The following is a 62305-nucleotide window of genomic DNA, read 5'->3' as shown; positions in this document are numbered from 1 at the left end:
CAAGAGGTCTGGGACCCCCTAGGGGTCCTCAGAGTTACTACAGGGAGGCCACCAAATCATTGTGATTGGATTTTTATTTTAATGTATTACATTAACCACTTGAACCCTATAGCATCCCTGTTCTGTGGAGATAGCATTTGTGAGCTTGTAGTAGGAGTGAAAGTTCAAGTTTACCATGTCTTGGCGGTTTAATAAGTAGTTAAATGATGGTGATGGTTCCTGCTTCCTTCTCTCAGCAAGGGGATCCTTGGGTGGAAAACGTTGGAAGACCCCATATGAGGTAATGGTATTAAATTGTCTCTGCTCCCGAACAATGACACAGACTCTGACATGATCACAATCTTTAAGCATAGCCTAAAGATACAGTTATTACAATGATAATGAAGATGGCATGATATTATTAGACACATGATGAGCCCCTCGGGGGACAGAAACAAATACAATACAGAGAAATTAATAGAACATGATACACTACCACTGAATGACATGCTGACTTGGTGAAGGCTTAAATTCTACTACAGGAGGGAGTCAGGGGTGTCGCACCAAATTCTGGGCCCTACAAGGATTCACTGCGTCCCCCCCATGAATGTTCTTCATAGGGGGGAGCCAGGGAGGGGGTTTAACCCATTTAGACTGGGAACGCATTATTAAACGTTATTTTGTGCTTTAACTATTGAAAAATAGCAGATCTACAAGCTCACAGCGAGCTTGTAGATCTGCTATTTTTTTTAATCTTGAAAATGTGTGCAAGTCTTTGAATATTTCAAACCATTCTAAGGTTTTTTTGAAAAACCTGTTTCTATGTCAGTGGTGCTCAAACTTTTTCATGTGAAGGACCCCCTAAAATATGATATGTATTTGGCCACGGACCCCCATCTCAAAACATTTTTCAGTAGGGGCGAGATCATTTAGCGACCTACAACTGGGTTGCAACCTGGTCGGTAGTTTTCACCGACTGAGTCGCTAAATCTACCGACTGGGTCGCTAAATCTACCGACTGGGTCGCTAATCTACCGATTGGGTCGCTAAATCTACCGACTGGGTTGCTAAATCTACCGACTGGGTCGCTAAATCTACCGACTGGGTTGCTAAATCTACCGACCAGGTCGCTAGATTTACCGACCGGGTCGCTAAATCTACCAACCGGGCTGCAAAATTAGAGACCCAGTCGGTAAATTAAGCGACCCAGTCGGTAAATTAAGCGACCCAGTCGGTAGATTTAGCGACCCAGTCGGTAGATTTAGCGACCCAGTCGGTAGATTTAGCAACCCAGTCGGTATATTTAGCGACCCAGTCGGTAGATTTAGCGACCCAGTCGGTATAAACTACCGACCAGGTTGCAACCCAGTTGTAGGTCGCTAAATGATCTCGCCCTCTCTCACATTTTTCCAGGGACCCACAGAAGCAAAACTTGAGTTACAGATGTTCGCTTAAAAAATATTCAAAGATTTGCACACATTTTCACGACTTTTCAAAAATAGCAGATCTACAAGCTCGCAGTGCGGCACTGAGCTTGTATATCTGCTATTTTTCAATAGTTAACGCCCCTGGGTGGAGGGATCGAGTTTGTTAACCGAGCCTTCTATTACAAACCATAGCCCACTTGAACCAACCAAAGTACAAGTAGGTCGGGAGTGGCTTATTGTCGGTATCAGCCGGTAACACGCGGGAGTCTGTCCCCGTTACAATGCGCTAGACCCCTGGGAGATGGACTGCTGAGGTGGAGCGCCACACCTACCATCAGCTCCCAGTACTTGCCGCACAGCTTGCCAAGCCGTGCTACTCACACGCTGAGTTGGCGGTGCCCGGAATCGAACCCATGACCTTGCGGTACAAAGGCGAGAGCTCTACCGACTGAGCTACCCGGGCCGACCAAGCCCTATTTTATACATGGGATATTCAAATACAGACTTTACAATTACAATTTTACAATTGAGAGCTTGTGTAGCATATCGTGACACAACGATGTACCCAAAATAAATAGATACTTGTGTGTTTTCAATGTATTTCGGTGAATGGCTGTATAGCAGGACCATAACCTTTTCCCTAATTGAAGACAAGTTCACCTCTGGCCCATTAAAGATTGTTGGCCATTAGTGGATTACTTTCACCCACTAACAAATCATGACTTCATGTGTATGTCCTGTATGTAATGCACTTAGTGTATTGATTATCTCTCTAGAATGCACTTACACAACCATAAATTTAGTACCAATCACTTACTGCAGGGGTCTTCAGCGTTTTCAGGGAGACCCCTTAACTGAAGAGAAAGAGAATTTACCTACGTCATCCCACAAGGGAAATTCAGTTTTCAGCTTAACCCAGCTGACCCCCAGTGCTTCGCACAAGGCGTGCAGGAGGAGGGAAGCAGTGACAGCTGGAGCGGGGAATCGTACCTGCGACCTCTGGGACCTCCGGAGTCCTTGGTATGGACACTAACCACTCAGCTATCGCTGCTAAGTAAGAGAAAGAGATGAAGAGAGAGAGAGAGAGATATGAAGCAGGGACCCCAGATTCCATATAGTTTCATCTTTTGACAGCACAATCATCAGTGTATTTTGGATTCATGTCAATTTTTGTTATCAGATATGTAACCACTTGAACCGTCAATACTTAATAAACTTGACCTTTCACTCTGTACTTAGTCTGCTCTTTTCCCCCTCTACACCAAAGCTCTTTGCCGAAAATAGCTCTTTGCCGAAAATAGATAAAGTAGATCTGCTATTTTTGGCTAAAGTTCTCAGAATAAGGACGCTAGGGTTCAAGTGGTTAATATGAAAAAGTTTCTATCACACAAAGATTTGGAGGACCCCCTGTAGTAACTCTGGGGACCCCCTAGGGGTCCCGGACCCCCTGTTGAAGAACCATGACTTACTGTATTACTTTTAGGTTTCTCTCACACATGTACTCTGACATACGACAATGTGTTTTAAGTGGATGCACTAAAAGATGATGTCGGCACTTAACATGGTACATACATCATGATATGTCATGCATGTCCTCAATTTTCCTTGTAAGTTGCAGTATAAAAAGGCTCAGATTTGGGCATTGTCAACCCAGGAAGAAAAGTGTGCTATTGACTGAGAAGATACACCTGTGAACTTTGAAAATAAACAAGAAGATCTGTTGTAACTGAGAAGCTGTTGTGGACATTCCCTTTCGTCATTTTGAGTCCCTTCTGATGCAATATTACACCTTATTTTGTGCTTTAACTATTGAAAAATAGCAGATCTACAAGCTCACAGCGCGGCACAGAGTGCCGTCCTGCGAGCTTGTAGATCTGCTATTTTTGAAAAATCATTGAATGAATTTTGAATATTTCAAATCCTTCTAAAGGTTTTTCAAAAAGAAAATGTTTCTATGTCAGTGGTGCTCAAAATCTTTCATGTGAAGGACCCCCAAAATGATGTGTATTTAGCCACAGACCCCCATCTCAAAACATTTAGTTCCAGTGACCCCTAGATGCAAAATTTGAGTTACAGATGTTCGCTTAAAAAATACATACCGTATATATTCAGATTTGCAGACCTTTTCAAGTATTCGAGTATTTTGTACCCGATTCTATAAATGTCTTCTAAATCCTTCTAAGGTTTTGGAAAAACGCATGTTTCTATGTCAGTGCATGGTTGGTTCTCAAACATTTTCATGACAAGGACCCCCAAAATTACATGTATTTGGCCGCGGACCCCCATCTAAAAATATGTTGTTCCAGGTAGGCTACCCCCAGAAAAAGCAGAGATTTGAGTTACAAAAGTTTGCTTTGAAAAATATATGTTCAAACAAAGATTTGCAATTTATTTTTTCAAAAATAGCAGATCTACAAGCTTGTTGCGTGGCACTCTGTGCTGCGCTGTGAGCTTCTATATCTGCTATTTTTCAATATAGCTAAAGTATAAAATAATTCGAGTTTGTTAACCGAGCCTTCTATTACAAACCATATCCCAACCAAGCCATATGTTATACTTTGGATATTCAAAAATAGACTTTACAATTTCACAATTGAGAGCTTGTATTGCCAAAACCTTTATACATTTAGTTACTCAAGTAACATTTTGAATGTATTTTACTTCTCCATTGTGGTATTGCTACTTTTAGAAAGAAAGAAAGAAAGAAAGAAAGAAAGAAAGAAAGAAAGAAAGAAAGAAAGAAAGAGTAAATAATCTACTACTAGTACTTCTTCTCCCACGTCATCCACACATCCAGTAGTTGGCAGTAGTGCAACATTTTGTAATGCAAGTATCATACAAGAGAAAGGAAAGAAGAAGAAACCAAAACAAAACAAGAAAGATGGTGAAATCTCTTCTGGATATGTGAGTGTTGTCACTGTCTAACATTAGGTTTAATGTGATAGTATAGACAATATTCAGCTGAATTTCTGCATCATGGGTGCATGGTTTACTGAAAGACCGTTTTTACTAGGAAATATCATGTTTATTTTATGTATTATACAGGATTTTTGTGCAGGTTGGTTGATTATCCTTTCCCCCCCCCCCCCCCCACTGTATTGGTATTCTTTCAGGTATTTGTCTGACTTTGGTTCTAAAAGTGGGGTCTGGGGACCCCCAGGGGTCCTTGAGGGAGTTCCAGGGGGTCCCCAGAAAAAATGATGGATAGTTTAGGAATCAAATGTACCCTTTATGGGTCTGTAACTCAGAGATTGTACAAATGGAACCAAATGGACCTGTGTTCCATTTGTACACTCTATGAGATTAACATTCATTTTACTATATACATTGGGGCCCCAAAGATAGAAATGCCATCAAATCAAACTGGGGATCCTTGAAATTAAAATGGTTGAGAATCACTGCTAGAGCCGTAAGGGGGTCCCTGGCATATCTTTTCAAATGGGGGTCCGTGAGCTAATAAGTGTCAATCTGGGGGTCCTTGACATGAAGACGTTTGAGAACCACTGTTGTAGAATTTGATATTGTTGCCTGTCGGGCAACGATATACATCTTTGTTGTGTAAATGAATGCCCTACTTCAGGGGTGGGCAACTTTGATGATGGAGAGGGCCACTATATTTTCACATTCTCTCCAGAGGGCCACAATGTATACAGTCAAACTGCGACACGTTTTGAGCTTGTAGATCTACTATTTTTGCTATTTTTGAATTGGAATACGAAATACATTTTAGATATTTTTGAATTGGAATCCTGAAAAGTAACAATTTTATTTCATTTCAAATGCATTTATATGTTCTTATGTTAACTTTGTGAACTTAAATACAAATATATTGGACATAAAAAAAAAACGAGTGCTGCTATGTCTAATATAGACTGAAGTAATTAAAGCGAGTCATGTTTCCTTGGTTGGAAATGGAATTGTAACAGCTGAAATCAATACTATATCAGCATTCCAATATTAACCAGCGGGCCACATTAAGTGAAGGTGGGGGCCGCATGTGGCCCCCGGGCCGCCAGTTGCCCATGTATGCCCTACTTTGTCGTGCCACTTTCTCACATAAAAGTTCCCCGAACAATAATTCACGAGTCAGGGGACCAAGTGTTGAATCTCAGCTTAGCTTTATTTAGCCTAGTGCAGATAACAAGTGATAGGTCCAGGAGCAAGCAGTCATCTGAATTATGCCTCTGCTCTCGCTCTCCCAACATCATGTTTTATTGGTTATCTTATATTTAACTTTGATACAAGACTGTCATGTCATTATGACAGAGATTACCTTAGGCCACGGCTAGTTTTATATTATAACGTCATTATCAGCCTGTCTTCCAAAATAATAATTATCTATAAATCATTCCATGTCTGTATTAATTATAGACTTTTCCCATGTTGTCATGGTCTTATCAGGCCTTATCAAAGTCCAAAATAGAAAAGGAGGGATGGGACGATAAGCGATGTTATCGTTTTTCGTGATAAAAAACACTCACGATAATCGCATCGTGAAAATTTAATTTATCGTGAAATCATCCTCCGTCATGCACTGGGATCAATTCACCTTTAATTCGCCGAGCTGCATATCCGGGACCACTTAAACCCTCTATTGGTAAAAGGTACTTATAATATATTATACGTAGGCCTCTTATATATTATTATACGTAGCCCCCCCCCCCCCCCCCCTCATCCTCCAAGGACAAGGAGAAGAGCCGGCCTCCTCAGAGTTATGATGGTCCTTGACATTAAGAAGTTTGAGAACCACTAAATGGAACGGAGCCTTCATTATGGTAACGTCTGTGAGGGATGTAAGGCAGAGGCCCAGTTTCTTCCCAGTATGGCTGCTGTGCCTAGAGCTATTGAGATTTTGATTGTTTCCCACACATTTGATCTGGTAATTACACACAACTGTTGGCATCAGTAGTGGCTTGTTCACTTCCTTCAGGTAGTGCGTGCCATGGTTCTCATTATATCCACTCTATCCCTTGGGAGACATATCTGTTACATGATCCAGTGAATCACTGAAAATAATACAAAACCTATTATGTAAGATACAATACTGTTACTGTAAAATATCTTACATAACTACGTGGTAACCTTGGAATATTTTACTTGGAATTCATTCTACTGTGGTGGGTTATGTTTCCACTCCAATGTAAGTAATCTCTCTTAGCACGTTCAAAAATAGCTGACAAGCTTGTGAGCAAGTAGATCTGTAATTATTACTATTTGGGTTTCTTTTGCCTGAAAGTTTGTCAGTTAGGGCAGTCACGATTAATCTTTTAGTTGGCGATTAATTGTCACACTAATAATTGCGATTAACGATTTAATTGTGTTTTTTGGTATTGAACATTGGAATATATGTAGAAAAAATCTTTTCTGTTTGCCTTTTAGGCATCGTAATAAAAAATTGCACAAGGAAGATATTTCAAATAAGAAATTAGGATACTGACATTTATTAATTTTATACAAAAAAAGGTTTCATGAATAACGTATGAAAATGTATCAACATGGAAACAAAACAATTACGATTATGACAGAATAATTGATTATCTCAAATAATTGTGACAGGCCTAGTGTCAGTGAGTTTTACAAATATTTAACCAATTAAAAAAGACTAACACAAGCGCTTGTGACTAAATCATTACTACATTAAAGGATCCAATTGGACACAGGTAATTTGATCCATTTTTTGATCCATTGATCCATTTCCTTAAAAGTACCTGTTTTGGACACACACGGTTCCACCTGCCTGCAACAATGATAGTCATTTCACTGATTCTGAATGAGATGAATGCAGAACAGGACAGCAAGCTTCCATTGTGTCAGTTCTTTTTTTTTTTTTTCTTTTTTTTTTTTTAAGATTTGTTTTTGGGCTTTTATGCCTTTATTGATTGGACAGTAGACTGACAGGAAATGGGGGGAGAGATGGGGAGTGACACACAGCAAAGGTCGTCGGGATTGGGACTCGAACCCGCGACACGCTGTCAGGCTTCAGATGTGGTATGCTTACTTAAGTAGAAGTATCAATACTGCAATGTAGAAGTGCTCTGTTACAAGTTGAAGTAAGGAATTCAACATTTACTTGTGTAAAAGTACAAAAGTATTGGCATCAAAATGTACTTAAAGTACCAAAAGTAGAAAGTACTCAGAATGTCGTGCAGAATGTCGCATTTCAAAATCTTTTGAAAATAGCCAATCTACAAGCTCACAATGTGTTGCATCGCAACGCAATGCGAGGTGTTGTGAGCATGTAGATCGGCTATTTTCACAATAGAACCGTGTTATACAAAATGTAATGCCTCAACTCTTAGTGTTCGTCAGGGTGGGGGTCCCCAGTTAAAATAAGATTATTTGCATTGTGTATTGTTGCAGCTGTGCGGAGAGTTTGGCTACCTATACAGACAACTACCTCGGTGACATCAGGACCTTACCTGCGTGCCTAAAGGACAAACTGCTGCAAATAATGACCTTCAGAGGCACAGTCACTGACATGAACATCGGTCAGGTAAGCTCTACGAGACAGGGGTCTTCAACGTTTTCAGGCCAAGGACCCCTTAGTTGAGAGAGAGATGAAGCAGGGACCCCCACAACCTTTTCATAGATTCCATATCATTGTTTGACAGCACTATCCTCAGTATATTTTTGATTCATGTCAATTTCAGATATTTAACCACTTGAACCGTCAATAATTAATTAATTTGACCTTTCACACCAAAGCTCTTTGCCGAAAATAGCCGAACTACAAGCTCACAACGCCTCGCAGCGCGAGGCATTGTGAGCTTGTAGATCGGCTATTTTTGGTTAAAGTTCTCCGAATGTATTATGGACGCTAGGGTTCAAGTGGTTGATATAAAAAAAGAGAATAAAAGTTTCTATCACACAAAGATTTGTTTCTATCACACAAAGAGGACCCCCTGTAGTAACTGTGGGGACCCCCTAGGGGTCCCGGATCCCCTGTTGAAGACCCCTGCTCTACGTTTCAGAATAACTACGCACTACGAGGGATCTTTAAAGAGGTGGTGCCATAGTTTAGTACTTTTTCTGTTTTGTATGTGTCTTATGGAATTAACATTACTCTAGACCTCCAGATGTGGTTATAATATGCAAATACCGGTATTTCTTCGATGTGTATTTTTGGTTACTTCCTGTAAGCTGAAAGCCTCTGAGTTAAAAGGCCCAGCTGAAAAACACTGATTTAATGATAATAGACTTTCAACAACACAAAACGTCCTTGTTTAGGTGAGTACTGAGTAGCAAAGTAGTTTAGTTTATTCTGACTGAAGTTTAGTGCTCGTAGGGCAGAGATATCCTGGTCCTGTCTGTGATTCAGCCGCCTGTCAGAGCATTAGTGAGACCATGCTAATGCTCTGGACCAGAGCTAGGTCTCAAGCTGAAGAGTTTGGGAACCACTCGTATAGAGGAAGTAAGTACCAACTGTCAGCATCCTCTGCCTACAGAGGAAAACAATATATCAGGATATTGATGATTTAAAGCTCAGCAGACAGGCGAATCAATCCATTTCTTGGAGATTTGAAGAAGTGGTTTCACTAAAATATAGAGAAGCGATGCACGGGTACAGGGCACACAGGGCATATGGTCATGTTAAAGAGATACCCAGGACGCGTGGAACAGATGAGATAGCTGGTTTATTGAAGACTTAAAGCAAAGAAATGCAGAGGAGAGGAGAGGTTTCTGGGGAGGGAGCTGTTAGTTCGGTGGTGGTCCAACGCGTCCCTTCCCCAGTCTCCACTCCCTCCTTAAATACAATTATGATTACATTGTTTATCCTAACATTGTTTCAAGCTGGTTTTGCCACTCCCAACCTACAAACGTTCCAGCCAATGGCCATGCATGCCAACGCCAAACTGCCATTCCCTGCATGGTCATCGGCTGGGCCGTCGTGCCTAAGTTTAACTTGGGAGTCCGAGTTTGATTACACCTTTTCAGCAATACAGCAATAATTTGATCTGCTCATCAACAAGTCTGTTTGCGGTCAGGCTGTGGGCTAAACTTAGGATTGAAGCCATCTGGATATCACATTTGCTTTTACCAACACACACTCCAATATGTTAAATGTGTAAACTGTAAGTTCATGTCTATGTTATTTGCTACCGAAATCATGAGAAATTGTAGTATATTCAGGGGTTGGGACTTGTCCACCTTTTCTCCAGCAGTGATATGAGGCGACACAAAAGTAGAAGGCAACCAATAGTCCTCGTTTCACCCGTCACAGATCGGGCTGGGTTTTATTCCACATAACAGATTATACAAAGCAGGTTGCTGTCAGCAGTCACGGGCTAGTTGACCAAGGATCGTTGTGTGGACCACAGATCGTTGACAAGGAGCCCCGATTCTCTCTGTTGAACCCCTTTTATACCCCCCAGTCTAATGTGTGTCTTTGGACGTGCATGTTCCCCGTGCGCGTGGCGTGTGCGCTGTTAGAGCGCCACCAAGTCTAGAAAATGTGTACATGAAGGCAATTTAGGTGACATGCGTCCTTCACAGATTAGCATATATGGAAGGAATGACCGGTAGACCCCGGCCAGCTGCTCACCTTCTGACCCTAGTTCATTAGTCAGTATCAATGTTACGTGCGTTTAACGACGTGCCATGCGCGTGTGCTAAGGTTGTGTATATGATGTCTTTTCCTTGACCTCCACACGCACGGGGCTCATGATATGTGTGTGTGCTGGGGAAAAGAGTGTGTGTGAGAAGGGAAACAGGTGTTCAACCCCAGCTCAGCACCCGGTGGGTGGCTGTGTGTTTGTGTTAGACCAAAACTCTAACGATACCTGTTGTGTATTGTGGGGGGTTTTGGGGCTCTCTGTGCCCACGGAAACAGATATAAAAGTCCAGTCCTTTGTTCATCAATCGGTGGTTTTATTGAAGGGACGGGGAGTTCAGGTTAGACAGATGTATCTTCCACAGAGAGCTGACTGGAACAGACCCAAGCTCAGACATAGCTGACTACCACAGACCCAACAGAGAGCTGAGCAACTGACTCCAATCACAACAGTCACTTGTAGGATGGAGAGTTTCAAATCAATGCAATGACAGCTTCAAGTGTAACAATGTAGCTGTCTTGTCCATTACGTTTGCAACATTCCCATCCCTGTGAGCATGTGAAACATGATATGTAGATGCCAAGTCTGGAATATGTTCTCATACAGCTTTCCTACACATTTCACATCCTCATACACGTGAACATAATATGATCATGTAATTCCTTCCTCGTACATACCGTACATGTTTTACTTGTAACATGGAAGTCTGGAAGCTTTGCTGTTTTCGCTTATAAATGAGTGGTATGAGTCAATCATTTTTATCTCGTTCTCAGCTGTTGCATCCGGGGATACGGAAGCTGGATCTGCGTGGCTGTCATGTGTCAGATCTGGCCTTACGACAGATCAACTGCCCACAACTCAAGATAATTCTGGTTGGCTGTCAGAGAATCACTTCAGAAGGTAGCCAACGCACATCAAAAGTCTGTTTGTAGTTGGCCTACATGACTGTCTGATCCTCATTATGACAGATTAATACTTGGTTGTGCATCATGTCGCACTCCAAAAAACAGATCTACGGGTGATATGTGAATCGATTGACGAAGTAATTTGAAAGTCCCTAGCAGACTAAAGCAAGTGGCATGCTGGAGAACCAAGCGATTAGTGACTAGGCATTCACCAAATATTCGAATATCAAAGTCACTATTTGACGTTGTTCGCCGAAGTCGAATATTTGCTTTTTTTATTGTTTTCTCTTTAAAAAATATATAGTTTATAAAACTTGCCTAGATAGGAAGTCATAAGAATGAGCTGTCAATGCCCCTGGTGGATGAATTTGTTAATGCTCTATACCAGGGGTTCTCAAATCTTTTTAGGTCGTGACCCCCAAAATAAACATATTTGAACTGGGGACACCCACCCTGACAAGCACTTGGAATTGTAGGTAGGGATGCGGTATCGGTACTCGTGGTATCGGTACTCGCCCCGATACCGGCCTATTTTGCGGTATCGGTACTCGTCAGATACTGCTCACAAAGCGCCCGAGTACCCTGTGTGTTCCGCCACTTTGCCTTTCTCTCTCTCTCTTAAAGTATCAAAAGTAAAAATACAAAATGTTTGAGCATAGCAGATCTAGAAGATCATGCACAGTACAGGAATTTCCATGGGCTAAACCTGAAAAAAAGTGAAATATGTGGCAGTTGTGCCATGTTCTGGGAAAGGGATGCAATTTAATGTGTTATATACAGCCAGAAAGTGAGGAACATCTGATTAAAAAAAAAAAAAAAAAACGTAATTTAAAGACATTTTGTATTATTAATTGTACTCGTATCAGTACTCGGTATCGGCGAGTACTCAAAATGAAGTACTCGTACTTGTACTCGGTCAGCAAAAAAGTGGTATCGGGACATCCCTAAATTTGTAGGTATTACATTTAATGTGACTCGGTTCCACAGATACATATTGTGAAAATAGCAGATCTACATGCTCACAACGCCTCGCGTTGCGAGGCGTTGTGAGCATGTAGATCGGCTATTTTCACAATGTTCGCCTTTTGCTTACTTATATTTGACAGTTTGTCCAGTCCTGTCGAATATTCGACTATTCGAATACTTTGAGGTCGAATAATTTGAATACTAAAAATCACTATTCGTGAATGCCCTATTAGTGACACAGTATCACTAGTCACTTCTCAGATTGCGCTGCTTTATTGTAAGACAGGTACACATATTTATTCTCACACATAATTTAGCTTGGGTGGAACAATGTTATTCAGGGACAGAGCATACATGCTGTAAACAACATGTTTTACAGGCAACTGAAGACAAGGCCTTTACTTGCTGAAGATCTGATACTAAGTTCAACCTTCAACATACTGCTGTGTGGTTGTAACCACACTCCTCTGTGCTACGTGCACAACAATCAGTTCCACATTTCCTGTATCGAAGCCATAACAAAGCAAGGTTAACCTTCTGTTAAACATCTGTGATAACTCCATGCGTCTGAGGTAGCAGTTTTGCAGAGCGGAAGTCATAGATGCGGGGTCAAGCCGCACCGCTTCGCACAGCGACAGCACAACCACAGCTGCACAGCAGCGCTCTGGAAAAAGGTCTATAGAGCAGGGGTTCCTAAACTTTTCTGTCTCAGGGCACCCCATAATTTTTCTTTTTAATAACTTTGACTCCCAGCACCTTATATTTATAGCATATCGTCGTTGTCGGGTGGAAACCTTGTATAAAATGTACTAAACTAGTGAACACAGCCGATCTACAAGCACACAACCGGCGTTGTGTGCTTGTAGATCGGCTGTTTTCACTAGTTTTGTGCGACAGTCTTGTATGATGAAGCAGGGCTTTGCTTTACCAAAAGATGTACACATTTGAAACTTGGAGATACGAGGTTTCTGCACCACAGTGATGATATTTTAGTGATTATGTTGCGAAGAAAATGTTGAGATAATAGCCATTTTGGTTATAACTGAATGAAAATAACTTTGTACTTCAAGTTTAAAATTATACTAAATATTTTTTCAAGTGTCAAAATATTATCAAATTATCTCGGGACACCCCTGGACTGCCGTCACGGCACCCCAGGGTGCCCCGTCACCCACTTTGAAAACCCCTGCTATAGAGACAGGAAACAGAGGGGCGAGGGATGGAGGCCAGCAGGGAATCAAACCGGGGACTGTCTGTCAGGCATTAGAGCCTAAAACCATGCAGGTATCGCGTCGCCAGTTCCCTTGCTTCTTTCTCTATTCTTTACCCTTATAACTGTGCATTGACTGTAGAATTGTTATTGCAGGGACCAGTTTGCATTGGATTTTTAAAGTAGTTATTTTCTTTCATTGAATCTGAATACATTTTGAAATTCCTAAAATGTCACCATTTCACTACAAACGCCATAATAACATGACACGTTTTTACGCAGAGATCAAGATCCCAGTCATCCTCACGTGGCTTTCACACGCAGATTTCACACTTGAACATGTTTAATTCATCTGATTCTGTATGCTCCATATAATGAAAATTATTACGTTGCCTTCTATGGGAAAGGCTAAGACCCGGAATTAATTTATGCTTTAACTATTGAAAAATAGCAAGAGTGCCGCGCTGCGAGCTTGTAGATCTGCTATTTTTGCAAATCTATGAACATATATTTTTCAAAGCAAACGTTTGTAACTCAAATCTCTGCTTTTTCTGGTGGTCCCTGGAACAACATATTTTGAGATGGGGGTCCGCGGCCAAATACATGTAATTTTGGGGGTCCTTGACATGAAAATGTTTGAGAACCACATAGAAACATGCGTTTTTCCAAAACCTTAGAAGGATTTAGAAGACATTTATAGAATCGGGTCAAAAATACTCAAATACTTGCACACATTTTCATGATTTTTCAGAAATAGCAGATCTATGTGCTGTGAGCTTGTATATCTGCTATTTTTACTGTTATTTTTTTATTGTTAAAGCATAAACTAATGGTTAAAGTGATAATGCGTTCCCGGTTTTACGTGGGTTAAACTGTTGCTCAGTGCAGACAAAAATCATTTATCTTGTTGTGACTACATTCCATTCTGTCAAGGTTATGACTCTCCACCCAAATCTGACTTCACACTCCTGTTTTCTACCCTTCGCTGGGAACAAGATATATAGACTACTGTTGCATCTCATGCCTTCTCACCTCCCATAAGGGGGAGGGGAGAGCTGTTCAGACACTTCGGACCTGCTAATGTGCATACAGGGGTGTCACACCATATTCTGGGCCCTGGGTACTTTAACTATTGAAAAATAGCAGCTATACAAGCTCACAGTGTGGCACCGAGTGCCGTGCTGCGAGCTTGTAGATCTGCTATTTTTTTCAATAGCTAAAGTATAAAATAGTTAAGGCCCCCTCCACCTTGCGCCCTAGTAACTCAGTCCCACTCTCCCGCTCCCCAAAACAAATTCTACTGATAATAACAGTGTTAGGGTCATAAAAAAAATAAAAAAGCTCTCATTTACATGCTTAAATGTTCTACTTACAACCACTGATATGACTGTTTTCCTAATACTAAACTGAACTAGAACTGCACTCTGTCAAGGTGCCAACTTGTGCAAAAATACATGAATACAAGTTGGAGAATTCACAGAGATTTTAAGACACGTTCTAATGGAAAACCCCCCTCCTCCAAGTGGGGGCTACCACAGGCTCCAAAAGGGAGGATGACAGGCTCCCAGGCCAGGACAGGGAGTACTACACAGATAAGACACATAAAATGTTTCTACTCTGCAGCTGTGGCCTTCGCCTCAGCTCACTCTCTCTCTCATGAAAGGATAGTTATACTCTGGCTATTATGTCTAGTCGTAAATGTATCCGTTAGGGTCACAGGTCACACAGGCTAATGGATCTGTGCCTAGCTCAGACTCTAAAGCGGGAGTCTTCATGGTTTCCTGCATGTGGAAATAAGCTTAGTCTTTTCTAGGATCTCCTTTTAGTAGACCTTGTACCAGTGAACTGTACCGTCATGAAACTGTACCTTTTCCTATGTAAACTTCAAATAAAGTCTTCAATCAAATTCAACGTTTAATGACCCCTTAGCTGAGAGAGAGATGAAGCAGGGACTCCCAGATTCCATATACGGTAGTTTCATCGTTTGACAGCACAATCATCAGTGTATTTATTTTGGATTCATGTCAATGTGTGTTTTCAGATATTTAACCACTTGAACCGTCAATACTTAATAAACTTGACCTTTCACTCTGTACTTAGTCTGCTCTTTTTCCCCTCTAAACCAAAGATCTTTGCCGAACATAGCCGATCTACAGCTTGTACATCTGCTATTTTTGGCTAAAGTTCTCTGAATATGGACACTATAGGGTTCAAGTGGTTAATATAAAAAAGGAGAAAAAAAGTTTCTATCACACAAAGATTTGGAGGACCCCCTGTAGTAACTCTGAGGACCCCCTGTTGAAGACCCTTGCTCTAAAGAAAAGGAGAGACATCATATAACTGGGAAATTCCCAAGCAAGGCTGAATCAAAGTAATGTCTTTCTCTGCTCCATTCAGCACCGGGCACAGGAAACAGTGACCACACGCATGCATACACACACACACACACACACACACACACACACACACACACACACACACACACACACACACACACACACACACACACAAACACACAAACAAACAAACAAACAAACAAACAAACACACACACACACAATCTTGAGGAGTGCGCCACATAAATAAAAACAAATTTAGTTGTGATGCAGTGCCCTTTGCCACCCGGGGCAGTTGCCCATGTTTGCCCAGTGATTGTGCCGCCACCGATGCTTACCTACAGTCAGTGGTGTAAAGTAACTAAGTACATTTACTTAAGTACTGTACTTAAACCAAGTGCTGTACTTAAACCACATTTCAACCTATCTTCATGTAATTGGTTCTCACTAAAAATAGCTTTTTTTTCAGAGGAGGGTTGTGGGCAGGTCAGAAACACATGGTCTTGTGACATCATCGATTGGGAATCCAAGCTAATAGAAAATGCAGGCTTTCTATTCCTGAAAAGTTGCAATGTTAAAGTGGAAGCCATTGTTCTTGTGATAATAAAAATCTAAATATGTTTTTTCAAATATATATATTATATATATATATAAGAGACTTGGACAGAGTAGAAAGAAATTGTGCAATTTTATTACATTAGTAAGGACCTATTATATGAAGATGGGTTGAAAAGTGGCAAAGTCCTCCTTTTAAGTAAATGGTGCATTTATATATAATGGTAAATGGTGCATTTATATAGCTTTTATCCAAGGCGTTTTACATAGATTGTGCATTACATTCACCCATACATTCATACACCGATGGCAGAGGAAACCATGCAAGGCACCAACCTACTCACCGGGAGCAACTAGGGGTTCAGAGTCTTGCTCAAGGACTCTTCGACATTAACTCAGGGGGAGCTCGGATTCGAACTGGGAACCCTTTGTGCTCTAATGTCGGTTTCTCTACCCCTGAGCTATGAAAATGTTCATATATTTTCAAACATTTTCGAAAATAGTCGCAATGTGAGCTTGTAGGTCGGCTAGTTGTGTTGTGAGCTTGTAGGTCGGCTATTTCCATTATCAATGTTTTTTTTTTTTTTTTTCAAATATGTTAGTCATTTGTTTGAATATTTTATATAGGCTATGTGTCATATCTGCCATGTGCAACTTCCAAGCCAACAAGCCAAACAGAAATGTAATTGTCAACGACAAAAACCCAATTAAATTGTTAATCGCAATTATTTGAGTTACAGTTAATCGTCATGTAAAATGTCATCCTAAGTAGTAAGTGAGTAAGTACATTTTATTTATATAGCACCTTTCAAAACAAAGTTACAAAGTGCTTTACAGTGTACACAATATAAACAGTGTGCACAATATATTTTAAACAAAAATTTAAACGAGTAAAAATACAAAACGACAGGAAAAAGAGCAAAAAACAATGACCTGGACAAATGAGGCCAGTAAAAACTTCATGATGTAAAATTAATTTGAAACAGATGTGCTTTCAGCACACGTTTAAAACTGTCGACTGACACAGCACTTTTTAAAAGCAAAGGTAAGGCGTTCCACAAAGTAGGAGCCACCACTGCAAAGGCCCGGTCTCCCGCGACCGCAGTTTTCCCGGTGAACCTAAGTGCGGCGGAGAGAGTCGCAGCCCCAGCCTGAAGCCTCAAAAGTCTAGTATCTGCTCTCGTTCCATAGGGATGTCCCTTTGGAGTGATGGTTAAGATATTGGACTTTCACGCGGGAGACCCGGGTTCGAAACCTGGTGGGGAGGTTCGGATCACCTCCGTTACATTGGTGCCGTGACCCGGATCCGGGCTTCCCCGTAGGAGGAGGTCAAAGACCTTAAAACCTGACGAAAACAGTTGCGTGCATTAGCGCAAGATGATGATAAAGGAAATCATTAAATGGAAAACATTCAATTAACTTCTGAAAAGCCCTACTAGGCCTTAAAACCTGGTGAAAACAGCTGCGTGCATTAGCGCAAGATTAGATGAGGATAAAGAAAATCATTAAATGGAAAACATTAAATTAACTTCTGAAAAGGCTTCTAAGCCTACACTAACCTACTAGTAAAACTAGTGGAACCGCGATCTTGCCACACGTGACTAATTGTGGTTGTAAACAATAACAATATAAATCCTTAGTCTAGTAGTGGGAAGAAGAGGTTATCAATCATCATGGCCCCAAATAACTTTTAAATATCTTGCAATTGGCGACGAGTCTCTTACAAAATCGGCAAGAGTGCCTCTCAATACATAAAGCTATATAACCTCTCCATTATCGGCAATAGTCAGTGGTGTGTGTTCACCGGGAAAACTGCGGTCGCCGGTCTCCCTTTGTCTTAAGCTTGGTCACAGGGACCTCCAGAAGGCCATTGTTAGAGGATCTAAGTGAAAGCACTACTCGTCTTTCTCTACTCCCTGTGTGTGTGTGTAGGAGTCATGGCCTTGGGCTCGTCCTGCCCCAGCCTACGAACAGTGGACCTGGGAGAATGTGACCGGGTAACAGACGAGGGAATAACAGCTCTGGCCCACAGCTGCACTGATCTGGAAGTGGTTTCTCTCAGGAGCTGCTCCACCGTAGGGGACGACGCCCTGCTGGCACTGGCAGGCAACTGCAGGCTCCACACAGCGCTCCTCTCCGGGACACAGGTACCCCCTAATGCAGTGGTTCTCAACCTGTGGGTCGGGACCCAAATTATTTTGGGGGGTCCCCAGATGATTGGCTTAATGTGCAACATTGTTTTCTCACTCACAGTAAACAACCCAACAAAGTTTGTATAGAGGGTATCTGCACATTTCTAAAGGGACAATTTTTAATACCTCTAAAATGACAAATGAAACATCGGCCAAATTGTCAAAGTTTTGAGGCAGAAATTGTGAAACTAGCCGATCTACATGCTCCCATGCTACATGCTCCCAACATGCTCTACATGTGAGCATGTAGATCTGCTATATGGGCTTCCTAAATATTTTTATATTATTATTTGCCCAGGGCTGCTGCAACCCATGTTGGTGCCCGACCCACAACTGGCTGTTGGGTGCCAACCATTCAACCATTCACAATGCATTGATGATTGATCAGGCTTCCCGCACGCTCGCATGCATGCCGTGATTACTTTTAGGCGGAGCAAATACATATTAGTTATTATGATGATGATCGGCTTGGCTCTTCTTTTTTCTTTTTCTTTATTTTTTCTCTAATTTTTTGTTGTCCTTTGGCAACGTGATGCCCGACGCACAGTGTGTCGTGCGCGTCATGGTAGCAGCGGCGCTGGCTTTGCCAATATAAATTATAATATTATAAAACATACATAAACCCATTTAGCCCTATATTATACCTTGGCTATTTGAAAATAGACGATCTACAAGCTCACAAGTTGTGAGCTTATAGATCTGCTATTTTCAAACTTTTTATACTTTTAGTTTTGGTACTTTAAGTACATTTTGATTGCCAAACTTTCATACTTTTACTCAAGTAAATGTTGAATTCCGGACTTTTACTTGTAAGGGTGCCCTCACACCAAAATACCTATGAGAGTGGAATCCACGTTCCGCCAATGCATTTCAATGAGAGTGAAGCGGTTTCATGCAAGCAGAGGATTTCTGCAAAAAACGCTCCCTTATCATTGAAATGCATTGGCGGAACGCGGATTCCACTCTCATAGGTATTTTGGTGTGAGGGCACCCTAACGGAGTATTTCTACATTGCAGTATTGATACTTTTGACTGAGTAAAGAATGTGAATACTTTTCCCACCACTTATCGTTTATCGTGATAAAAAACAATCACGATAGTCGTGGAGATTTAATTTATCGTGAAATCGTCCTCCGTCATTCACTGGGATCAATTCACCTTTTATTTGCCGAGCAAACCCTCTATAATTGGTAAAAGGTACTTATAATATACATACTCAATAGTCTTTTTTTTCACTCCCTATCAAACGTCTTTGCCAAAAAATAGCCAATCTACAAGCTCACAAACAACGCGTCGCAACGCTTGTAGATTGTAGATCGTCTATTTTTTGGCAAAATGTTGCACCCCAGGATAATGGATTTTGATTATCGCGATAATATCGTAAACCACGATTTCTTTTGTAACAATAATCGTGATATGAAATTTCGTATCGTCCCATCCCTAGTCCAGTTGTGTTCAGGCCTTCTAACGCAGGCCTCTTTAATAAACCAAGCTAAGAATGATTCCTGGCTCCAGTGCCTTATTCAGCATTTTTCACTATTTTGACTTGACTCTGAGGAGAGGCTGTCACGATATGACATTTTACATGACGATTAATTGTCACTCAAATAATTGGCGATTAACGATTTAATTGTGTATTTGTCGTTGATAATTACATTTCTGTTTGGCTTTTAGGCTTTGAAGTTGCATATGGTAGATATGACACATAACCTAAATATACAAATACATTACTGACATATTTGACAACTTACTATTTGAAAAATAACATTGATAGTGGAAATAGCCGATCTACAAGCTCACAACGCGTCGCGATGCGACGCGTTGTGAGCTTGTAGATCTGCTATTTACACTATTTCTGACATTTTTCAACATTCACGATTATGACGATTATGACAAAATAATTGCGATAATGTCAAATAATCATGATTAGACGATTATGTAATAATTGTGACAGCCCTACTCTGAGGAACCGGACGGGAGGGGCCTGTTCGTATTATCAGTCTGGTGTCCGAAGCACCCGAGGTGCGAGTGCAAGTTGCTATGCCAACAGAATGACCTTGATGCTTAACAGAAGACTTCTCAGTGGAAAATGATACTCCCTCATACCACAAGACCGGGAGAGTGGTCAAGTGAATCGTACTATTTAAACCAGTGATCATAAACCTGTCACAGCAGAATGCTAAAGTTGACATATGTATTATCATTTTCGCATACGATTAGACACAGAAGCAAATATACACATATGACCTACACATGAACTGAGGCTGGTGATGATGTCACAATGATGCTTTGTCAATGTATAGTTCAGCAGTAGTCACAGGTCAAAAGGTCAAATGGCCCCAATCTCCGTTCAATGGAGAACTTACACAGATTATATAGAAATGAAAGAAAGAGGTAGTATTAGACAATTAGAAAAATCCATAACAGACTGACTCCAGTCTATTTGTTCTCAGAACCTGACCATCTTGTTTGTTTGTTTGATTGATTGATTGATTGATTGATTGATTGAGACTTTATTAGAAGTTTGCATAGGAAAAGGTACAGTTTCATGACGGTACAGTTCACTGGTACAAGGTCTACTAAAAGGAGATCCTAGAAAAGACTAAGCTTATTTCCACAGGAAACCATTAAAGTATCTCATATAACATTGAATGACAGACGAATAGAACACAGTACTATGCAGTAGATATGTAAATAAAATAAAATGAAAGAACCAAAAAAGAAGAAAACAGTAAGTCTAAACAAACAGTAAGTATATACAAAGAAGGGGCAGGGGAGGGTAGGGCTGGGCTAGGATTGTTTTCTTTACCAGTTGCGAACGGCTGCTGCCTGTAAGTGGTTTTTCCCGGCAATTTTAAAGGCTGCTAGGGATCCACACTCCTTTATGGCCTTCGGTAAGGCTTTCCACATTTTGGTGATATAGCAGAAGAACGAGTTTGACCCTTTTTTGGTTTTGACTCTGGGTTGAAAGTGATCTGTGGCACTGCCTCTGGTGTTGTAATTATGGACATCCTGTTTATAAAGTATTTAGACAGGTACTTGGGTATCATAGTGGTTTTCATGCCCTCATATACTGTAATAACATGAAACTGTAACTGTAACTCAGGGCGTAAAGTAGTTTTTGCCAGCTCTTGCTGTCTTTGTGTCAAACTGTTCTTGCGCAAGACTGAACCCCCAACTGCTCCCGATGAGGGTGGTTCCTTACACAGTTGTGAGAATTTGTGTGTCAATGGGTGTGTGAATGTAAAGCACTTTATTCAAGTATCTCGTCCAGCTCGTCCAGCATGCCTCGCAACATCTCCGCCTGCTGTGGCCTGCTGGCCACGCAAGACCAAACTGGGAACCCTTTGGCACAAAAAAAAAATGTTTACAGTGTTACAACAGTGTGTGAAGTAGGGCATTCACGAATAGTGATTTTTAGAATTCGAATTATTCGACCTCAAAGCATTCGAATAGTCGAATATTCGACAGGACTGGCCAAACTGTCAAATATTAAGTAAGCAAGAGGCAATAAGCAATATTGTGAAAATAGCCAATCTACACGTGAGCAGGTAGATCTGCTATTTTCACAATATTTATCTGTGGAACCGACTCACATTAATACCTACAATTCCAAGTGCTTGTCAGGGTGGGGGTCCCCACTTCAAATATGTTTAATTTGGGGGTCACGGCCTAAAAAGGGTTGAGAACCCCTGATATAAAGCATTAACAAATTCATCCACCACGGGCATTGACAACTCATTCTTATGACTTACTATCTAGCCAAGCTTTATAAACTATATATTTTTTAAAGAGAAAACAATGAAAACATTAAAATAAGCGAATATTCGACTTTGGTGAACAGCGTCGAATAGTGACTTTGATATTCAAATATTCAAATATTTGGTGAATGCCCTATTGTGAAGTGATTTCAATTGCTGTCAAAGTCCTTGTTTTTTCCCCCTGTTTTTTTCTCACCATAGCGTTCACACCTATGGTTCACACCCATTTCAGTTCATCCTCTCTTCCTGGCTCCTCAGCGTTTTTTGCATATTTGGCACACTATCTTTGATCTGGTGCTGACACCTGTAAAGAGTGGAACAGTGTGAACTATAAAGCAGTGGTTTCCAATCTTTTAAGCCTGTGACCCAAAAGAGAAATTAGATGTTTTCCCGGGACCCAAACTATTGAAAACAGCAGCTCACAACACGTCGCTTCGCGCTGCATTGTGAGCTTGTCGATCGGCTATTTTCACTAGTTTGTAAACATTCGTGTTCTAATTTATGGAATTTCTTTGTTGTTGATTGTTCTTTGATTTCTTCATGACATTACTGAAAAAAATCATTTTATTTTTAATTAATGAGTAAAGTAGCTTTTTTGGCAAGGTTATTGCAAATATTTTAAATAATAATAATAATAATGAAAAATTTTAAAAAAATGTAGGAAACAAAAAATAAAGGGACCCATCATGTAGATCTGTAGGGGTTTTTGCACATGTGGCACACTAACTCTGAAGTGGTGCTGACTATTGGCTATACACTTTGCCTGGAAAGTGACACACACACACACACACACACACACACACACACACACACACACACACACACACACACACACACACACACACACACACACACACACACACTCTCACACTCTAAACCTGGGGGGAGAGAGTGGGGTAAACTTTAGGTCAGTGGTTCCCAAACTTTTAGGTCATGACCCAAAAGACCTTTGCCCAGGACCCAAACTAGTGAAAACAGCACAAGTGAGCTTGTAGATCGGACTATTTTCTCTACTTCTTAGACATTTGTTTTCTAATTTATGTATTAATGAAAAAATCATTGCATTTATTTTTTATATATGAAAAAACAAAGAAACAAAAATGATGGGACTCTTAAAGGTGATACACCATGAAATTTCACTTTTCTTATTTTAAAACCTTTTTTTGGGGTCCCACTAGCACCTTCTATCCTCACAAAGTCCCATTTCTGACCATTGTGTCTTTCTCTGGGTTTGGGAAGGCGGAGGTTAAAAGCATCCCACGGGTTCTCAAAACAGTGTTGTCATAATTATGCATTTACCTCGCAGCCACCTCTGTATTTTAATTAGTTCATGAATCCATCAGCCACTGTTATGATGTGTTATCCAACTCAGACAGAACTCCTCGCACCTACTAGACTACTGTTAAAATGTATTAAAACTGTCCTAATTATAATAAATACACTATAATGGATTATAACTGTAATAAGAATAACTATAAATTATTATAATGTATTACAACTATGATAATTATCATACACTATAATAAATTATAACAGTGATTATAACACAATGTCAACACAACATGAACATACGTCCTTCACCAACCACAGACAAGACAAGACTAACTTGCCCTCCCCTAACAGTCCATTCTGGCTAGGTTCTCACAGTCATAAAACAAAGGCTGTCTCTTCATCCTGCAGCTGTGACCCTCCTTGAATCCCAGTCTTATCTCAGCAGATAGCAGAGTAAACCCTGGTTCTCGCTTCATAGCTTTTTAAGAAAACAAATTCATCGATGTTAAGCTGTATTGGAAAACCTGGCACAAGTGGGTGGTATGGAGTGGTGTGGTGTTGGGCCATGTCAGTCAAAAAGGGGCTTTACACAATGGATATGCATCAATGGTCCATCCATCATTGCTGTTAATTCAAGCTGTGACACTCGGCGTCGATTGGCAGGTTTTGTTGGCGAGGTGTGAAAACAGCCAATGGTTCATGTGCGGGCATGCATGCAGATTCACAGCTATTCACAGTTTTCAATGATATCTTGCCGCAGTGGCTCAGGGGTAGAGAAACCGTCATCAGAACACGGAGGGTTCCCAGTTCGATCCCAGGCTCCCCCTGAGTTAATGTGTAACCCGTGTGTGTGTGTGTGTGTGTGTGTGTGTGTGTGTGTGTGTGTGTGTGTGTGTGTGTGTGTGTGTGTGTGTGTGTGTGTGTGTGTGTGTGTGTGTGTGTGTGTGTGTGTGTGTGCGCGCGCGTGTGCGTGTGCGTGTGTGTGTGTGTGAATGGGTGAATGTAATGCTCAATCATTGTAAAAGCACCTTGGATAAAGCCTTTATAAATGCACCATTTACCATTTGCAAGGCATATGGTAGATCTGCTATTTTCAAAATAGTAAAACATGACTAATACGTTTAGGGATATGGCATACATGGCAAGATAGAGCCCATAGAATTGTAATAATTGCTACTGACATCAAATAAGATAGACAATACATGTGCACTTTCTTTATACCTATGCAACAATATTCTTGGTAAGTCATAACAGAATTACATGATCCAAATAATCATACAAGATGTCAACTATGGCAGGGGTTTTCAAAGTGGGTGACGGGGCACCCTGGGGTGCCGCGATGGCAGTCCAGGGGTGCCGCGAGATCATATGATAATATTTGGAATTTATTTGGACACTTAAAAAATATTTATTATCATTTTAAACTTGAATTATAAAGTTATTTTCAGTCAGTTCTAACCAAAATGGCTATTATCTCAACGCTTTCCTCACAACATAATCACTAAAATATCGTCACTGTCAGGCAGAGACCTCTGTCGCACAAAACTAGTGAAAACAGCATATCTACAAGCACAGAACCCCTCGTGTGTGTGCTTGTAGATCTGCTGTTTTAACCAGTTTAGTACATTTTATAGATTATAAATACAAAACGAACGGTTTTGGACATACAAGGTTTCCACCCGACAACGACGATATGCTATAAATATAAGGTGCTGGGAGTGAAAAATATAATGTAGGGGTGCCTCGGATTAAAAATATATTTATGGGGTGCCCTGAGACAAAAAAGTTTGGGAACCCCTGAACTATGGACGCGGTCTCCAAAACCTTTGTAAATACAATGTGTGAACCATCTGTATTAATACTCTTTATCTAATAATGTGTGCTCTCTGGTCGTATTGTTTTGTCTCCCAGGTTGTTGAAGGCCATGTTTCCACATTGTGTTAATGAGGCATTCCTGTAAAAAGGAGATACTCTTACTGATTAACAATACATTGATGCTGAAAAATGATGGATAGTTGCAGTGTAAAATGTGCTAAAATAGAGTGTATGAATGGAAATGTTTTCATAGTTTGAATTGAGATAGAAGCAACTAATAAGATCAGGGTCAAGTTTGGATACATTCTATGTTATCGTCGTTGTCGGGTGGAAACCTCCTATCTCTCAAGTTTCAAATGTGTACCTTCTTTTGCAAAGTAAAGCCCTGCTTCATCATACAAGGCCGTCGCACAAAAGTAGTGAAAACAGCAGATCTACAAGTGCTTGTAGATCGGCTGGTTTCATTACTTTAAATCATTTTTAAAATGATAAATGCAAAACGAACGGTTTTGGACATACAAGGTTTACACCCGAGAACGACGTTATGAATGCATCCGAGGAGGGGAAGAGAAACAAAGCAAACAACAGTAGCAGACACGTAAGCTGTCCTTGAGAAAAGAACACACTGTTCAGACATCACGGTTCACTTGGGAAACGGAACAGTTACAAAACCGATACTGTCCCATATCAGCTGAAGATTACAGCGCCCTGTAATCTATCTAGCAGTCCATGTGGACAATGGCTATTGGCGGATGGTCCTCTGTGGGAAAATCCCAGTTGGGCGGTGTCCCAGTTGGGCGAACAGACTGTAATTATTGTCCACGACATTGCAAGCGGCGCGAAGGCCAGCGGACCTTGGTCCTGCTCTTCGCGCCCGAGCACCGCAGGAAGCCATGGTGAATGCAATCGTTATATTTGCGCACGATAAACGCATGAATGGGATGAAGATCGCTTGCTTTACAGTCTGTTCGCCCAACTGGGACACCGCCCAACTGGGACTAGCCCGTCCTCTGTTACACCTTGTTTGACCTCCTGGTATCCACAGGTTTCCCAAGGAACTTACTGGGGGAAAAGGGAGTGTTTTAATGTGGGCTTCACTTCCTCCACACGGTTTGATTCAAATCACTTAAAGCAGTGTTTCTCAACCTTTTTTTCTGCATGGGCACACTTTTCATGTCCCAAGAATCCATGTGCACACCAACATAATACGGGGGTGTAAATATCGTCACTGTCGGGAAGAAACCTTGTATTTCTAACTTTCAAATGTGTACGTTTCTTCGCAAAATAAAGCCCTGCTTCATCATACAAGGCTGTCGCACAACAGTAGTGAAAACAGCAGATCTACAAGCACACAACGGCGTTGTGTGCTTGTAGATCGGCTGTTTTCACTAGTTTAAATCATTTTAAAAATGATAAATACAATACTGGCTTCCAAACAGTTTCAAGGGGCACACTTGACCCTTAAGGACAAGTAGAGTCTGCACACTGGTTACGCTCCATAAAGTTTATTGCTCGTCAACGTTTCGATCAATAGATCTTCATCAGGACAAAAGTGCACACTTGACCCTTCTCAGGGGCACACTTGACCTTTCTCAGGGGCACACCAAAGGTCCCCAGGCACAGTGGTTGAGAAACACTGACTTAAAGGGAAACTAGGTAACCTTAAGACTATTTTTTATTGCGACCGTTGGGAGCATTTACTATCAAACCCGGCAGAACCTTGATCGTCAGTGAGTAAGTAGGTAGGTAACGCCTCAATGTCTATCCACCTGTTTCCGCGAGAATTTACTGTCGAATGATGTGTGGGACACATCCGTAGAACAGCAGACATACAATCTCACGTCGTCGCAGATTCAACCGTTGTGAGCTTGTCTCGACAGCGACGCAGGAGCTGCCGCACACCTTCTGCGCAGTGCACGATGGGACGTTGGAAACATGTGGATAGCTGGCCTGTTGTGTCATCACATTGTTGACTCATTGACATGGCAGCTTAACGCCTCAAGGTCTATAGCTGACCTGTTGTGATATCACATTGTTGACCCATATTTGGCAATGCCCATATATGGACGCTCCATATAAGGCCAAGACAGAATTAATTTACAAACGCCTCAATGTCTGTAGCTGACCTGCCCATATATGGAGATCCCTGATGTCATCAATATTAAGCCCATAGCTTGGAATGCCCATATATGAACATATTGTATGAGTCTCATGTGGTTTATAACATAAGACATGATGTCAGACGTGCATCCTGCCCACCCAATCAAAATTGGGAAAAAAAGGAAATACTTTTTCTTTCCAATAGAAAAACATATTCACAAAATCTGTAAAGGGGTGTGCTAAAATATCGATACACTGTCTGCAACTATTGATATTTTATAACACCATAGTCTATGAAGGATTTCACCAGTTGCCACAGAGTGCAGTACGCCCTATACTGATATTGTATTGATCTATACACTTCTTGTATTTATTTATTTACGCTTTATTTCCTGACCAGTTTGTCTTTGTTTTGTTTCGTCCAATATTTCTTTCTTTTTGTTTCTTGTTTTTTGTTTGCCTTGATATGACCTTATATCACCCTCTGTCTCTACCCTCTGTCCCAAAGTCACTATTGGCAAACACTCACTTTTATACAGACCAGTGTACGTCATAACCTCGTGTTCTGCTGTTACATCAGGTCAAAACATTGTAGTGACATAACATATGTGGCTTTCTGTAATTTGAACAAACTTGAATACACTTGCAAGCAGTCTCATTTAAACGCAGACAGCGTCTAGGCCTGAAAGAGCAAAGCCCTTTTAGCAGCGCTTTAGATAAAGTATACATCATCAAATGTATGTTCAAACCTGTGTATTGGTGAGAAAAAGCATTATTTGAACCTAAATTCGTAAGCTATATTGGTAAGAAAAAGCATTATGTGAACTTAAATCTATAAGCTAAATCGGGTAACACTTTGATAGAGCCTTCAGTGTGGCGGCCTCAACCCTCTGGAACTCCCTCCCCATAGCGATTTGCCAGTTGCCAACACTGAACTCTTTCAAGTCCGCACTGAAGAGACACCTATTCATTCAGGCTTTTGGACAATAATGTGTTTTGTTTCTGTTTTGTTAAGCGCCTTGTTTTTTTGAAAGGCGCTATATAAATTCAAGTTATTATTATTATTATTATCAATATGAAAGCAGTTTATCATTAATTCACTTCAACTGTCATAGAGAAATCAGAATATGATGGTGTTGCATCTGACAGGAAAAATGATGAAGGGATGTCCACACAACTTCTTAGATCTTTGGGTTTTATTTCTAAGTTCACAAGCATCTCTTTCCAAAAAACAGCACAAGTATCACAGCCGTCTCCTGTCCTCGCTCGGACAGGGGGTCTCCTTTCTCTCTGAGTCACGAGCAGAAAAACCAACGCACAATTGTGGGTGACTCCTTTTATATGATCATTAAAACAAGCAGACACAAAGAGAATAGGGGGCAGGTGCCTAAATCTAAGAGACGCCATTAAACTAATTCAAAGAGTCAATGCTCAAAAAGCCCCTTCCAGTATATCTTTGTAAGGGCCTGGTCTTAATTGCACCTTTCATGAAATAGCGCCCAGCCACTGACACCACCATGACATGTTTGTGATGTATGTGGCATAGTGAAAGATGTGCTCTCCATCAGCTGATTGCCCATTGTTGTATGTCAAAGTACATATGAGAATAACCTCCTCACGTAAGTGCATGTTGCCAGAGTTATGGTTAGATTCTAAAACAGCCTAGCAAGACAATCAATACATTGATTCACCAATCAATACATTAATTCACCAAATGCCTTAAACCCAGGAAAGTCACCCATCTGGTAATTTGGAACTGGCTTTTATGTCATTCTCAAACTTTGACCTTTAACACGTTAGGCCCACCAGCTGCAGAACATTGAAATACAAAGGATCTATTTTCATTACTTTAAATGATCTATTTGCTACAACGGCAGTGTGTCATTAATTTGGTTTAGCTGTCAAAAAGAAACCAGACTGAGGTCATGAACCCACCCACGAAGCCCAGAAAATTGACAAAAAAGTGTGGAAACTTATCGTTTCATAACAGGTGACAGACTAATACTAGCGACATTGCTGCACTTTGTACTGCACAGTTGTTTTCATTTCAGGAAGCGTGAAGGCGTACGTGCACTCACGTGCACTCGAGATGGGGTACAACAATCCATCACTTGTGACAAATCAAAGTTGTATGTGTTGGAACAATACATGTGAAATCCCTATGTATGTCCCTCAGGCATACGGTGGGGTTGAAGTGGGAAGATGCAGGACGGGCCTACACTCGCTCATAGTTGTACAGGTGGTCCATAGAGAACTATGATTGACACAATTCAAAGGAGCTTTATTGGCACGAGAAAACATACGTTTACATTTCAAAAGCAAGTGTCACAATGGGGGACATGTATACAGTTGGAGGGGGTACATCATTGTGTAAACAGAGCTATATCCCATTTTGTCCTTAAATATACTGCTCAAATAAATTAAAGAATGGGTACACATTATTGTGTATCATTATTTTATGCTTTAACTATTAAAAAATAGCAGATATACAAGCTCACAGCGCGGCACCGAGTGCTATTTTTGAAAAATCATGATAATTAGAATTTTGACCCGATTCTATAAGTGTCTTTTGAATCCTTCTAAGGTTTTTGAAAAACCTATGTTTCTATGTCAGCAATCTGGCCAGCCATCGTCAAAGAAAAGGTCCTTTTCACTTAAATGGAGCTCAGTTAGTCTCTTCTTGAGAGACTACTATGTCAGTGGTTCTCAAACCTTTTCATGTGAAGGACCCCCAAAATGATATGTATTTGGCCACAGACCCCCATCTCAAACTATTTAGTTCCAGGGACCCCCCGGAAGCAAAATTTGAGTTACAAACAAAGCCTCAGGTTTAAAATGTGTTTAAAGGTAGCAGCTCTGTTGTCTGTTTATACTGTACGTGCAGTAGGTCTAAATGTCAATCAGTGGTTTGTAGTCCTTTGGGTGGTTGTGTTCCAGTCTCTAGCCTTCTTTTATTGCAACAGTTCACACATCTTGCTGCTGTGTTCGCACATTGTTGTATTTCTCCCAGTAGGCATGGGAGTTTTTTTTTTTTTTTTTTGTCCTTGGTGAAGTTTTCAAACTCACTTTGGGCGTGTGTAAGCAGACACTGTAGCAGAAAACTCCAAGTTATGAGTCACCATTGGAATTCAGCAGATGCCTTGCGGACCCCTCTATGGCTCCTAGTTGTCACACTTCCCCAGTCCTGACATGTCAAATGTGCCCCAAGAGGTCAAAGGGCACATGCAGTCAGATAAAGCAGGAGTCCCCAACATTTTTTCTGTCATCATCTGACACAAGCCGAGACACCCAGACGCCTGCACGCACCTGCGCACCTACCCACACACAAGCATGTTTTTTCAAAGAAGTTAACCACTTAGGTGCTGTATTCTTCTCGTCTGTTGAATAGCTGTCCTACAAGCTCTTTTTCTTTTTTTATGACGAAAAATAGAAGGGCTTGGACCCCAGGTTAGGAAACACTGTAGATCAGGTGTCTTCAACGTTTTCAGGCCAAGGACCCCTTAGCTGAGAGAGAGATGAAGCAGGGACCCCCTCTACATATTGTATAAATGTGTGACTCATAGACTTGTTTGACAGTGTTTCATGTGTTTTTTCAGACATTTAACCACTTAAATTGTTGATACTTTAATAGTAAACAGACCTTTCACTCTGTACTTGGTCTGCTCTTTTTTTTACCTCTACACCAAACCTATTTGCTGAAAATAGCCGATCTACAAGCTCTCAACGCCTCGCGCTGCGAGGCGTTGAGAGCTTGTAGATTTGAGAGCTTGTAGTTGAGAGCTTGTAGATTCGCACACATTTTCACGATTTTTCAGAAATAGCAGATCTACAAGCTCGCAGAGCGGCACTCTGTGCCGTGCTGTGAGCTTGTATATGATATTTTTCAATAGCATAGAAACTGGTTTCAGAGATCTATATGAAATATTTAGGAACTTGAATTTCAGATACATTTGACAGTAATATAATTGACAACACATACATGTTAAAAGACAAAGCCTTTACTTTGCACTATGCAAGAGCATTATTTTGTCCTTAATTACCCCGGGCCCATGGTGTTACACTGTGGCTTGAACTCTGTTGAACTCGGAGGAAATCAATGTGACCGTGTACAAGGTTGAAAAATAAAGTGGAGAAATTACTAGTGGTCGTTTTCATGGTTATGCCTTGTTATGAGATATATGGTCATAGATTAAATCACACTTCACTAGCATATAATAATTACTGGACTCTGTCTTCTTCTTGTTTGTAGATTACAGACAAGGGCATCGCTGGACTTGTTGGGCTTTGCTCCAATACTTTGCATGTAAGTAAATGACTACTAGAGACTTAAAGGATAACTCCCAGACTAAATAACATCTAGGCCAGGGTTCCCCAATAGGCGGCCCGCGGGCCATTTGCGGCCTGTGGGGGGCTACTGTCTGGCCCACACCAACCCCAGTAATAATGGTGGTATAAGAGCAGCAACAACACTAGTATATCATCGGAAATCTTGTATCTTCAAATTTGTACGCCCTTTACCAAATCATACAAGGCCGTCACACAAAAGTAGTGAAAACAGCAGATCTACAAGCACACAACGCCTCGCGTTGCGAGGCGTTGTGTGCTTGTAGATTGGCGAATGTGATGTGCGAATAAAAAAAATGAGAGCATAACGTAATAAGGGATTTTTCTATAATGTAACAAAATTGTACAAAATCCCCTCCCCTCCTGCTCAGCCCCAGGTGGGAGGTGCCCTAGACCAGTGGTTCTCAACCTGTGGGTCGGGACCCCCAGAGGGGTCCCCAAATTATTTGGGGGATCCCCGGATGATTAACTTAATGTGCAACATTGTTTTCTCACTCAACAGTGAACAAACCAACATGAAGTTTAAGTGTATAGAACCTATCTGCACATGTCTAAAGTGACAATTTAAGGACTTTTTAATGCTTCTAAAATGACAAATTATACATTGCCCAAATTGTCAAATATTAGATTAATGTAATACATATATAATGATAATATAAATATAATGACTTGCCCAAAAACAGGGACACCAGATTAAGACAATGCTGTGATTGTATGTAATTGTAGGAACTACATGTGGCTAGATGTCCGAACTTGACTGATGAGGCTGTGAAAAGTGTTTTCACAAACTGTCCCCACCTCAGGAGATTTGTCTTCAATGACTGTCCTCAGATCACAGGTAAGCGTAAGCCTGACAACATCTTCAACTGTTTACAGCAGGGGTCTTCAACAGGGGGTCCGGGACCCCTAGGGGGTCCTCAGAGTTACTACAGGGGGTCCTCAAAATCTTTGTGAAGATACTTTCTTCTCCTTTTTTATATTAACCACTTAAATCCTAGCATCCATATTCTGAGAACTTTAGCCAAAAATAGCAGATCTACAAGCTCACAGCGCGGCACGTGGTGCCGCGCTGTGAGCTTGTATATCTGCTATTTTTTTATAGTTAAAGTATAAAATAATTTGACTCTGGATGAGTTCTGAGCGCTCGAGTCTGAACACGTTGATTGAGATACAAAACAGTCCTAAAGTCTCTAAACAGCTTTGACAGCTGTTTGATTTAGGGTCGATTGAGGAATGATGTGAAAGGTTTCCAACATATTTTTGGAAGTAATTCGACGGTATTCATACTTGTTGTTGTTGGAACATAGACCTGTATTAGCAAGACTGTTTTTGATTTATTTTCCTGGCACCTCACAGAGCAGTGCTGGGCATCCTCCATGCAAAACTTTGTTGGCCACGGGAAGGTTCAAGATGTAACATGGACCGTATACTGAAGCTGCTTGGGAGAAGAACGGCAGTTCACCAACGTGGGCCATTGTACTCAACGGTGTTCCGAGGTAAAATAAAACATTTAAAAACCATTTAACCACATGAACCCCATATGGGTATCCGGAGTCCCTCAGGGCTCAATGCTAGTGTTGTTTCTGTTTTCTGTTATTGTGGGGAAAGCTTCCCTGGACAATGGCTGATCGACAAGCTCACAATGCGACGCAGCGCGTCGCATTGTGAGCTTGTCGGTCTGCTATAATTGTCAGTGGAAGCTTTCTTCACAATACCTGGGGTTTAAGTGGTTAACACATTAACAGCAGCTAGTCTCTTGAGTTGTTGGCTGACGCAATTTTGAAATGCTTCTGCCAAACAGACTGTACAGGGGAACCAAGCGCTGAAAATGTCCTGCCTCCCCCCACTTACGTCTCACGGAAATCACAAACAGATGGTGTTATCTTTTTGCCAGGTGCAAATTACAGACTCTCTGAAGCATTTTGGACGAGTCGTCTTGCTTGAGAGACTCAGAAGCAGTAAGCTTTCATTTGTTGTTTGTGAAGACTCTAGCTGTTATCTACAGTATTGACACAGACATTCCTGGGACCATTCAGTGAAAGGGTTACGGTTGCACAATATAGGGAGGGAGAGGGGTGGAAGAGTGATAAATGCCTTGATGTTTACACGGTCAATGTAATGTAATTGTTCGTGATCTGTTTTGTGCTTTATGGTTATCAACTTATCATTGATGTTTGTTTCAACCCCCCCCCCCCCCCCCTTTTCAAGAGGCTGGAGTAGTTCACCCCCCAAAAAATGTCTAATAATTACTCACGCCATGGCGACTTTTTTCTTATTTTTTTTCGCATTCCTAAACCAATAATTTGAGGAGACTCTTTGTAGGCCCATTGCTTCCGGATGGAGACCCAAATGCATTTGGGTCCCCTATCCGGAATCAATGGGGGTACATTTATTATAATACATTTTTTGTCATTGGAATGCGGCAAATACAAAACAATATTATTGATCTAAAGTCTCCATGGCGTGAGTAATGTCATTAAAAAGTCATTTTGGGGGTGAACTACTCCTTTAAGTGTCTTGCCTGGTTAAAATAATTGGTTATTTCTTTGCACTATAAATTAAACATTCTTGTAACATGGCATTAATGTTTTGTATTAATTATAACAAATGTTGAAGTGTTATTTATAAAATCTCATTTTGGTCCTTGACATTAGGGTTTGAAGTGAAAATCTCACTCTAATGGAACATGACTGCCCCCTACTGTCTTGTTAATAAACTACAATGTGATACAACTTGACTGTTAATATGGCTCATTTGTAACAACACCTAGACTATGTTTACGGTTGTTTAAAATTGACTTGTGTTTCAGGCTCAGAAAAAAAATGTGAATGTTTGTTTCTGAGCCCTCTGGAAGAAGATCTCTACGTATCATGGCCATAAAAATGCCTGATGTACTCTGTTAAAGGTGAATGGGGTTATAGACCAATAAATAATTTTAGCTGTTGGGTTGTTTACAGGGTCACCACCAATACTATAACTAAACTAACTATATTGTTCACCACTGTCATCATAACATAGGGTTGTGGTGTAGACTTCGAGTTAAAACATTTTTAAAAAACAATTAGTCATAGCTTGTGAGTTTAACTTAAATTAATATTTAATTAATTTCTCATGTATCATTTTGTATACATTATGTCACCCTGTCCTGTGCTATTTTCTGATGAAGTCATGTAGGCCTATAGTCCATATAAGTGCCATACTCATGTCAACCTTGACACAGAACGCATATCTCTGTCGAATTAAGTTTTACTTATAACTAATCTGACACGATCGAGGCGCCTCAAGAACGTATTCAATGGGATGAGATGACCAATCCAACTGGACAATCTGATTCACGTGTATTGATAACAACACAGCTCTTCCGGACATGTCCTTGACCGTAACTGCTGTAGGTGATAAACGGCTGCATAAAGCCAGCTGCATTCCACTATCACCCCAGAAAATACCTTGGTCTTATACACCATTTGTGGGAACCTCGTAATTTCTTCTCTCAAATAGAGATTTATTTACCATCGGCTGTGTCCCTGTCTTTATTCTTGTCTTGGATTACATTTGAGTTCAAGTAAGACAGTCAAATTGATGAAACGTTTCATATAACTGGAAAAAAATACTTTTATTTGGTTTTATTATCAGCTTGATATTTGGATTGTTGAAGATGAATGACATCGTGGGACCCAAAATAACTGGTAGACGATGTTAACTTGTTTGTGCTGTTTGTTTTTTGATGAAACCCACCAGTTACTGTGACATCAGACATACAGTAGTTCCCCAGGAAGAGAAAATCTCAAAAAGCGGTAGTGTGCCGGAAACACAACAAGTATGTGTCGGGGCTTTCGTGGAATAGGGAAGTTTGTCAAAACGGACTAGAAATGGCAAATGGTGCACTTATATAGCACCTTGGCTTTATCCAAGGTGCTTTACAGAGATTGTGCATGTCATTCACCCATTCATACACAGATGGCGGAGGAAACCATGCAAGGCACCAACCTGCTCACCGGGAGCAACCAGGGGTTCAGAGTCTTGCTCAAGGACACTTCGACACAAATTCTGGCGGAGCCTGGGATCGAACTGGGAACCCTTCAGGGACCCTCCGTGTTCTAAAGACGGTTTCTCTACCCCTGAGCCACTGCCCCTTGTGGGAGCTTCTGTAGCTTTCCAGAAAGTAGCTAAAGTAGTAGCTAATGTAGTATGTACTGCAAATTCGCCATCCAAACCCCAGGCAGCTGATGAGCATTGAAAGAAGCAATGATGTAGTAGGAACTTAAGAAGAAAATAAATGCATAAGCAAAATGAATGCACTCAGCCCATGTTTGATATTATTTGGTTTTATCAGCTTATTTGGATTCAGTATTTGGATTGATTATTATTATGCATGTACTAAATGATCTTGTATTACCCCAAATAACTGGTAGATAGAAAAAAACAGTTGCTCACAGGAGGTAAAAGAGGTAACTATTGTAAAAAGAGTAGACGGTGCTCACAGATCAAACAGGATCAATTCAAGAAAAAAGAAGAAGAAAACGGGCAATCCGGACACTCAGGATTAAAAAGAGGAACAAGCCTTTATGTATTTAAAAAGGCAACTGCCTAAAGTTGCAGTTGCCTTAAAACCACAATTCCAGTTACTGGAAAATCAAAAATAGAGAAGTTCCGCTGAAAGGGGAAGTGAGAATTTCAAAACTCACCAGAAGTGGAAGGGTGTTTGCCCTAACGTATCTAACTTAACCAAAGTGTTTGTGTGGTAAGACATTACACCATTTCCTTTCCATTGAACCGATGTGGTTGAGGAGATAAGAGGGCGGTACAATGTAGGCAATTATGGGCAGTTATAATTAAAAATGGGCCTTGAAAAGGGCTGCACAGCAAGTCAAATTGGGCTTTCCACCCCAAAGAACCATGTACCTAACTTCTGCCTAGTGCCTTGCACGCACTACCATATTATTTGGTAGTTAGCAGAGCCCATAACTGAGGGTGTCAGAGCTGTAAATTCTAGGGTGAGGTACCAAATTCAGAAATGTTTCTTTATGGAATTTAGGGACTAGTTGTTACTACAGTAACAAAGTCCCTGTAAAAGTTTTGGAATGCTCCTGTGAGCATGGGAATGCCCATTGGTCCAACAGCCCTTTATTCCAAAACGCCAATAGTCTGAAAAAGGTAAGTGTAAGGTAAGGGTTAGGGGTTTGCTTAGTAATAATGTGTTGGACCAACGGTGCTTCGGAATAAAGAGCCATCACTGTGAGAACAGCTGGTTAGGTTGAGGCAAGAGAGCCCTGGCGCAACATTCTCTCCCTATCTCCCAAGCGAAGGAATAAGGATCAAACATGTAAGGGAAAGAATTGAAGGGTAATGTTTGTGATTACTTTTATTTGGGTTGTTACTGAGATCCTTAATTATTTTAAGGTGACGAATTGCTAAAAGCTGTATTGCTTTTACCAGTAATACAGCTAGGTTTTCACCATAAAACAATATCTTTCAATCCTAACCAAAGCACAGTTATCAAATGGATCATCACAAAGATGCCAAAACTTTCAAAATAAATATGAACCCAAACCGATTTAATCATTAGGTTATTACCATCAGTAACTCAGGCACCATCAGTCCAATCAACTTCAAACTTGAAGTGTTGCTGCCAATGACCCAGGGATGTGAAAATCCGCAAATGTCTATGGGTCTGTAACGGAGGCACTGAATCTTTGTGCGTGCGGGGAGGGGTGTAGGCGATGGGTACGTGTTGCGCTCCAACCCTTTGTCTGCAATAGGAGATGTGGTACGGGGTCCTGTATCACCTTGTGCAGTCCGTGCAATAGTCTTTCCAGTTCACACCTGATGACAAAAGAACAGAAGGGTTGATGTGTAAAACATAGGTTCAGGTTATTATTTTTAAATCCAGAAGCATACAGCTGCCACCCAAAACCCTTTGCTCGCTGCAAGCCACCATGTCCAAGTTGACTGCACCTATTGCTTAAGTGAGTGACTTTTACCTGTAACCTAGAGCAGGGGTTTTCAAAGTGGGTGACGGGGCACCCTGGGTTGCCGCGACGGCAGTCCAGGCGAGATAATTTGACAATATTTGGAATTTATTTGGACACTTGAAGAAATATTTTAGTATCATTTTTAATTGAAGTACAAAGTTATTTTCAGTCAGTTCTAAGCAAAAGGGCTATTATCTCAACATTTTCCTCGCAACATAATCACTAAAATATCGTCACTGTCGGGCAGAAACCTCGTATCTCCAAGTTTCAAATGTGTACGTCTTTTGGTAAAGCAAAGCCCTGCTTCATTATACAAGACTGTCGCACAAAACTAGTGAAAACAGCCGTAGATCCGCTGTTTTCACTAGTTTAGTATATTTTATAGATGATAAATACAAAACAAACGGTTTTGGACATACAAGGTTTCCATCCGACAACAACGATATGCTATAAATATAAGGTGCTGGGAGTGAAAATTATAATGTAGGGGTGCCTCGAATTAAAAGAATATTTATGGGGTGCCCTGAGAAAAAAAGGTTGGGAACCACTGGCCTAGAGATGTCAGCATATAAAAACTATAACTAGACTGCACTCTGTTGAGGCTGGGAGAGACCGGGTCATACCAAAGACACTGAAAAATGGGACCCAGTGCCTCACCAAGGATGCTGGTCCCTCATTGGCTGTTGATGGTGACTTCACCAAGAATGCCGGTCCCTGATTGACCAGACATTGAATGGACATTGAAGTCGCATACAAAATAACCGAACGCAGTACTTGTGCACTCTGCTGGCCCAATTAACTATGAGGCCTGGGCCGCTGGCGCAGCGGTACAGACACCTAAGCTCAGTGTAGCCTGACAGCGTGTCGCGGGTTTGAGTCCCGATCCCGACTGCCTTTTTCTGCATGTCACTCCCCATCTCTCTGCCCCATTTCCTGTAAGCCTACTGCCTATCCCTATTAATAAAGGCCCTAAATTAAAGTCCCCAAGAAATAATCTAAACCAAAAAAATATATATAACTATATGCGGTGTGGGCGGCCATGGCTGAATGGTTAGTGGGCCTGCCTGGGAAGCCAGTTTAAGGAGACAACCTGCACATCAAGCTAAGGTAAAGATCAGACACATTTTCAGTCCATGGTAAATCTAAAGATCTAGACACAGTGTAAATAAAGTCCATAGATTGGTGTGTGGGTTGTGTTCTTAACCATTATTTTATGCTTTAACTGTTGAAAAATAGCAGATATACAAGCTCGTAGATCTGCCAGGCGTGTACTGCATGGGCTCTGATGCCTGACAGCGTGTCGCGGGTTCGAGTCCCGATCCTGACGACCTTTACTGCATGTTACTTCACGTCTCCTGTCTACCTACTGTACTATAAATAAAGGCTGAAAAGCCAAAAAGATTTATCTTTATAAAGAAAAGAAGACTCATACCCTTCAACGTGACGATTCTATAATAACAGTGTGCACCACCACCTCCTCAAACAACGCATGTCATGCTGAAGAACATGAGAGAACAATTGTCAAATCGTTTCCATCAGGTGGATATTCAATGTCCTCACTCAGAGTCCGTACTGTGACCTTCATGATCCCATTCTGGAAATGTCTCAAACACATCATTGTCTGTACATCTGACATTTAGGAACAGTTCAGGTTGGGTCTGGTTCAAGTGCCACTTTGCAATTGACTTATGAGGACAGGAATAATTTGTCTTTTTTGAGCACGGGCACAGCCAAGCGTATCTTCTTTTGTCGTAACATACAGCCACTCTCCCCAAACGAGAATAACGGTTCCAGCATGGTTCCAGTACTGACACATATATTCTCGATGCGCCACTGCAAAACATGACCTCTTTACTCAGTGGGCTGTTCTCAGACTCTGCTTCCTCCTTTCTGGCGAGACACGCGTTCTTTTCGTCGTCATACATCCACCCTCTTCTGACCAGATCTGACAGAACTTCTTCCTTCAGTGTGACGTCTTGTTCGGATGAAACAGGACAGTATAATAACGACCTCAGATGGTCGCACTGAAACCCCATTAAGCCGCTTCTTCTGCAAAGTTCTGAAGCCTGCTTGCAGTCATCTAGCTCACAGATAACTCGGTGGTTGGTTCCCCAGGTGCACCTCTGTACGTGTATGGGGTTTCTCAGGCCACAGAAAGTTCTTCCAACAGCAAAAATGCCCTTTATTCGGTCTAAGCATTGGGATGGAAGATGGTGATTAGCAGTGATGTCTGGAGTTGATGGCGAGTGACGTCTATCAATGTGCGCCTTAAGGTTTTTCTTGTTTAAAGTCAAATTACAGTTAGGGCATGTCGTTCTTTCGGGGCTTGACCTCAGTACGTTGCTGCTACTGATCCTGTGGAGTGGACCGGAGGCTACCGAAGCTGTGTCTGAGTGACGCCTGTCCACGTGGATCTTGAGGTTTTTCTTGTTCACCACCAAACCACAGAAAGGGCACGTCGTTCTTTTGAGGCTCGACTCAATCAATTCGCCGCTACTGGCGTCTTGGAGTGGAGCGGAGGCTACAGAGGCTGTGGCGACAGTGGAGGCCTGAGAGGCGACAGCGGAGGCCGCAGATACGACAGCGGTGGCCGCAGAGTCGACAGTGGAGGCTACAGAGGCTGTGGCGACAGCGGAGGCCGCAGATGCGAGAGTGGAGGCTGCAGAGGTGACCATGTATGCTGCAGAGGCTGTGGCAACAGTAGGGGCTGAATAGGTGACCATGGGGGCTGAAGAGGCTGTGGAGGTGACCATGGGGGCTGAAGAGGCTGTGGAGGTGACCATGGGGGCTGTGGAGGTGACTATGGGGGCTGCAGAGGCTGTGGAGGTGACCATGGGGGCTGAAGAGGTGACCATGGGGGCTGAAGAGGCTGTGGAGGTGACCATGGGGGCTGAAGAGGCTGTGGAGGTGACCATGGGGGCTGTGGAGGTGACCATGGGGGCTGAAGAGGTGACCATGGGGGCTGAAGAGGCTGTGGAGGTGACCATGGGGGCTGTGGAGGTGACCATGGGGGCTGAAGAGGTGACCATGGGGGCTGAAGAGGCTGTGGAGGTGACCATGGGGGCTGTGGAGGTGACCATGGGGGCTGCAGATGCGACAGTGGAGGCTGCAGAGTCTGTAGAGGCCTTGGAGGTGACAATGGAGACTGTAGAGGCTTTGGAGGTGACAATGGAGGCTGTAGAGGCTTTGGAGGTGACAATGGAGTCTGTAGAGGCTTTGCAGGTTACAATGTAGGCTGTAGCGGCGACCACAGGGGCTGCAGAGGCTGTGGAGGTGACCATAGAAGGTGCAGAGACCGTGGAGGCGACCAGGAAGACTGGGTAGGCGACCGTGGAGGCTGAGGAAGTGGCTGTGGAGGCTGCGGGGGTGACCATAGAAGCTGCGCCTCTACACATCTGCACGTGTTTCCAAATGGTCCTCTGGGTTCTAGTCTCTCCACAATGGCAGCAGTGGAAATGGCCGGCTTTTAGACACCCTCTGTTGCATCTGTACATTTTATAACCTGCCAAAGACAAATCCAGTTTACAAACGACTTAATTCTTAACGCAATATCAATAATAAAACAATAATAAATAAATCACACCTAGTGTGAAGTGAGTGCTGCCATTTATGAGTCAATTTCACTAAAGCGTCCTGCGAAGCTTAGTCAATGTGACCGCTTTGTGCCAAGATGTAGGCCACGCTTCAGAGCCCAGAAGCGTGGGCATACAACAACGTTTGAGTGCTTTGTGCCAAGATGTAGGCCAGATGTAGGCCACGCTTCAGAGCCTGGTCATTTAGTGGGCAACAAACTTTGAGTGCCTTGTGCCAAGATGTAGGCCAGTTGTAGGCGACGCTTCAGAGCCTGGTCATTTAGTGGGCAACAAACTTTGAGCGCTTTGTGCCAAGATGTAGGCCAGATGGTTGGCCACGTAGAAGCGTGGGCGTAGCCTACTAGTGGTGGGCAATCCCGTTAATTTCAGTGAACGAATCAACAGTTTAAGGAAATGAACGAATCGTTCACAATTCATTTTTGTGATTTTTCTTATGAACGAATCACTCATGAATGACACATCACTAGGGTGTACAACAAAGTCTTAGTGCTTTGTGCGCCAGATGTTGGAGCTTAGCTCCTTCCAGGAGCACCGCTAAAAGAAATAAAACAAATTCAGTCAAACTAATATGAGTTAGAAATAGTAGTTAATTAGTTAGACCAGAGGTCTTCAACAAGGGGTCCGGGACCCCTAGGGGGTCCTCAGAGTTACTACAGGGGGTCCGTGAAAATCTTTGTGTGATCATGTTTTTTACATCACTTGAACCCTATAGCAACCCTATTCTTAGTGGAACATTAGCCAAAAAAATAGCCGATCTACAAGCTCACAAGGCGTTGTGAGCTTGTAGATCAGCTATTTTTTGGCACAGAGGTTTGGTGTAGAGGGAAAAGAGCAGACTAACTAGTAGGTATTGACAGTTCAAGTGGTTAAATATATGAAAATAGTAAATACACGTTAATCGAACCTACAGTACACAGATGAAGTCTGTCACACAACAACACAATTTTATACAATATGTGGTGGGGGTCCCTGCTTCATCTCTCTCAGCGCTAAGGGGTCCTTGGCCTGAAAACGTTGAAGACCCCTGAGTCAGACTAATAACAATAGACAATAACAAATACCTCCATGTTTAACAGCCGTGTGGGTCTGCTGATGTGCAGCTATATAGGCATACTCCCCCACTTTGCCGCAGAACCTGCATCTGTAGTTCTTTCCTTCCAGAATGGGTTTTGGTAAGGCATCACCCATGCAAATACTTGGGTGCATCTGGAAGCAAATGAGTTATTTTTTTTTATTTGTATTATTCAAACTGTTATAGCATTGGCATTTTCAAAAGCAAATACACGACTTAAAACATTTTGAGTAAGATTTATTATTATCTTTGAGAATCATATTATTGAAATTGTTCTTTAGGTTTGTGAATCATACAACTAAAAGGGAACACATAATATTTTTGTTTTAATCACTGGTTAGTGGTTAGCCCCATATAGAACCTCACCCGTCGGCACAACAGTATGCAGCGACGGGTGAGGTTCTATATGGGGCTAGTTAGTGGTTAGCATTTGACACAAACAACGTGGAACTATTGTTTACTTTAATAACACTAAACGAGGTAGGTCAGTACAGTACACTTTTGTCATTGGCAACGAGACAATCGCGTGCTATGAATGTAAAATGTCATATTTCAATGTAAACACATCTGGAAAATACCGTCGTCTCCACGCGTTCCGCCATCTTGAGTGTCATATGACGCTAGCAGATTCATTCAGTATGAGTTCAGCCCATGGTTCAGCCCATGGTTCAGCCCCCCCCTATGGGTTTCACCCGCTCACTGCGGTCAGGTCGCCTGCATCTTGAACATTTTTTAACTCAAATTGCTTCAGGCCTTGGGGGTCCCCGACTCCCCGGAACAAAATATTTTGAGATGGGGGGCCGCGGCCAAATACACATCATTCTGGGGGTCCTTGAGTCAAGGAGCCCTAAACCAGATGCATTTAAAAAAAAACAAGATAACATCGTCATCACTGTTTCTCAATTATGGGTCGGGACCCATTTGTGGGTCACGGACACATTTTTATGGGTCCCTCTTTTCTTTTCTTTTTTTTCCCCCATCATTTTGTTTTTTATTATTATTTCAAAACATTAAAAAAAAAATCCCAAAAGAGCAAAAAATAAAATAAAATCGTGAATTAAAAAACAAATCCAATGATTTTTCTCCCCCAGTATTTTCATGAATAAATCAAATACATTTTTAAGAAATTCCACAAATTAGAAAACAAATGTTGAAGAAGTATTATTATTATTATTGTTGTTGTTAATTTGTTGTCTGTCCAGTGAAAGTCGAACGGTCAGAAACGGAACCAATGTGAATGTGTGCATTGCTTTTTGAGCAGCACGGCCGCTGGACCAAATGTCATCCGTGTGGAAACAAAAAACAACACACAAGTATAACCAGTACAACCCTCTCACACCTCCAGGCTCCTCAATGTTGATTAGTCAGCTTTGTTGCATACGATACTGTATAATGCAAATGTGTTTTTTGTAACACTATTTCGAAGTGGCTGGTCTTCCTAAAAATTGCTATCTGGCTAACTACCACTGGCCGCAGACAGTGCTGTACTTTTGTAAAGATGTTTGGACGTTTAAACCCACACAGTGTCAGTCGTCGTGTTTCAACACTTGTCAGAGCGTTCAGCACAAACAGGAATACACGCCTTCTTAAGTGCTATGATACTGATCGTGATATCAGGACGTTTATTCTCGATAATACAGAGATAGTGGAAGGACATAACCTGACACCAGAGATCAAGTTGAGATTATTCACTCCAAACTGTCGATTTTGGCACGCAAGACCAGAGCTTTGGCCTTTCTCAGACCCATTCTGGGCAATATACTGGCCAGGGGGACAGGCATTGACCAGGTACTATGAACTCATAAGCAGTGTGTTAAAGCTAGTTTAAGGGTATGGAAATAAGTCTATAGCCTCTATAGTAGTTATCACTTTTAGCTATTAGACAAGCAGTGATGGACAGTAAGTACACTTGACTTGAGTATGGCTACTGTATTTTGTTCAGTGCATGACTTTATTTATTTAAATTTTTTCTTGTTTGTACTTTTGAATACCTGAGTATTTACATGAGTATATACTTCACCGCAGACAATTAAGACACAATTGTCTAGATAAAATTGTTGCTACCTACCAACTTAAAATAGAGGTCATCTATTAGTTCTCAAAGTGTGGTCTGGGGACCCCCAGGGATCCTTGAGGGAGTTCCAGGGGGTCCCCCACTCTCAGAGTTAAATTGATTGATTGATTTTACAATTTAAATGATTGAGAATCACTGCTAGAGCCATACAAAATCTTCTCTAATTGAGGGTCCCTGGCATATCTTTTCTAATGGGGGTCTGTGTGCTCATAAGTGGTTGGTCCTTGACTTGAAAAAGTTTGACAACCACTTTTCTACTGTCTATGCTTTTAACAAAAGTATTTTCATATGCCACCTCTCTAGGTACCTCCTGAATAATCCCGCAGTGTCTCGGGGCAAGAGAGTGTTGGATCTGGGGAGTGGCTGTGGAGCTTCAGCCATTGCTGCTAAACAATGTGGTGCAGCTCATGTTGTTGCAAATGACATCGACACTGGTGAGGCATCGACACATTCTTAATTTCTTTGTCCCTCGACTAGTTTATTTGTAGTCCCCCTTTAAGGGTGCAACAGTTAATCGATTAGTTTGATTAAGACATAGAAGATCTTCAAGTCCACGAGGCACAATGCGACGCGTTGTGAGCTTGTAGATCAGCTATATATATTTGTTGTTTTGGCATGACACCGTTGTGCGACAAAGTATAAAAATACATGGTTAATCGTACTAATCGGTTTAGTCAATTTTAAAAATCAGAATTTTCATGTTGATTTGTTGGTAGGCCAACAAAAAAAAAAAACTAGAATAATTCAGATGATCTCACTAGGATTTGTATTTGATTAGTTAGTATCAAAACAATGGATCTAAATCACCTATAGGTCCACAATGTAGTGTTTATCCTTTTTAGCCTAAATTCTGACTGTACCTTGTGCTGTTTACATTTCTGACTTGGACATGGTAACATGTCATTAGGTCGAACACCCTTTGGATCAAATTCTAACCCAAACCCTAATCTTAACCTCAGTAAAACTATGCCTAACTCCCTAACCCTAAACCTAACCTCTGTAACTGTGACGCGGTTGACGCTCGCGGGTGATTATCTAACCTGCCGACGCTGTTCAACCCAACGGGAGTTCGACCTATGGGCCATTCCCCTAGGGCATTCACAGAATATTTGAATATCAAAGTCACTATTCGACGTTGTTCACCGAGGTTGAATATTCGCATATTTTTATATTTAATTTTTTTCTCTCTTTAAAATAATAATAATAATATTTCTTCATGGTTTATACAGCTTGGCTAGAAAGGAAGTCATAAGAATGAGTTGTCAATGCCCCTGGTGGATGAATTTCTTAATGCCCTATACTTATGTCATGCGTCACATTTCGTCTCCTGGAAGTAATTAGCAGTGGGAAAAACAGCGGCCAGCCGGCAAACTCCATGTCATGATGGAGGAAGAGCCAGCTAATGCAACTGTCACTACTAGACCGAAACTTGCTTGTTTTTATTGGATGAAAAAATAATAATATAATAATATAATATATATATATATATATATATATATATATATATATATATATATATATATATATATATATCCTGTCAAATATTCGACTATTCAAATATTTTGAGGTTGAATAATTGGAATACAAAAAATCACTATTTGTGAATGCCCTATTTCTGACTAATAAATTATTCAATCAATCAATCAAAAACCTGTCATTTCATTCCAGTTGCCATCGTTGCGATCCAAATGAACTGTGCGCTAAATGCCCTGGAGCCGCTCACGTGTGTGACTGACAATGTGATTGGCTCAGAGCTGGCAGACTATGACCTCATTCTTCTGGGAGACATGTTCTATGAGGAGGCCCTAGCAGACAGCCTTCATGGCTGGTTGGATCGCTGCGTCAAAAAACATGGCACCCAGGTTCTGATTGGAGATCCAGGGAGAGCTTCACTGGAGGGACACGGGATCAAAAAGCTCCTCCGTCAACTGGCCCAGTTTGAGCTGCCCGAGTCTGTCAGAGAGGAGAACTATGGCCTCACATGTAGTACCGTTTGGCACTACAGCCCAGAACACTAAACTTTACTCTCTTTTCTGTCCTTACTGAAGGTAATCACATCTTTATTGTGACAAACAGAGACGTCAGTATGGTGTGGCCATGTGAGGTGTCATCATCCTAATTCATTTTTTATAGAAGAGCTTTGCCCCATCCTTTCTGGTGATGCATTTACAGCCTGTGGCCTATTACTGAATCACTGTCAATTACCTCTTGCAGCATACACTTTCAACCGGCATGCTGTTTTATGATTTTCATCTTAAAGGTTTTTTTTTATGTCAATGATGCCTAGAGGTCTTTTCCCAGATTGGGAGCCTGGACATTTATGAATATTAAACATATATTGGACTGAAAAAACAGATACTGCGTATCTTAGTATCCGAGATACTTCACCATTCAAACGTCTAAACACGTGAAAACATCCCATTCAATGCATTGATACCATTCGAAGCCGGTAGGATGTGTATATTCCAAGTGTCCTGGGTACAAATGAGCCTATCACATTGTAGTTCATTGGCAATACAGCAGAGGGCAGCCATCCTCCATTAGAGTGACATGTTCTACATCCTAATGACTTATGCCATAATCAACTACATAGTTGACATTGTTTATTAAGAAGAAGTGTGTTGGCACGTAAACAAATACAAATAAGACTGTATAAAATAAGTATTATGCTCACAACGCATTGCGTCTTCAGCAAAGAATAAAGAATGGGGGGAAAAAGGAATGGACCTAGTAGATGGACCTTAGCTGACTGGCGGACGGTAGTCAAATAATAATTTAGGGGTTGGTTAAACCCTCTGGATGCAGAGTCTGTATATAATCAATTTACATTCAAATGTATTTAGTTATTTATTTACATATGTCATGACTGGCTCAGGTCACAACAAAAGATTGGGGAGAGGAGACATGGCAAAAACTTCTCTGTAGCACTTTTATGTTCCATGTGATCTTAAAAGCCCTGTTTGTTTTTCTTGTGTACTTCAACCTGCATGATGTACATTTAATTTAAGGCCTTATTTGACTAGTAAAGTGCTGGTACACTTGCTAAGCATGTCTATAATGCGTGTACAAAAGGGTCATGCTAGGGAGGTCCTACCAGCAGCCAATTCTCCCCCCTGGTTCATCATTGATGGCTCCACCCACCTCACCTGCTCCCACTCCACCACACCTGCACTCACTCACCTGTAATCAGACTGACTATATAAACTGCTAGAGTTCCTCACTCCAGTGTGGCAGCAGCAGAGCCAACAGCAGCAGCAGCAGAGCCTGGCCTGGAGGCACAGGCACTCCATTCTGTTATGCGTAAATGAAGTGAGTTTTTGATGTGGTGTTTATTGGTTAGTGTTTGCCTTGGTTATGTAGTTGCCTTAAATCCATGTAGTGTGTGTGATGTAGTGTGTGATGTAGTGTGTGATGCGCTGCGCTATCTGATTTTTAGAATATTCAATGCTACCTGACTGGTTTGGTGGAATATGTTGTTGCATTATGATGAATTATACCCAAGACTATTGTTACCTTAAAGTCAAGAATATTGTTTATTGTTTATTAATGTTGCAATGTATTAAATGTAATTATTTGTATATCTCTTTTTATAGTAATAAACCATGACAAAATGGAATCCACCGCTCTCTTCAATGGCTTTCTAACAGAAGCCCCATGGTGAAGCAAACAGTCTAGCCGGCCCTACACTCTAGTTAAACCCTTCTACTTTACATGGTCCTTCGAACCCGGAACTAGAGCTTTTGCCATGGAAGAGCAAACGAATCAGAAGCTCCTGCAGAGCAGCACCCGAATGCAGGACAACTGCACCCGAATGCAGGACAACTGCACCCGAATGCAGGACAACTGCACCCGAATGCAGGACAACTACACCCGAATGCAGGACAACTACACCCGAATGCTGCACGTACTGTCCTCCCTCCAGTCCAGGCCTCCAAAGGCCTCTCCTGTAAAGCCTCCGGTGCCCCGGGCTCCTCCTACCTCCTCGCCTCTAGTGCCCCGGGCTCCATCTCCGCCTCCTGTAGCTGGGCTCCTTAAGTCTCCTCCTCCGCCTCCTGTTGCTGGGCCCCTTCAGTCTCCGCCTCCACCTCCTGTAGCTGGGCTCCTTCAGTCTCCGCCTCCACCTCCTGTAGCTGGGCTCCTTCAGTCTCCGCCTCCTGTGCCCAGGGCTCCGCCTCCTCGTCAGCCTCCTGTGCCCAGGGCTCCGCCTCCTCGTCAGCCTCCTGTGCCCAGGGCTCCGCCTCCTCATCAGCCTCCTGTGCCCAGGGCTCCGCCTCCTCGTCAGCCTCCTGTGCCCAGGGCTCCGCCTATTCGTCAGCCTCCGGCGCCCAAGACTCCGCCTCCTCGTCAGGCTCCTGCGCCCAAGACTCCGCCTCCTCCTCAGGCTCCTGCGCCCAAGACTCCGCCTCCTCCTCAGGCTCCTGCGCCCAAGACTCCGCCTCCTCCTCAGGCTCCTGCGCCCAAGACTCCGCCTCCTCCTCAGGCTCCTGCACCCAAGACTCCTCCTCCTCAGGCTCCTGCACCCAAGGCTTCTCCTCCTCCTGCAGCGCCGCCCAGGGCTCCTCCACCTCCTGCATCCTCCTCCCCTCCAGCAGTGCCCAGGCCCCCTCCACCTTCAGCCCAGGCATCGCCTCTGACCCTGACTCCTGCGCCTTGGGCTCCGCCTTCAACCCTGCCTCTGACACCCCCATCTCTGCCTACAGCCCCGCCTCCAGCTCCACAGTCTCCGCCTCCAACAGCCAGGTCACCTGAGCCTCCCCCCGCAGCTGGGCCCCCAGAGTTTCGGCCGCCTCCTGAACCCCCACCCAGCACCCAGTTGGTACATGGGGCGGCGAGACCACTCCCCATCCCTAGCATGACCTTTTTAGATTTAAATACTTGCGTATTTGGGGCGGCTGTACAAAAGGGTCATGCTAGGGAGGTCCTACCAGCAGCCAATTCTCCCCCCTGGTTCATCATTGACGGCTCCACCCACCTCACCTGCTCCCACTCCACCACACCTGCACTCACTCACCTGTAATCAGACTGACTATATAGAGTTCCTCACTCCAGTGTGGCAGCAGCAGAGCCAACAGCAGCAGCAGAGCCTGGCCTGGAGGCACAGGCACTCCATTCTGTTATGCGTAAATGAAGTGAGTTTTTGATGTGGTGTTTATTGGTTAGTGTTTGCCTTGGTTATGTAGTTGCCTTAAATCCATGTAGTGTGTGTGATGTAGTGTGTGATGCGCTGCGCTATCTGATCTTTAGAATGTTCAATGCTACCTGACTGGTTTGGTGGAATATGTTGTTGCATTATGATGAATTATACCCAAGACTATTGTTACCTTAAAGTCAAGAATATTGTTTATTGTTTATTAATGTTGCAATGTATTAAATGTAATTATTTGTATATCTCTTTTTATAGTAATAAACCATGACAAAATGGAATCCACCGCTCTCTTCAATGGCTTTCTAACAGAAGCCCCATGGTGAAGCAAACAGTCTAGCCGGCCCTACACTCTAGTTAAACCCTTCTACTTTACAATGCGTTATAACCTACTTGGAACCTGTAACTTTGGGGTTCTGAGTACCTGGAAGTACCTTGTACCAGGGCCCAGGGGTACCGGAACCGGAACGGTCGGCACCTATACATACTCGGCCCTAGCCCTAATCAAATTTGTACCAGTTATTTCTGGCCACTGCATGAGTTTACTTGTGTGGGTTATTTGCTTCAGGTAAGGGAGTTCATTGAGCCTATGCTATGTACAGTATGATCACATTTGGTGTCATAAAGTAGCCTGCATCCACTCTATTAAGGATGCTTAATAACATAAACCATAAACCAAGGGTCTTCAGGTGGACCCCTAGGTGGTCCTCAGAGTTACTACAGGGGGTCCTCCAAATCTTGGATAGAAAGTTTTTTTCTCAGTTTCTTTTTAATATTAACCACTTGAACCCTAGTGTCTCTATTCTGAGAACTTTAGCCAAAAATAGCAGATCTACAAGCTCACAACGCCTCGCAGATCGGCTATTTTTGGAAAAGAGGTTTGGTGCAGAGGGAAAAAAGAGCTCACTAAGTACAGAGTGAAAGGTCAAGTTTATTAAGTATGGACGGTTCAAGTGGTTAAATATCTGAAAACACAAATTGAGCTGTCAATCAAACAATGAAACTATATGGAATCTCTGAAAAGGTTGTGGGGGTCCCTGCTTCATCTCTCTCTCAACTAAGGGGTCCTTGGCCTGAAAACGTTGAAGACCCCTGACATAAAGTTTATACCTGGCGCTGACCGCTCTGAGCTGAGGTTGCCGGAATTTGCCTGGGGGCGAGTAGATATTGGTGCCGCCTGTTCTTGTATTCGTACCAGGTACTTGGGCCTAATGGAAAGGTAAAAAAAAATGATATTAGGCAATGGGATTATGGAAATGAATGGAAAAGTTTAATGTTTCTGTTTAGCACCATTTGACAAAGGTACTCTATACTGTACATTTAGCACCTTTTAAGATAACACCAAAAGAGATTCCCCTTTAAATACAAGTCAAAGAGTCAGAGAGAATCAGGTTGCAGAGGGCTACAGTTAGGCCTGTCACAATTATTATTATTACATAATCGTCTAATTGCAATTACTTTTGCATAATCGTTTCCATGTTAAAAACGTTTTCACATATCTTCAAATATTTAAAAAATTGCAGACATAGCTGAAACATAAACTACATTAACACATATTGATGTGATTGATGTAATTTTATACATTTACATGTATCAAACTAGAGGTACGCGGGCCTTCGGCCCGCTCACATCTAGTTAAAAAAAGTTTAAAAAAAAAAAAGTTAAAAAAAAAAAAGTTTAAAAAAAAAAAAAAAATTGGGGGGGAACTATTGTGGCGGAACTATTGTGCCGCAGCGCACGTTTCCGGTCGGACATATTTGACCGCCGGACGCACTTCCGGTGCCACAACTCCGTGTGCCACGTGATCAGTCCTAGCCAATTGGAGTGCTGCATTTGGTCGTGTCTGACTGACTGACTGACAAACAAACTAAAACCGCTGGCTGCAGTTCTAAAATGTATGTATAGATTATGTCAATTTCTTTGTATATTTAAGTCATATCTGCCCTGTGCAAGTTTTCATTACGAAGCCAAACAGATTTATTTTTTCATATTATGTAACAATGTTCAATGCCTAACACACAATGTAATCGTTAATCGCAAATATTTGAGTGACAATTAATCGTACACTCAATTGTGTAATTGTGACAGCCCTTACGGTTCTAGCAGAGATTCCCAGACTTCCCGGACCATTAGCTACTTCTAACAGGGGGCATTCCAAGGCCAGCATGCAGAGATGGGCAGTATTTGAAATAGGTATTTCAAATACTTTTTTGTATTTCAAAATACAAAACAAGTATTTCAAATAGTATTTCAAAATACAAAAAAGTATTTAAAATACGTATTTCAAATACATGTATTTCAAATACTGCTCATCTATGCCGGCATGGACGATATGATCCCCCCTCTGGTCCTTGGTCTGCCCCGTGGTCATCTTCCTGCTTGACATCCCAAAGAACCACTTGTAGCACCATTTCTGTTCAGTGTGATAGTGTAAATAACAGAGAAACATGCCTATCATTTTAACAAGGCCACTTCATGAACCCTAGCATCACTGTAGGGGGCGGCAGTGTCTCAGGAGGTAGATGGAACCAAAGTTCCCAATTCGATCCCTGGCTCCCCCAGAGTTGGTGTCGGAGCAAGACACTGAACCCCTAGTTGCTCCCGGGGGCCGCTCAATATGCCGACGGGCCGCTGTTCCGACTAGCGTCGGCAGGTTAGTTACTCATCACGGTTACTGAGGTTAAGTTTAGGGTTAGGGTTAGAGTTAGGGTTAGTTTTAGTGCTCCCGATGAGCAGGTTAGTGCCTTCCATGGTTTCCTCCGACATCGATATACGAATGTGTGTGTGTGTGTGTGTGTGTGTGTGTGTGTGTGTGTGTGTGTGTGTGTGTGTGTGTGTGTGTGTGTGTGTGTGTGTGTGAATGGGTGAATTTAACGCACAATCATTGTTAAGCACCTTGGATAAAGGCGCTATATAAATGCACCATTTACTGTAGCCTAGTGTTTGGATCATCTCATAATAGGTGAACATTATGTGAAAATGGGCAAACATTACGTGAAAATAGCCAACCGACTAGGCTCACAACACGTTTTAACACAATGGGTTGTGACGAAAGTCTATTGAAAGGGGGAGGTGGACGGAGGGAAAACAAAAGGCCCCTAAGCATAAAAAAAATCTTGGTCAATATTACATGGAAGCAATACAATGTAAACAACAGTAAAGCATTTAGCACTTTTCATCCCTCACTCGTACAACCCTGTCACTGTATGGACTCGGGAGATTGTTATAAATGTCTGTGTCAGTTTCTCTCTCTGTAAGGATTCTTTCAACAAGCAACATTACATTTCAACTGTATCAACTATCAACACAATAGACAACAGAACTACAGCCTTTGCAAAGAACAAATGTAAATCAGTCACATCTACTAGACTGCATCCATCTAGTTTTACTATTGCAAAATGGAATGAATTGCCCATTGGGATAAATAAAGGAATCTAAATCAATAGTGATCTTCCTTCTGAATCTGATTGGAGTATAGTCCTTCAACTCGGTCGTGTAATTCATGGCACACAAAGCAATACAGTTTGCATTCATTCAGACACAACATGTACATGCAGTAATAGCAGCAGATGATTGCATTTCCCCTTTGTATGGCAAGGACTAGTGGATGCTGTTCTACCCGTTGTTGAAAGCATTCAAGAGTCTTCAACCACCAGCTTCAATCAAGATATAACATTGCTTTATTACACTTCTGCCAGTCTGAAGAGAAAGGGGAGACTAGTCGAAAAAACATGACTGAGAGTTTATTACAGTACAATCTGTCATGTCTTAATCTTGAACTCTACGACTCATGGAGCCACAGATATTGTGCAGTGATAATTTCACCCGCTAAATGACTATGAACTCACCTAAAGGCTACATCCGAACCGGGTTGTAGCACTGGGCACTGCAAAGGGTTAATCTGGCCCTGAATAAGATTGTGTGTTTATTTTGACTTGAAATACAATGCATGCAATGATGCAAGCTAAATAAACCACCTGTGAATTGTAGGCCTATTGATTAGAGAAGTGAATGATCCAGAGTTGCTCATCTTAGTTTGTAAATAAATATTGTTTGACATGCTGAATGACTTAAATTGAAACAAATATTTACTAAAAAGAAGAATGCACATTTCAGAATCATTTAAAACCATGCATTACTCTTACTATACTTGTATCAGGCCTACTCCACTAATAGGGGGAAATGTGGGATTCTCTGACCATGAAAATGAATTCATGATTCATGAGTTCAGTGAGAAGATGGCAGCCGGGAGAATGGTGCTGGCTGGTCAATGCTATTGACACCGGGATCTCCCAGCAGGGGAGGAAAGTAATGGCGAGCTAGCCAGATGTATGGAGGATGGACATGACTGCAGACACAGCTGGAGGCTCATCCGAGGATGAACTAGAGAGAGAGAGCGGCTCTATCCATGGGTTCCAGAGTTTGACCCTGGCTATCACTTACACAACTGAAGAAGTCAAGTAGAAGACAGCTTAAGGTAGGAAACGTTCTTTTTTCTTTCTTTCTTTCTTTTTTTGCTGCTGCTGCCTGTGTTGTATGCTGTGTGTATATTAATGCGATTCAAGTTGTTATACTATTGCTGTCGTTTTTGGAACCAATGGCCCAACGTGTTCAGTGACTGTTTCTGGCACTTGAATGCTGATCTGCAGTCTGAATCTGCACTCTGTATGTTAAAGTTGTGTTGTGTCTGCTGTTGAGTTGTAACAGGTAACAACAGATTACCACCGTGTATATGGCTCTTGGTCTCATGGTCCTATGCGTGAGTTTGCCATTTCCTTTTAAGTGGATCCAATATGTCTTCTGTGTTGTGGCTACTGTTGAAAGTTGTGATCTGTGACAGGGTGGCTGACTGTTGGTTCATGGCTGGCTTGATGGCAACTGGCAACTCCTCCTCTTGTCTATGTATGCTATAGGCCTATTCCTCATGGCCATTATTCATTCATTCTCTCTCTCTCTCTCCCTCTCTTTCTCTCTCTCTCTCTCTCTCTCTCTCTCTCTCTCTCTCTCTCTCTCTCAGGATATTCCTTGTTTTTTATTTCTTTTCTGTGTCATATATTGATATTATTGTTTGAGTAAATAAAATCCAATACATTTTGCTTGAAATATCCACATGTACCCTAGCTAGCATCCATTTCTTGACCATGTTATTGTATGCGAACATTTTGCAAAAATAGGAAAGCTTTGGTGAGAATAGGTGCCTATTTTCACTAGTTAAGTACCGGTATAAAGTACATTCTGTTCTCTCAGATGGCAACCTCTAATATGTTAGGTCTGTTGCAGGGAAGAGTGAGTTGATTGATTGATCAATTGATTGAACGATTGATTGATTGACGAGGGCTTGAAGTTACGTGAAGTTAACACATAAAAGATCGGGGGGAGGTGATGTTATTTACTTGAGCTCTTAAGAATATAAACAGCAAACGTGCCAGTTGCCCACCACTTAAACTGGGTCTTTGAGATATACAACCTCAGACTCCTGGACTGGACATGGCTCCAGCGAACCTCATTACTGTTGCTCCAAAAGGCTGCCTGAATCAGGCCCTGGTATTACATCAACTTCATCTGCGTCTGAGGCATGTCAGTTCCCTCCAAGCCCTGATGGACTGTAGCCATGTATAAACAGCCCTCAAGCAGATCTGTGTGATCGCTGTTCCAGTGACATGTTGGGCCTGCTGAGCCAAGTGGCAACAGACAGATGGAGACAGAAACCAATTTGTTACACCTTCTCCGGCATCTCGGTGCCCGCATCAAAAAGCAACACCTTATTAGTGGTTGAGAACATAGGAGGTCAACTAATTACAGCCATGGGGGTCTGATGCTGGAACGATAAACACAGTGGCGTCAGTTCAGCAAAAGCTAAGGTATGGCAACATGACTGGTGTCATGCACGCGCACCTTCACGCGCACGTGTCATCATACCTTAGCAACAGGCATGATGATGATGTTGCTGCTGTTGCTGCTGCTAATTAACAATAATACATTGCACCTGTGCTGACCTACTGAACTGGGGAATAAACCATTTATCAAGATAATAGGGGGATACGTGGTGTGGGGAATGGGAGGCTCTCTCCATTCCGACATGTCGCCACTCCGAAATGGACTTCTTATTGTCGGAGTGGCGACACTCCCCATGGGCCTAAGGTTTAGGGTAGGGGTAGAGATAGGGTTAGTGTCGGAATGGAGACATGTCGGAAAGGAGACATGTCGGAGTGGAGAGATGCACCCGTGGGGAATATAATACCTGGTGAAAGCGATAATTTTGTTCTAATTTGCATTGTAGTTAGTTTTAAGTGATTTAATACGAGAATAATCAACGCGGATAGTCATAGACACATTCTTGAATTTATTTTAAGAAGTTCATTTTATTGTTGTCCCCCTGGAGCCAAGATATGGCTGCTGCCTGCCATATCTTGCCATACCCAATTGACGCCTCTGGATAAACATCATGAACACATGTAAGTATCAGCTGTTTAGTAGTTTATACTCATTTTGATGTGCCAGAAAGCCTATTTATTTCTAGTCTATGCACGTCTATGCGATACAATTATTGCACACTGCACAGTCAGCATAAAACCTTGATCACATCAAGTTAAACTGTTTAATTAGTGTCAAAGATTCAGTTCCATTATAGTGCCAATTCACAAGACGTGCGACACTTTACATATAGTATAGAGCAGAGATCCAACATTGCTACCCCACCCGCCCTGAGCAAGCAATTTTGCAATGGTAGCAAGGAAAACTCCCTTTTAACGAGAAGACCAGTGGGCAGAACGATGCTCTGAAATGAACTGAATTGGAATTGAATTGAAAAGAGACAAAGAGAGAAATTTTTTGAATTTAATTGAATTGAATTGAATTGAGACAAAAAGAGACCGAAAGAGACAGACAAGCAAAAGCAGCTACAACAACAACAATAATGACAATTCTGACAGCACAGGCTCAAAGGCAGGACAGGTGACAGGCAAGGTTTTTAGATCACAGAGTTATTTGGTGACAGGTAAGGTTATTAGATCACAGAGTTATTTCCGCTGAGCCGCCTGCCATGACTTCATTATAAAAGTTAGCCGTGGAAATAAAAGCAAGAAATGAGAACTGAATCGTGCAGATAATAAACGTCTCATAAAAGAGGCTCTGTCTCTCCCTCTGAATGAGTGTGAGGGGGTGGCTGATTTATCCTTTACAGAGGTGTGTGTGTAGTCACACCTAGCTCTGAGTCCAAGTCCAGTCGAGCGCTGTCGCCTCGGGGACTGCCCATAAATCCTACATCTCATTAGTCCTAATTTGGTTAGGGTTAGGTTTATGCATAGTTTTACTGAGGTTAGGGTTTGGGTTAGGTTTAGGCATCGTTTTACTGAGGTTAGGTTTAGGTTTAGGCATAGTATTTTCACCAGGTTAACATTAACCAGATTCGGACTAATGGGATGTAGGAACAATAAAATGTCGGCCCAATAGAAGGTCCTGAGTTCGATTCCCACTGGGGGGCGCTGAGGGCGTGTACTCTCGGTTGGCGAAATGGCCTTTCTGTGTGGAGTTTGCATGCTCTCCCCATGTCCCCTAGGGTAGGTACCCTCACAAGAAAACATGCTGGTCTCTATTCATGGGTTGCATTTGTAGTCCTACACCAGCCATTTTGAGGACCAACACAGGTGTTTTGATTAACGTAGAACATTGGTTCTATGCCAATCAGACACATTGAACACCTGTGTTGGTCCTCAATATGGCCGGTTTAGGACTACAAATGCAACCCATGGGGGGGGGGGGGGGGCTGATGGAGGGGAAATGAACACACACACTAAGATCTGTACACCAGTAAGACTCCCTAATCGGGAGATAAGCGACCGTTGGTCGCTTATCTCCACAAATAGGCCAAAAGTTTGTTTTACCAATTATTACACTCTATGTGAACATTTACATCAACAAATCCCAAGTACTATGCAGAACGACCCATTTCAAGTTTTTAATGTACAACAATATTTAGAAAATAGATCTACAAGCTCACAATGCTACGCATTGTCCTCGTCCCTTATATTCCCATAGGTTATATGGAGATCTCAGTGTTTGTCAGTCCTTGTTCATGTATGCCCATATATGGACATCTCTATATCTACTGTAACAGTCCTTGTCCCTTTATGCCCATAGATGGAGATCTCTTAACTGTAAGTCCTTGTCCCTTTTATGCCCATATATGGATATTCCTGATGTCATCAGTATATGAACATATATGGGCTTTCTGATATGCCCATATATGGAGATCTCTTAACTGTAAGCCCTTGTCCCTTTTATGCCCATATATGGATATCCCTGATGTCATCCGTATATGCCCATATATGGGCTTTCTAATATGCCCATATATGGAGATCTCTGTATCTCCATATATGGGTATAAAAGGATACTTCAGGTCTGACATCAGGTTTGTTTATATTGGGTTGCTAGGTTTGACATCACAAACTCCATGGGCCATCTGACCTAGAAATCTATATTTGGGCATAGATGACTCATCGTGACCTCATCATGATTTCAATCGCTATAAAAGGACTCTCAGTGACATACACTCTCCACAGATAAAGCAGTCAACCAGCCTACCAGTCAACCCATTCTTTGATTACTTTGTACAACTAGATTAACTTTTCAATGGCATCCCCACTGGAATTGACCGAAATGTACGACAGACAATGCCGGTCTTATATAGGGGTCATTTGTGTACGGTGTGATGTCATACTGATGTCAGCAGTGTGATGTCATACTGATGCGGAGATATGAGCAGGGCAAAGGTGTGACGTGTGACGTGTGACTCAGGGACGGATGGCCGGTGGAGGTTTTGATACTAAACTGCGACCTTACGGTCGCAATAAAGGGGCAATTCTTGCCAGGAAAGAAGCATTTCTTCGACTCAGACCTTATCGCCAGGGTTGGCTTATAGCTTATCATCACATCCAACCATCTCCAATACTCACAGCTTGTGTACAGGCGCCGCCCACATGTGTACACAAACCTTTGTGTACGTTGCTGTGGCAACAGTCTGTCATACTGATGTCAGCAGTGTGATGTCATACTGATGCGGAGATATGAGCAGGGCAAAGGTGTGACGTGTGACGTGTGACCGACCGACCGACCGACCGACGGACGGACGGCCGGTGGAGGTTTTGATACTAAACTGCTCCCTAACGGTCGCAATTATGTTTTTTTACTTGGCAGCAGATTTGAAAAGGAAACACATAATGTAGGAGCCAATCAAACAAAGCTATGGGAAAATGAACCGGTGGAGATGGGATGGAGGAGGGGGATGGAGAGGGCAGAGAGAGGGTGGAGGTAGGGTGTCTTGGGGAAGCTTTGAAAGCGTAGCTTGTAAAGCTACAAGTAATTCACCATGGTAGTAGTTCAAACAAACTAAATTTCTACCCCTGGACAAATGTAGTTAAAGCTACATAGTAAAAGTATTTCAACTACTTTTGAGAATGTACAAGTGTATACATAATAGCCTACACAAATGTCACATACCAGCAGAAATATGCCTCTCAATTGAGGAAACTGTTACATGACATCTGATGTAAATCTTAACACACAAACAGAAAACTGTAATGACGCTTCTCTTATTTATCTCTGCATTATTATTCAGGTGCAAGAAAATAAATGACCGGCCTTTTTATACCTGTATACTGTACTTATTTGTATAATGATAGCTACAATGTATGCATTCTCTCCGAAAGACTCCAGTAACTTTTTTACAGCTTGGCAAAGCTGTCAATAAACAGACGCAGCAAATAGTCGTCACTTTCGCATTACTTTCTTACTTTCTCCCTATTGGCTAAAGGCCATTCAATGAGGGGTCGCCAATGGCTTCCCTAGTTCCCTTACTCTGAACCAAGCCCCCAGAACAGCAGTAGAACAGGGAAGCTACAGCCACCTGGGGTTCAAATCTGGGATTTCAAGACTTCCGCTTTTAAAATGTGCATGCTTCTATCATCTGAAACCCTAGTGCTCCTGCTCGGAATACAGACAGACACACAAAGAGGACAGACACAGTCACACAGATAGACACAGATGCACTTGTTTTCTTTATATTGGTAGCCATGCTGTAAATTACATTCGTGTCAGTTTTTATATAACAATAGTTGGGACTATATCATTTTAGATTATTTGTTTTTACCGACCAGTGGCGTCAGTTCAGGAAGAGCTAAGGTATGGCAACATGACTGGTGCCTTGCACGCGCAGGCACGATACATTTATTTTAAGAAGTACATTTTCGTTTTTCTCCCCGTTACTGTTTCTTGGGCTGGATATGGCAGCCTGGAAGTGCAGCTAAACATGTTAGTAAACGTGCCACAATTAACAATAATGCATTGCACATGCAGCTGACCTGCGGAACCTGGGAATATACCATTTTGTCAAGATGGGGAGAATAAAAGTGTGGAGAATATAATTATAATACCTTGTTAATGTGGTAATTTTGTAAAATTTTACATTTGTAGTTATTTTACTGTAATTTAACAACATAATAACCAGCACATATAGACAAAGAGATATTCATGGATTTATATTTAAAAGTAACTTTACTTTTATCCCCCCCCCCCCCCCCCCCTGCCATACCCAATTGACGCCTCTGTTACCGACAGCAGAGGAAGGCTTGACACCGAAAATAAAAAGTACAAGAATTTTGCACTAACAACGTAAGTGACATCAGGACCTTACCTGTGGGCTTAAAGGACAAACTGCCGCAGATAATGACTTCAAAAGGGACAGTCTATGTTTAAGAAAAACAATACACTATGATAGGCAATCTTTAAATACAAAAATGCTAACTGCTACGTTTTTTTCTTTTCTCTCTCTCTTTTCTGTTGTCTTCCAAATGAAGTACTATGTGATATAAGCGGTACTGTTGTTACGGCTCATTTGTACCCAGCTCACCTGGAATGTACATAAAACATAATTATGTTCATACACTGTTGTTTAACAATCACATTAGTTTCAGACACACCATCTGGGAAAAGATCTCTATGCATCACATAAAAACACCTGGATGTCTGTTGTGAACTTGTAATCATAAAACAGGGTGCCAGTTGAAAGGGCATGCTCTGCATAAGAGGTCATTAACAGTGATTCAGTAATAGACCACAGGCTGTAAATGCATCACCAGAGTAGGGCTGTCACAATTATTACATAATCGTCTAATCGCAATTATTTGACTTAATCGCGATTATCTTTCATAATCGTCATAATCGTTCCCATGTTGAAAAATGTTCATATTTTTTTTTTTAAAGTAACAAATAGTGGAAATAGCAGATCTACAAGCTCACAACGTGTCGCATCGCACCATGTTGTGAGCTTGTAGATCAGCTATTCACTATCGATGTTCTTTTTTAAGTATAAAGTTTTTTTTTTTTTAAGTATAAAGAAATGTAATTGACAACAACAATTAATCGTTAATCGCAATTATTTGAGTGATAATTAATCGTCATGTAAAATGTCATAATCGTGACAGCCTTACACCAGAGAGGATGGGGCAAAGCGGCAGCAGACATTGAAAAACGGCAAATCGGCAATGCCGCTGTGTGATTCAGCACTATAGTGCCAGTGCACCAGCGGCATAAAAGCCAGTTGGTTCAGTGGTAGGCTGATCCCACAGCAACATAGTCCGATCTTCCACTTGTTCCACATGTATTATGATTGGCATGTTTAATTTCTTATTGGAACGTGATCACGCATTACAGTACATCTTATAAAGCTCTGTGTCGTGAAAAAAAAATAGTTATAGCCTATATGTACTGTATGGTATATTATGTATTATTTGCCATCAATCTATTTTAAAAACATCCATAAACAGTTGAACTGCACACTGAGATCTGTTGTGGCTGAAAATGCTGGTTTGTCTGCTGCTATGCAGAGTAAAATGTTCAGCGCATATAGCTGTTTGTGTGGACTTTCTTTTGATACAAAACACTTTGTTTTGCAGCAGCGACTACATGGATGTGCATAACACCACCTATCCGATCAGCACTGAATTGTTCATGATGTTTATCATCTCGATGTCAGTCCCTACAGCTGTAATGACTTGACCCCTTATGTTCTCAGCCTCTAATAAGATGTTGCCTTTCGGTGCGGGCACCGAGATGCCGGAGAAGGAGTAACAAATTGTTTTCTGCCTCCATCTGTCTGTTGCCACTTGGCTCAGCAGTTCCAACATGTCACTGGAACAGCGATCACACGGATCCGTTCGAGGGCTGTTTATATATGGCTACAGTCCATCTGGGCCTGACTCAGGTGGGAACTGACATGAGTTCACACTGGGATGTCCCAACAGGGTTTTCTCACTCTCTGCAGATGGAGATGTAATACCACTGGCCTGGACCGCCACCACTTACAAGGTAGCGATTCAGGCAGCCTTTTGGAGAATCAGTAATGAGGTTCGCCGGAGCTACATCCAGGAGCCTGACATTATGCATTTCAAAGACCCAATTTACTGTAAGTGGTGGGCCAGCTGAAAGGCTGCTGTTATCATCCCCGGAGATCGGGAGCCCAAGGAAATAACTTTACCTCCTTGATCTTTTACGTCCCTCTTCTCTGCAACAGATTCACTGCAACGGGGAACAGAATTTACTTCCCTGTGTAGATGCCTTGAAAAATGTAGGTTGGTAATTTAAACAGAAGGCATGTGAATCAATGTTTTGATAAAAGAGTGATTATCCTGGCAGCAGGCATCAATATCTGTGACACCACGAGTGGTAGAGTTCAAGACTAAACAATGACAGATTATATTGATATTTCCACAAGTCTCCCTTTTCTCTTCAGACTGGAGTAGAATAAAGTGATTAAATATTTGACTAGATGCTGCATGAAGGCCCTTTGCAAGGCAACAGGGTAGAGCAGTCATCTGCAGTCATTTGTGTACAGTATGTACACTCACAACGCATCGCTATTTTAGAGATATTAGGCATAGAGAGGGAAAAGGAGCAGACCTACAGTACAGTAGTATAGAGCCAAAGGGGACCCCACCGGTCAACTAGAGGATTTAAGTAGTTAAATAATTAAACTCCCTTTAC

At 41.9% G+C, this 62305-nt stretch overlaps 3 protein-coding genes across 3 annotated transcripts; 2 read left to right on the top strand and 1 right to left on the bottom strand.

The window, feature by feature from the left end:
- Window positions 1-4287: 4287 nt before the first annotated feature.
- amn1 (antagonist of mitotic exit network 1 homolog) lies at window positions 4288-32956 on the top strand (the record flags this gene model as incomplete). Its single annotated transcript, XM_080736985.1, has 7 exons — window positions 4288-4310; window positions 7767-7899; window positions 10732-10858; window positions 17862-18076; window positions 31319-31372; window positions 32140-32251; window positions 32770-32956. The coding sequence occupies 7 exons, from the start codon at window positions 4288-4290 to the stop codon at window positions 32844-32846; spliced, it is 741 nt and encodes a 246-aa protein (XP_080593111.1). The 3' UTR covers window positions 32847-32956.
- A 4117-nt stretch (window positions 32957-37073) lies between these two features.
- On the bottom strand, window positions 37074-40245 carry LOC308293577 (uncharacterized protein). Its single transcript, XM_080736163.1, has 2 exons — window positions 38818-40245; window positions 37074-37236 (listed from the first exon to the last, which is right to left on the bottom strand). Exon 1 carries the CDS (start codon window positions 40238-40240, stop codon window positions 38942-38944), a length of 1299 nt encoding a protein of 432 aa, XP_080592289.1. The 5' UTR covers window positions 40241-40245; the 3' UTR covers window positions 37074-37236; window positions 38818-38941.
- On the top strand, window positions 40239-46142 carry etfbkmt (electron transfer flavoprotein subunit beta lysine methyltransferase; the record flags this gene model as incomplete). The annotated part of the gene is made up of 4 exons (XM_080736984.1): window positions 40239-40615; window positions 43605-43838; window positions 44428-44558; window positions 45793-46142. The coding sequence occupies 4 exons, from the start codon at window positions 40239-40241 to the stop codon at window positions 46140-46142; spliced, it is 1092 nt and encodes a 363-aa protein (XP_080593110.1).
- Between the last annotated feature and the right edge of the window lie 16163 nt (window positions 46143-62305).

The sequence above is a fragment of the Nannobrachium achirus genome, assembly GCF_963921795.1.
Source record: "Nannobrachium achirus genome assembly, chromosome: 11".
Taxonomy (NCBI): domain Eukaryota; kingdom Metazoa; phylum Chordata; class Actinopteri; order Myctophiformes; family Myctophidae; genus Nannobrachium; species Nannobrachium achirus.
This window is presented reverse-complemented; position numbering and strand designations above follow the sequence as displayed.

Coding starts and splice junctions, on each gene's coding strand:
- LOC308293577 (XM_080736163.1), bottom strand. CDS start 40,240: ATGGTCACCTCTTCAGCCCCCATGGTCACCTCCACAGCCTCTGCAGCC.